This window comes from Durio zibethinus, chromosome 26 (genome assembly GCF_047325235.1).
Source record: "Durio zibethinus cultivar Kanyao isolate XHJ-2024 chromosome 26, ASM4732523v1, whole genome shotgun sequence".
NCBI classification, from domain to species: domain Eukaryota; kingdom Viridiplantae; phylum Streptophyta; class Magnoliopsida; order Malvales; family Malvaceae; genus Durio; species Durio zibethinus.
In genome coordinates, this window is record NC_143187.1 from 8,690,899 (window position 1) to 8,761,548 (window position 70,650).

At 32.3% G+C, this 70,650-nt stretch overlaps 6 protein-coding genes and 1 pseudogene across 15 annotated transcripts; 2 read left to right on the forward strand and 5 right to left on the reverse strand.

Moving 5' to 3' along the window:
• Positions 1-4,152: 4,152 nt before the first annotated feature.
• LOC111274961 (protein CLAVATA3 INSENSITIVE RECEPTOR KINASE 4-like) lies at positions 4,153-10,105 on the reverse strand. Of its 4 annotated transcripts, XM_089755259.1 has the most exons (13): positions 9,922-10,105; positions 9,169-9,279; positions 8,491-8,532; positions 8,215-8,347; positions 8,014-8,085; positions 7,308-7,451; positions 7,134-7,205; positions 6,990-7,049; positions 6,777-6,850; positions 6,546-6,692; positions 6,117-6,455; positions 5,392-5,783; positions 4,153-4,947 (listed from the first exon to the last, which is right to left on the reverse strand). In XM_089755259.1, exons 4-13 carry the CDS (start codon positions 8,334-8,336, stop codon positions 4,633-4,635), a joined length of 1,737 nt encoding a protein of 578 aa, XP_089611385.1. In that variant the 5' UTR covers positions 8,337-8,347; positions 8,491-8,532; positions 9,169-9,279; positions 9,922-10,105; the 3' UTR covers positions 4,153-4,632. The 4 variants fall into 4 exon arrangements, with proteins under 4 accessions (XP_089611385.1, XP_089611386.1, XP_089611383.1 ...); XM_089755260.1 differs by lacking the exons at positions 8,491-8,532; positions 9,169-9,279; XM_089755257.1 differs by lacking the exons at positions 9,169-9,279; positions 9,922-10,105 and having other exon boundaries at positions 8,491-8,857.
• A 69-nt stretch (positions 10,106-10,174) lies between these two features.
• Positions 10,175-14,497, reverse strand: LOC111274963 (shaggy-related protein kinase eta-like). 3 transcript variants are annotated; one of them, XM_022860014.2, is made up of 12 exons: positions 14,215-14,497; positions 13,440-13,532; positions 13,234-13,293; positions 12,890-13,162; positions 12,738-12,812; positions 12,606-12,662; positions 11,862-12,002; positions 11,702-11,752; positions 11,529-11,624; positions 11,190-11,273; positions 10,931-11,032; positions 10,175-10,774 (listed from the first exon to the last, which is right to left on the reverse strand). In XM_022860014.2, the coding sequence occupies exons 1-12, from the start codon at positions 14,221-14,223 to the stop codon at positions 10,676-10,678; spliced, it is 1,140 nt and encodes a 379-aa protein (XP_022715749.2). In that variant the 5' UTR covers positions 14,224-14,497; the 3' UTR covers positions 10,175-10,675. The 3 variants fall into 3 exon arrangements, with proteins under 3 accessions (XP_022715749.2, XP_022715750.2, XP_089611388.1); XM_022860015.2 differs by having other exon boundaries at positions 10,175-10,837; XM_089755262.1 differs by having other exon boundaries at positions 10,175-10,855.
• Positions 14,498-38,520: 24,023 nt separating this feature from the next.
• Positions 38,521-39,704, forward strand: LOC111274232 (receptor kinase-like protein Xa21). Its single transcript, XM_089755147.1, has 4 exons — positions 38,521-38,698; positions 38,806-39,285; positions 39,410-39,540; positions 39,597-39,704. Exons 1-4 carry the CDS (start codon positions 38,521-38,523, stop codon positions 39,702-39,704), a joined length of 897 nt encoding a protein of 298 aa, XP_089611273.1.
• A 572-nt stretch (positions 39,705-40,276) lies between these two features.
• On the reverse strand, positions 40,277-44,662 carry LOC111318692 (nucleobase-ascorbate transporter 2). The gene is made up of 13 exons (XM_022921569.2): positions 44,224-44,662; positions 44,043-44,140; positions 43,654-43,830; positions 42,782-42,882; positions 42,599-42,674; positions 42,441-42,500; positions 41,925-42,109; positions 41,685-41,781; positions 41,466-41,611; positions 41,302-41,393; positions 41,128-41,205; positions 40,865-41,025; positions 40,277-40,780 (listed from the first exon to the last, which is right to left on the reverse strand). Exons 1-13 carry the CDS (start codon positions 44,312-44,314, stop codon positions 40,568-40,570), a joined length of 1,575 nt encoding a protein of 524 aa, XP_022777304.1. The 5' UTR covers positions 44,315-44,662; the 3' UTR covers positions 40,277-40,567.
• Positions 44,663-48,177: 3,515 nt separating this feature from the next.
• On the reverse strand, positions 48,178-51,008 carry LOC111274964 (uncharacterized). Its single transcript, XM_022860016.2, has 8 exons — positions 50,437-51,008; positions 50,298-50,358; positions 49,996-50,204; positions 49,244-49,445; positions 48,968-49,099; positions 48,785-48,837; positions 48,580-48,698; positions 48,178-48,425 (listed from the first exon to the last, which is right to left on the reverse strand). Exons 1-8 carry the CDS (start codon positions 50,815-50,817, stop codon positions 48,359-48,361), a joined length of 1,224 nt encoding a protein of 407 aa, XP_022715751.1. The 5' UTR covers positions 50,818-51,008; the 3' UTR covers positions 48,178-48,358.
• A 1,496-nt stretch (positions 51,009-52,504) lies between these two features.
• On the reverse strand, positions 52,505-55,872 carry MEE62 (Leucine-rich repeat protein kinase family protein). Its single transcript, XM_022860017.2, has 2 exons — positions 53,849-55,872; positions 52,505-53,526 (listed from the first exon to the last, which is right to left on the reverse strand). Exons 1-2 carry the CDS (start codon positions 55,236-55,238, stop codon positions 52,901-52,903), a joined length of 2,016 nt encoding a protein of 671 aa, XP_022715752.2. The 5' UTR covers positions 55,239-55,872; the 3' UTR covers positions 52,505-52,900.
• A 6,250-nt stretch (positions 55,873-62,122) lies between these two features.
• LOC111274967 (CBL-interacting serine/threonine-protein kinase 12 pseudogene) lies at positions 62,123-66,572 on the forward strand (annotated as a pseudogene). Of its 4 annotated transcripts, none has more exons than XR_016334107.1 (3): positions 62,123-63,711; positions 65,721-65,783; positions 66,454-66,562. The product of XR_016334107.1 is annotated as a CBL-interacting serine/threonine-protein kinase 12 pseudogene, transcript variant X1 (transcript). The 4 variants fall into 4 exon arrangements; XR_016334108.1 differs by having other exon boundaries at positions 66,462-66,549; XR_016334110.1 differs by lacking the exon at positions 65,721-65,783 and having other exon boundaries at positions 66,462-66,572.
• The last annotated feature ends 4,078 nt before the right edge of the window (positions 66,573-70,650 follow it).

Below are 70,650 nucleotides of genomic sequence, written 5' to 3' on the forward strand. Positions count from 1 at the left end.
TTACAAATCTCATGACACCCATATTACATTTATTTTTTAGTATTTTGCTTTTTATCTCTATTATCATTATTTATTTATTATAATTATTTTTTATCTCATGAAATTTTAATATTTAAAATTTTTTTCCAAAAAATAATTATCCAAACAATGTAATTACAAATTCTATTATTTTGAATTGTTACTTTTTAAAATGCTAGCATTTCATAATTTTTTAAAATTTCAAATTTTTATATTTAAATATATTTTTAAAATTTAAATTTTAATACTTACATTTTTTTTTTTTCTGTACGCCAAGAAAGATCATATAAATCCGGTTGCAAATCGTTTCAGATGTTCTATCGAAAATCTAAACATATAAGGAACAACAACAAATATTTGTTTTTTCTAAGGCAACGCAACTAATGATTAATGAATTAGTACTATCCCTTTTTTTCTTTTGCCATCTTTTCTTTCTAAGATGTTTCAAAGTTACGTTCTTTTCATTTTTTTTGAAAATCTAAAATTTTTATATTTTATATTTTAAAATTTGTTTATTTTTTAACATTAAAAATCATAAAATTTTAATTTTATATAAAAAATTAACTTTAATATTGAATATATTAAAATCAAAACTTTTTTTTAAATTTCATAAAAATCAATAACAATCAAATAATTTAGAACGGAGGAAGTAAGTAACTTTAAATTCAAGTTTTATTAATAATAAATCCAATTTTCAAGTTGCCATAAGCACAATGATAATTTTTAGTTAGTTAACAAACCAACAAACGAAATTATGGCAAATGTTTAGCTCCGGATTTAGTCCAAATGATTTTCTCATTTCTTTTAGATAATATATTCTTACAAAAATAAGTTTTGATCTCTAATATCTTTTAATTTTTTTAAAAAAATATTAACTCTTTTATTAAAAAAAAAAAAAAAGAGAGAGAAAAGAATTATAGCAAATGCTATATATGAACTTTTTATCTTTTGTTTTAGGGAAAAATTAAAACATCATAATTTTTTTATATCAAGTAGGCTTGGTTGAAAACAAAGAATATGTGGACAAAAGTTTGGGGTCAATTTTGGGAACACTGTCTCCAACTAGCTAATGGCAAGGTGGAACTCACAAAAAACCCTAGCGTAACCATCTTCTTTCAAGGTGTACAATTTGACCCAACCCTTCATATTCGGACTATGAATCCTTTACTAATATCTCAAAAATGATTAAAGCCCTTGCCGACTTTATACGGCAGTGCGTCCTATAATCACCATTAGAAAATAGAATGTCAACCAAGTTGGCTCACGTCAAGCATATGGCCTGCAAACCGATTACGTCCGATATGATTGTATCCCAAGAATCATCAACTTACATTTTCACTGTAGGAAGATTTTCATGTCTGTCGGCTTCCAATTCATTGCTCCCGTATCACTCTTAGCACCTATCCCTTTCCTGGTTAACATGAATAAAGGAGGCGAAAAAAACGACAAATCGAAAAGAAAAAGTCAAAATAATGTAGGTCTGGCCTGTTCGGGGTTGGGGGGGAGAGACTTTCTTTAAAGACAAGCAGGTGGACCTCAATGACATTTCCTTGAAAGTAAATGTTTTCCCTTGATTCTGTAATTTGTCCAAATTCATTTCTTAAATCCTATGGGATCAGTCATCAGCTACGGTTCTAGCATATAAACAACATAACACTGTGCATTGCTAGGAAACCAGAAGAATGTCAAGAATGGAGATTAGTGGCTCTAGTAGGTGATGACGGTTTATTGGAATCAATAAAGAGGGTTAGGTAATGTACAACAATAAGGACTTCCGCTAAAAAAGCCATTCCTCTATGTAGTGCTTGATATAAGATGATCACTTCAAAAATTATAGTGATCTATGCATAATGATTACATTATTATATTTGATAAGTATTCATCAATTTTATGTGACAGTAATCTTAAATCATTAAGAATGATCAGATCAGCATCATTATTTTAGAAGATAATATAATTCTCACATAAAATGATAGTAAACTTTTATCATCAAGATAAAGTGATATATAACATTAATAATAATCAATTTTATTCACTTAATATGTGAATTAAAATCTTACTTTCTCTTAAAATTATAATTAGTTTATAATTTTTATTTTTTAAACTAATTCATTCTGGCAAATTCAAGAATAATTTATGTATATTTTTACTTTTTTTAATATTTTATGTATAATATAATTTTTTGCTTTCTTTTATTATCAATTTAATAGATTGGTTTTATTTTTTAATTCAAATATTTTTTACATAATTTATATTATAAAAATCAATTTCTCTATCAATAAATATATTTATTAATTTAATAATACTTTATTAGAAAATAAATAAATATTGCTAATATTTTATAGATTATTAACTTTAAATAATCTTAAATTTATTAATTTATGTAATTATTACAATATACATTATTATTTTCATATTATTAAACAAAATATTGTTTGATTTTTAGTATTATCAAATACAATAATTTTTACTTTTTAAAATTAATAATTATTTACTAAATAAATTGATTTCAAATCACGAAAATTAAGATTACTTTGATAATAATATCGTTTTGATAATTATATTATCATAATAATTTTACAAAAAATACCAAACATTATCTTAGATGAATTTCTGGGATCTAAATGGAATAGGGTCGACTCAAAACTGCTTTTTTACTATGGCATTCCTTGAAATAAAATTGGATGCAGCATATGATTCTAGTTTTGGCCATCTTAAAATCAGGGAGAAGGAATGCAATTCAAGCGGCTGATTCCCGTTCTGTTTGATACGGAGGACATATAGAACCAGGCGGCTAATGCATTTGCACTAATTAATAAAAGTTACTAAGTTGATAAAAGATAAAATTTACGTAAAATTTTGTAAGTGAAGTTTATAAAATTTTTTATTAAAAATAAATAAATAAAAATTTTAATAAAAATATAATTGATAGATTGATAAAGTTTAATATAAAAATTAATAATATATAAAAAATTATTTATAATTTAAATTTAATCAATATTTATTTAATAATAAAAATTTTATTGATATTTTTTATTAAAAATATCTATTTAATAAATATATCAAAAAAAATTTCAAAATTTTCACTTTTAATATGAAATCTTTTAATTTATCAATTTTAATAAAAAATTTCACAAACCTCATCCATAAAATTTCATGCAAATCTTTTTCAATTGATAATGGCCTATGCTATGCTATGCATGTACCAGTCGCATCCGAACTTTTCATCCGAATTTCTAAACCTTCTGGCTATGGGCCATGTACCCGACCTTGCCCTTATTTTCGGGTTTTTTTTCATTTGTATTGTCTAATTCAATATTTGACCCATTATCAACTTGCAAAAGCAAATTTCAGATATAGAACCAACTCAGTTTCAAACTTGAACACACTATCTTTATCAAAATAATAATTAGTATTCAACTAGTAACCAGTTGACTATTTCCAACATTTTTTTTTTGAGTGTCAAACATTCCAATTAGTAAATTCCAAAGGAGTCCTCATTATAGTATAATAATTGAAATTGTTCTTTGCTTCTAAACTTGGACTTGGAATTTGTCCTTTTTAAAATAGTATAGGTTTTTCACCAAGGAAGCAAGTTATCGTGCCTGACTGCCTGCTGGTTTGATAGTTTCATAAGTCCTTTCTAACCTAACTGTTATGGTTGAGCATGTTCGATCGGCACACAATTTTGCTGGTGATATATATGCCCTTGGAGTTCAGCTGGGCAGTCTTTTTGAATATAGCTTCTTCAATATGTTCAGCTGAGTTCAATCCTTGGACCATCTCCAAAATCTAAACACTGCTACCCACGCAATTGCATCAAACCAAACAGACTTGGCACGATGCTTCCTGTCATTGAGGTTTGACAAATCTAATTGGGTTAATATTTCGATCTATCCTTACATTATAATAAAATATTTAATATAATTTATAAATTTTAAAAATCTTCAATATAATATCTAAATCATAAATTTTTAATTAATATGATATTCACTTCTAATATGCTAAACTCTCAATGATGAAAATAACTTTTCAAATATTATATTAATTAATAAATTCATAATTCATGACATTAAAGATTTTTAAATTTTAAAAATCATATTAAATATTTCATTGAAATTCAAAAACCATCTAAACAATAACCCAACCTGATTTCCATTTTTTAAAAACTCATCAGTCTGGAATCGGCCACAAATCTTTTCACTGACTATAAAAGCAAAGTCCTTCCTATATTTAAAAAGCTACAAAAAAAAAAAAAAAGTGGAGTATAATTCTCCGAACTTGATTACATTTATCATTTACTGTATCTAATATTTACGCTACAATCATATCTTAAACTCGTAACAAATTTAAATGCTTCTGTTTAAATCAACAGTACACTCCTAGCTATGGTCTACACAGACAGGACTAAGACTTACTCTCCACATCCTGAGTCAAAATTTTGAGACATTTCACCTAAATTATGGGAAAGTTCCTCAAATCTAACTCTTAACGTTTCACAACTTTAGTTCCATGTAGTTAATACAATCCCCCAAAGAGAATTACGTAAAATGTGAGCTCTCATATGCAAAAATCATGTACAGATGGATGGAAAAGGGCAAATTATACTTTCTATTACCGAGGTCCGGAAAGCTCCATTGCTTCAATGATGAAGGATGACTCTTCATGGACGTCACTATAATTCCTAGAGAAGCTACATGCCCTTGTCTCACAAAGGTTTGCTCCACCTTGTGATCCCTCCGTACCTGACCGCACAAGACCTTCCAGGACCTTCAAAACTTCCGACATCTTTGGGCGAAGGTGCGGTTGTGACCGAGTACACTGCAGAGCAAGCTCTGCTGTTTTTTCCAACTCTATTGCATCAAAACATCCCTTCAAATCCCTGTCCACTAGCACTTCAAGCCTCTTCTCCTCATGCAATGATCTAACCTGTATCGACCATAAAATATCTTCAAATTAAATATGGATAAATAGTAAGGAACAAAGAATACGAGAAGTTAGTTCTAACAAGTTTTAGGTGGGAAAAAAGTGGACAAATAATTAATAAAGGCAAAAATAATATCACAACCTCAAAGGCTTAAGTTTATGCTGGCTGCTGTTACAACAAAGCCAACATGCATTATGTTTCAGTGATCTGAATTTTGTTAACACGAAAGGGTGGGTCTTATCCAAGATGATAAGGATGGGGTAAATATTAAAACATTTTTGGCAACAATGGTGTATCGTTGGAATTTTGCTGAAAATAACAATCACACAAATTACTTAAAGCCTTAAGTTATACTTTATAATGTTTTTGCAGGCATCCAGAGCTTTATCTAAATAAAGCACCATGCACCTGAACTGGCAGCTACAAACATGCATATAATTACTTACCCAGTCAAGAATCATCCCCTTTTGAATCTGTCCATTACCAGCGTCTAATGTCTTTTGTCCTGTGATGAGCTCCAAGAGTAGTATCCCAAATCCAAAGACATCTGTTTTTTCGGAAGACTGTCCAGTTGAAAGATACTCCGGGGCAATGTGTCCTACAGTACCCCGCACAGCAGTAGTAACGTGTGAATCGCGTTTATCTAAGAGCTTAGCAAGACCAAAATCCCCTACCACAGCTTCAAAACTTTCGTCAAGCAAAATATTTGCAGCTTTCACATCCCTGTGAATTATTTTTGGATTACATTGCTCATGCAAATAAATAAGTCCACGGGCAGCCCCAAGGGCAATATGCATTCGTCTATTCCAATCCAGAGAAGGCTTTTCACGACAAGTATCTGCTACAGATAATCAAATTAGAAGGTAATAGCAAGGCCAAGAGAGGGGTAAACAAGAAAAATCTGTAAGTGCTTCATAAGACAGATGAATAGTTTATGACTATTCCATTTGAGCCACAAGAAAGGGATGAAGAAATTAAGCAAGGCTAGTTGCAAACTGATCTAAGCTCAAATTTGAGATGCACAACCTAAAAATGACAATGCCCGCATGAGACCACAAATTAACGTAAGCCCTAGTCATCTGATAAATCAACCAAAGAGCAAGAGAAAGAAGAATGGCATGATGAGGATTGAGGACAGAAGCACAAAAAAAAAAAAAAAAAAGAAACAAACCTCTTAAGCGATCAGCAACACTCCCATTTGGCATATAAGGATAAACAAGCAATCTCTCATCAGGTGTCATGCAGAAGCCATATAAACGTAAGAGGTTTCGGTGAAGAGCTAAACCAATCATCTCTACTTCAGTTTGAAATTGCACTTCTCCTGTGAAATTTGGATCTTTTAGCCTTTTAACTGCCACCACTGACCTATTTAGAAGACATCCTTTATAAACAACTCCATATCCTCCATGCCCTAGAATATTTTTGGGATTAAAATTGTCCGTAGCAATTTGCAGTTCACGAAATGAGAACCTCTTTAGATGACCAATATCAAAATCATAATCTTGCTGCACTGCAATTCAAATTTAAACAATTTCTCAAATTTCAACGATTAAACAAATTTTCAGTGCTAAAAAAGCATAAAACATGAATTTGGAAGTACCATATGATGTTAGCAAAAGTCGAGATCTGTACCAATGCACCCAACAAACAAGCAGCATCACAGAAACCACAAACGTGGAACTGATCCCTATGGCAACAGAAAGCACCCACCGATGATATCTACTGATTCTAGAAGATGAAATTGAGCCTGCCATTAAATGATTGAACATGTTACATTGGAATCATTAAAGAGCATCATGGAAAGGCACTTTGATAGATTTTATCAACATACCATTTAATGGTTTCGAAAAATCTGTGCAAATTTGTTCAGATAATGAAGCACAAAGAAAGTTGTTCCCTGTAATACTACATAATGCCAAAAGTTCATGGAGCTTGAAGTGAATGCAAATGATTTATCAGCAAGATTGTTCAGAATATGAAAGAGAATATTTAAGCTTCGGGTTATTGATGTAGAATAAAAGCTCTTTTCTGCAAAGAAGCTTACCTATAACCTTTTGCAAGTATTTTTGGAGTAGGACCACTGAGATTATTAAATGACAAGTCCCTGCACAAAATTGTTGAAGTTAATAGAAGTCATCACTTCACAGCAGTCTGAACTAGAAATATGGTTACATAATGGAACATGTACAAGAATGAAAGACCAGTGAGATTTGCAATGAGTCCAGGAATAGGTCCAGATAAATTGTTCTTGCTAAGCCGCCTGAAAAAGCCATGGCAAAGATTTAGAAAGCAAATATTCAGAAAACACGCACAACAGCAATAGTCATAAGAATGCACTGAACAAATGTCAGACCACACTCACAGGTAACTTAGATGAGTTAGAGCGCCCAAAGAACTTGGAATAACTCCAACAAGTTGGTTACCAGAAAGATCCAGAGTTTGAAGCTCTGAGAGCTTCCCTATCTCATCTGGGATGGGACCTGACAACTGATTGTTTTGCAACAACCTACAAAAACAGAAATAGAAAGCATCTCAATGAAAGTGAAAAAGATTCACATGAATTTTCATGTTCTGGGAACAGTGACAAAGAAGGTCTACTCCATAAAATAACTTCGCAGTTCCTCCCAAAAATCACAAGAGGGTGGAGACGAATAATTAACTTTGTAAATTTTAAAAATGAATTCAAGAGAATAAAACTAAGTTCTGAGAACCAACTCGGGCATCTCTTCCAGAAAGAATATGTCCCCAGTGCACTATAAAGCACATTTTGCATAAGTAAATCAACTTCTAGAACTATACTATCTTAAAGAAGAACCTACTTTCTCACTGAATCACTATCAGATGTATATATTCAGAATCACTATCCTTTAGACAATAGCCTCCCAAACTCAATCCTACCCTCATTTTAAATACTCCATTAAAAAAAAAGTCTCCGGCAATCCTAATCACTAATACAACATCAATTTCACACAAAAGAGTGTTAGCCGTACAACAACCAATTGGATTCTGATCCTGAAAGAATTAGCAGTGGAATTACAGAAAAGAATTAGATAAGACAGTAGACTCACATTGTCCTCAGGTGACTCAAATTCCCAATGCTTGTTGAAAGCACTCCAGACAACCCCGTGCTGGCCATTTCCCTATCAACAACAATATTTCCAAAAACCAATCTCATTTTTCTTCTTTTATCAAAACATTAACAATTCAAAAAGAAATTATTAAAAACAAAAACGAAGTTTAAAGTGTAGAAAACGAGAACAGTTCCTTACAGTGAGATAACGAAACCTTCAGCGGAACAAGCGACCATGTTCCAAGTACAAGGATCAACCGAGTTAATATCCCAGCCGTCCAATACGTGCCTATCATCTCTCATCTCTCTCTTCACCGCCATCAAAGCAGCCACTGTTATTTCAATACCACCCAAAATCAACAACCAAAACAAATATATATTTAGAGTAAAATTTCAACAGTCTTAATCAGTGGGGTAGCATTCTTTTTCTTTTTTTTTTCCTTTTTAAGATAAGAAATTAAGAACCCAAATTCACCTTCATAGTTAACTCCTTTTGGAGAGAGGAGACTATCACCAGCTGAAACAGAATGGACCCAACAAAACCAAAGAAAAAGGAACAAAACAATCCACATTACGTGCTGCTCCATTGAAAGTTAGACAAAATCAACTACAAAAAGAGGAGGAGCCAAAGCCCAAAGTTAAAAAGGGCAGCTTTTAATTCTTTTTCAGTAGGTTTTGACTAATGAAAGTAAGGCCAAAATGTACTGACAAAAAAAAAAAAAAAGCTGAAGACTGGATTTGGCTAAAGTTTGGTTTTTTGTGTTGAATTCTATTGTTTGCAACCCACCTTTTTCCTTCGGATTCTCTTTTTTTTTTTTCTTTTTTTTTTTTCAGTCTTGGATAGATAAATTTCTATGTATTTTTGGGCAAAGTATCAAGAAAAAGATTTTTTTTTTTTTCTTTTTGGGTGGGATCGTAAGACCAGGAGATTGGCTTTTGAAATAGGTAAGTCCTCGAGATATGTGAAATGACAGAGATTGTCGCTTTGTCTTGATTTGAAGTATATTTTTGTATGGTCATGAAGTTTGGATTTGTCTGATTTGAGTGAGTTTTTGGCCGTTGAGATCATACTGTTGGACTACTGATTCAAAATGGACGGTTCATGAGGGGCTTAAGTGTTTTGAGTAGACAACATCAACATAATTTCACATACTTGTAAGTGGTCGACACTGGCGCGAAATTTCTTGTTGCCGGGAATTTTGGATTTCTCCCGTGTAGTGTATACAGTGGTCCTAGGCCCAAACGGCAACGTTTCCTTATGAGCCTACAAAAAGAGGCTTTTATTTTTTGCAAACATGAATTACATAATTTAAAAAATAAATTCTCTCTCGACCTATAAATGTTACGATACTCATCCAAATTTTGAATCTAAATTCTAGGCATTGCAATCGAAATTCTAATTGCTTAAATTCTCCTTCGACATCAAAAATTAATTCTTAATAATTAAAATTAGTTTTTTAATAGTTTATGACTTTTTATTATTTTCATTAACATCATTTTTCCTCTTAAAAAATAATTAATAAAAAAATTAGACATTTTATCTATTAGGAAAGGAAGGGACAGAGAGAGGGAGGTATGAAAACAGAGAGGAAAGGGAGAAATTGGAGGAAAAGAGAGAACAAAATGTTGAAAGTGGGGGATGTGGCATGAGCAAAAGGGCCTTAATCAAATCAATTTCGTTGGCAAACATTGAAAAAAGGGGCCAGCTCAGTGTCTTTTGACGACCACAAAGAAGACGTAATTATTAACGCATGGAACCTAAGGCTGGCTAAGGGCATCTTCTTTTGACAAAATCATCACCCAAAAATATCATTAGCTCTTCTCTACCATGTCCATATTGACAGTCCAATCAAGTCCCAACAAAAGACCAAACGGCACTGGCCATCAGATTTTATATTTGTTCTACCTTTTCTCCTTCGGCTGAGTTACAGTAATGACCAATGAGTAATCTTCCTCTCTTCTTTCAAAAGAGATAATCGGCATACATTCCACCTTGTCCCGCATGCCACAGCTTTTCTTGAGAAAAATATGTGGTACCGCTATCACATTCCATCAAAGGACGAAAGAATCAGCTTTGCAATATTGCTTCGCTGAGATTTTGTTGAAACAGAATGAGACTGGGAATTTGATTTTTAACATCATATAAACAAAAGCAGCAGTAAATAAACAGTAAAAACATTACTTTGCACAAACAGTTACAATAATTGTCTGAAATTTGAAGTCAGCCACCACAAACCACCATAATAACTAAAAACAAAGAACAAAACCAAACCCAAAAAACAACTAGCCCATCCCTTATCTTCGGGCCACTTCTATCCGGGACCTTCCTAGCAACAAATACACTTCTCAACTTTTCCCCCACTAGCAGCTTTCTGGTCTGTCCACCTTAGTCTCTATCTTTTACTATCAAACATGTTACATGTACATGACAAAAAAGGCATTTTGACAAAAGTAAAACTCATGGAATAAAGAAGAGAGGCAGAATTAAAGTGGAAACATCGAGAGAAGGCAGCCACCCAGCTGCCAGAGATTGTTCGCGTTGTGGAAGAGGAGAAAATAATGCTGGACAGGCCTCAATCAATGGTGGTTATCGAAGATAGTACTTCCTCTGTGTTACGCATCAACTAGGAGATAACAAATCTTACATCACTTTTACAATTTTATGTCCCAGCTGGATGCATGAAATGTGGTAGCCCTATTTGCCGTTTCACATGATCTGGAATCAACTTATTAATAAGCTCCGGTGAGGCCACAGATAACTGTAACCAAAAGAATGCAAATGACTAACAAAGCACTGACTTGAACAAGAAGCAAAATTCTAGCTGCAAAATAAACCCAATCTAAAATATATAATGAAGATATATATCTGTATCAATGGAAGGCACATGGGAATGAAGTTTAGTTCAGAAACATACTTCCTGTTTAAAGTTGAAAAGTAGTGGTAAAGGTCGCCCATTTGGTAGGCGAGCATTAGGTTCTCGAAGCTCATCAAAGAAGGGATGTGCACATGCTTCAAGCTGTCACAGCAAAGAAATGATAATAATTACATAAGATTGGGGTGGTTATCACTAAAATATTTGGGAAAGCCAAATCGATAATTGAAGGTTTGTGCATATTGTCCAAGTCTAAAATGGAAATACAACTGATCATAAGCGGGAGACACAAGCAACTCACTGCTGTACAGCGAAGACTTGGTGAGTATTGCAGCAGTCGTGAAGCAAGATCAATTGCTTCGGGAGGCATCCTTTTGTGAAAAACCTAAATACGTAAGAGTCCAATTAAAGTTAATTGACCAATGCATTTATATTATAACAACAATGCAGTGCATTACTCAAAATCAATCAAATATTTCTGCCCTCAGAGACCTTGGTATAGAAAATTTCAAAACTTCTATATATATTCAAGAAAAAAAAAATCAGCTAATATCCATAAGGCATTACAAAATATGTGACTCCACACCAATCATTTAAGTGACAAATTTATAAATTTATAGAAGGGCAATAAAAGGCAAACCTTATGCCATGGATGCGCTTTAATCTGTGGAAACCTAAAATCCGTGTAATTGGGATTCATGCAGCGTATTTCTTCCCTGGTGGGTGTACCTAGGACCTGTAGAAAAAGATGTAAGAAGCAAATTCCTGATACAAAGAAATGCATAACTTCCAGCATCACTAAGCAAGCCATACTTTGATAATCTCTACAAGCTGGTCCACAGCATTCTCTCCAGGAAACAATGGCTACAAAGGGAAAAAAAAAAAAAAAAGCACAAATGAGCAAAGAAACTGAATTATTGCTAGAAATTTTGAGAAAAATAAAAATCAGAAAAAAAAAAAAGCAAATACTAACCTGGCCAAGCAAAAGTTCAGCAAGAACACAACCAGCTGACCAGATATCAATTGAGGTTGTGTATTCAGTGGCACCAAAGATAAGTTCTGGAGCCCGATAGAAACGCGAACATATGTATGAAATGTTAGCTTCACCTTTGACCTGATCACAAGTAATAGTAAGTATGAAGTATTTACACAGAAAAGACAAGCAAAAGAGGATCATATACATGTTAATACTACTCTTAGATCTGATCCTGTCCTTTTTTCTTTTGCCCTTCACCCCTACAAAGAGGCCATAAAAGACGGCTACATTAAGGTGGCAAAGCTAACAAGGGAAAAGAGACTGTTTCAAAAGGACCAAGCTGGAAAAGATTCAAGATCAGTTAAAATCCCAATTTTATAAAGTATTTATGATGATATAAAAGAAGGGCCAAAGTTTAAGCAGTTTGCACAATCAACAGTGAAGAGTCATTAAATTGCATTATCATGTTATCACAATGCTGATTTTGCAATTGAGTATAAGGGTAATACCTTTTAACCTTACAAATAGCAGATGATAACAGATGAAGTCTATCCTTTTAGAAGTTACACTCACAATCAAACATTCAAAAAACACGAGCTAAAATACTAATTTAGATTCAGAAACTTATGGACCCAACAATAATATTTCACTTGGAGCAAAACTAATTGGTCGACTAAAAGGTCAGTCACAAATTTGAAAGGAAAAGCACTTAGAAAATTAGTATAAGGGGGGTCAACTTACAAGCACTTTTGCGCTTCCAAAATCACAAATCTTAACCTGGTGAGTCAGAGGATCAACCTGTAAAAAGCAAACAATCGCATCAGAGACATGGTCAAGACATTCTTCAAAAAATCATCAGTAAGAAAGGCATACCAAAAGATTTTGAGGCTTCAAATCCCTATGGCAAACTCCAACAACACCATGGAGGTATGCAAGCCCCCTAAATATCTGTAAAACCTCCTCTAATTAGCATAACGAAGAAAATTACAGAAGAAATCAAGCAGGGAAAAGACTACTATGCACACCTGGTAAGTGTAAAGTTTCACATAGATAAGTGGCATTCTTTGAGTTGCACTGCTGTAATGGTTCAAAACCCTATACATGCTCTCCGGTACATATTCCATAACCAAGTTAAGGAAAAGCTCATTCTGAGTTGTGGTAGAAAAGAAACAATGCTTCAAGGAAATCACATTAGGATGATCCAGCACACGCATCAATTGCAGTTCACGGTTCTTATATCTTCTGTCTTGCAAAACCTTCTTTATAGCCACGGTCTCTCTCGTTTCCAAGCATTTTGCCTGTAAGGAAAGATGCATCAGCTTGTGAAATACCAACAAGGTAACATAGACTACAGTCTAAGTCTCGGTACCTGGAAAACAATCCCAAAAGATCCAGTCCCCACAACACGCTCTGCCATATAACTGATGGTCTACAATAATCAAAATATCGAAAGAAATGAAATTCCAAGTAATAGAAACTGGTTATCATCCTAATGTTGATCTTAACGGCATATTAGTTGATAGCTAAAGCAGAATTTGACAGATATGAAACTGGAAAACCCAAGAAGACACATACTTGTTTAGGTTCTCCATTTTTGCCTCCAATCGTTGTGGAAATGATGTGACCGGTGACTGGATCGTTCCCATCGACAACAGGGGCAGACATTTCCTGGTAAATTAAGAAATTTATGGTAAGAAAAAGAGGAGTGAGACTTTGAAGTAACACAAAAATTGGAGATCCAAATGAAACAGCCCTTCCCCGCAAAAAAATTATGAATAAGTCCAAAAAGAAATCGATATTATAATCAAACCCATTAAATATTTTAAGCTACAACGTTCACTCGGATGCGAAGAAAATTTCATCTAAGCTAAAAAGCACAAATCAAGCAATAAAAGTAAATAAAAATTTGATATAATTTCGCTCTCTTCAAAAAAAAAAATTAAAAATCAAAATTGCAAAATGCATAGTAGAGATCACAGATCGAACAAATACAGAGCAAAATTTCACCATCTAGGGTTCCCCGATTGGCTCATCCAACAAGATCACCATAAAAAAAAATAAAAAAGAGTATTTATAAAGAAATTTCCGTTTCATAACCATAGGAAAACAAAAAAAAAAAATTTCTACAAATCTCATAAAATCTCACCGACATCCGAAAATAAACAGAATAACAAAAAAATTTGTTTTTCAGCTGACTTTAAGAACCACAAAAAATAAGAACCAAAAAACCAAACAAAAGCTAGTAATAATCATGAACACGAATTTCACAACAATTAAACCAAAAAAAAAAAAAAAACGAAGATTCACTTCCGAATTCAGATGTCAGAAAAAAATGGGAAAAATATTTTACCTCGGCCATGACGAGCAACCGATAAAAAAAAAAAAGCAACCAAGAAAAGAGAGAAAACAAAGATCTAATTGGGGAAAGAGTAACGGAAGATCATGGTGTTGCGATAGAAGAAAAAAAGGGAAAATGATGATAAAGAACAAGAAGAATAATAATTAGAAGAAGAGAAGAGGAGGGAGGACCCAGGGGAGAGACAGCAAACTAATGCCCATGTGATTCCATCTCCTCCTCCTTTTTCCCCCTCTTTCGATTTAGTTTTTTTTCTTTTTTTTCTCTCACCCTTTTTGCCCGCATTATTTCTTTGTTTAATATTTATATTTTCTTTCTTTTCTTCTCGGTCATCTCTCTCTCTTTACTTTCCGTTTTCTTCGCTCCTCTTTTTGTTTCTAGACCTCCCAAACTACCCTTTGAATTCTCATCTAATTACAAAGAAGGGGATTTGAAATTTTCCCACACAATTTTTGGATAAAGTATTCGCCGACGTTTATTAATCATTGAGCTTTTTAACGTTCCGTGATTCGTCCCTTTCTTTTTAATATTCGTCACCGTTACCGTTATTATTGCGGATTTTATTTTATTTTTTTATACTCGTTTTTCATATATATTTTTTTATTGGAATAAATAGTATTTTCTTTTTTTTTTTAGATTGATGGTTTAATTTTATCCTCTTTGAGACACATACCATGAATGATGAAACTTGCCAAAATATTGGTCACGTCATTGATGTATTTTATTTTATTGTTTTTCAATTATACCTAAATGTAAGTTTTTGACTTGGACTAAACCTTTAGTTTTGTTTGTAAAAAGTATTTCTAAAAAATAAAATAATTACATTTAAATATTTAATTTAATAATTAATATATGATTCTTTGCTTAAAAACCATTATTCAAATTTTTTTAAGTAAAAAAAATATTGTGATGAATTTTTATGTAATTAAAATTCAAAATTAAACATGCTTAACCCTTTGATGTAATGGTTAAGAAGCTTTTATAAAATTATAAAATTTTGATTTCGAATCAAATTTTCTTTTATAAATTATGTTCATCTTATGTAAAAAAAACAATTTAAATTGACTTGGTTTAACAATTAAATTAATGGAAATTGTAAAAAAAAAATTAGTATAAAAGAAACGGTAAGATGTTGAAGGAGGATGACAACATCAAACAAAGGTTTTCAAAGAGTCTTATCATGAAATCTGTTGAAGAGTAAGAAAAGAACAGTGCTTAGTCTAAGGTTATGACCATAAATTATTATTTCATCTCATCGTCCTACAAAATATTTTTGCAATAATATACTTTATATATTTATTATGCGGCTAGTGGAGTACGACTGATGCAAAAAATTTGCGGTCAAGGCCAAGCTTTGTGGTCATAGAGCCAGCTGTACACGCCAACTTGCCTCCAATTAAGAAAGGTTCAGCTATCATCAGGCATCAGCTCTCCCATTCAATTCAAACCGACCTAAATTGGATAACGATTTTTGCATGAAAATAGAATTGCTAGAGCCACACTGATAGGGTGAGTAATTCAATTCATCTCTGATAAATTTTGATTTAATTTGATTTTATAAAAATATTTTTTTTTTAATTTAAATTTTAAGTCGGGTCAAATAATATTATAAAATAATTAAAATCGAATTGAATTCGAATTTTAGATAAATTTGATTCGATCTGATTCGATATTATATAAAAAATTATTTTTTAATTAATTATTTAATTTTTTATTTATATATATTTATATAATAATATTTTTAAATATTTATATTTTAAAAAATAATATTTTTTTTTAATTTTGAGTCAAATCAAATCGAATACGATTTATATAATATTGAATTAAAATCGAGTTCAAATATAAAAAAATAAAAAAATTTTGAATAAAATTAAATTTAAATTTAATAACACATAAAATCAAATCAAATTTGGGACGAATAAAATCTGCCCGATGTCAACCTTAGCCACTGAGTCAGACAATATATCAACAATACCACCTACTTATTTTGGCTACTTATTCATGATTAATTTTAGATCAAATTAATGGCTTAACTAATAAATGTTGATTCAATGATAAAAAGTGTTCATTTTTTGTATTATTTAAATTTAAATTCGTTAAAAAATGTATAAAAAAATAATTTTTATTAATATTTTAAATTTGATTTAAATAAATTTATTTAGATAAATACGAAAAAAAAAAAAGTGAAACCGCAAAATCCCTTATTGCTATTTTTGGTTCCATTGGAGGTTATCTTTCGTATATTCACGCCTTAATTGTACTATTATCTGTTTAAATTATAGATTTATATTAATATGTGATCTGTTTTTAGATTAGTCTTGCAAAGAAATTAAATAGAAAAAAAAAAAAGAAAGAAAAACGGAAATGATGATGGCGATGATGAAAGTTGTTATGATGATGATTGTGTGCTTCATTATTCACGTATACGCATGAGAAACATTTTGAGTGCCCGGAATTGCTTCTACGGTTATAACAGTTCTGCATGCAATTTTAGGTAATTATTTCCACAATTCTCATCTCATGCATCATGTGAATGTTATGAGTATATTCTTTGCATGTATGAGCATTTCAATAGTCAATATCAGTTCATATACATTAATACAAAATCTTAACATTTATATAAAGAAAATTAAAATCCTTCAAGTTATAAAATCACCATGAATATATCCCATTGGATGTCCCATGAACTATTTTTTTAACACTCAAATTGGGTCCAATATTTTTACCTTTCGGTGACTTTGTTTTTTAATTTTTTTAATTGGGCCAGCAACCTTTTCTAGTTTTCTACATAAAGGAAGAAAAAAATGAAGGTGTGAAAAGAGTTTTCACTGTTAATAATTTGACCAAGCTGGTTGCGTCGGTGCGGTTGGTCAGGGCCTCTTTTGGTCAGAGTCAAGACCTGCTTGTTTCTGAAACCTGTGGTAACTGATAACTGGTAGCTTATATATACTGCATTAAGTTGTCCACGGTCACATTAGTACAATTCCTCCATCAAGATGGAGACACGTGTTCCTACGGGTTGCGTGTTGGATTCTTTAGAAATGGATGTACCGGGTAAAGTTAAGCAAAGTACATTTATTTATACGTGCAAAGTAGAAAGTGCATACATACATGACATATTTTCAGCTGCTTTGTTTTTACTTTTGTAAAGGGATTTTTTTTTTCAAAAAAGCGCTGGAAATAAGTAAAACAAAATGTGTTAGAGATGTTGAAAAAAAAAAAGATCGAAGGAGATCTTGAAATATTAAATGTAGCAACAATTGATCATAGATGATAAAATAAAGCTGAGTATTAAAGAGAACAAGGGAAAAAAATTAGACAGGAGAAAATTGTAAAGAGAACTTGAAAAAGGATTTGCATAAATTTGTTGAGAACTCGAAAGTTTTTAAATGAATTATGAAAACTTTTATTCATAGATTTTAAGAATAGAAGTTACATAATATGAATTTAAGTAGGTATAATCATAAAAATTGACAATTGCAATAAGTAATGTTAACTTTAATGTGAAAAACCTTAACATTGGCAGTAGACAAACTAGAGTTAAAGTTATTATGGATGGATAACTTTAATCTATTGTTTTTCTCAAGCCAGTCAGTTCGACCACAGGACATTTTCTTGTACGAACTAGTACTATACGAGATTGGGTATTAAGGTTGAGTTTGATTTGTTACTGAGAAATTGCCATGACTCTCACTTTTCCCTCTGTTTTTCACCAGCTTTAATGGAAAATTGTTGGATCATGTCCAATTTCACAATTTCACATACCCGTGGTGCTTATGTTTCTGGCTTCGATCTCTTAAGGATCCGAAAGTATACAGGAGTTTAAGCCATTGCAAACTAGATTCACTGTGCCATCGACGTTGCGGGAAATGGAACTTTTCTTTCACCGGATTTTTATTCAAGAACAAAGTCTAGCCGTAACAATCGAACAAAAATCGAATGTAAGCCCAAGAAAAATAGAAGCCCTTTCTTAATCTGTTTAATCAATGCTTTCATGTGAAATTTCAGTAATAGGCCCATGATCAAGGCCGTCGAAGTACAGGTCCATTTTGATTCCAATGAATCACTGCTCTTCCACCCAAAGCTCATAGGCAAAGCTTGTTTGGTTTGGTTTGTCCAAGCCGCAAAGATCCAAAGTCAAATTCGTTGAAAACAATTCAGCATTAGCATTAAAAATTTCAAATGCAGACGGCATATGGCGCTCTCAATGGCAATTTTGTTTAATTCCATTCAAATTAGAAATCTAAATTAATGATAGAAAGCTAATGGCATCAGTTTTCTTGCAAATGCAGATCACCTAATCTTGGTAACCTTAGTCTTATCTCTAAATAAAAAATGACCCAATTCATTTCTTTTGTTTGTTTCCCGTAATTTTCTTGCAACTTCGCGATTACCTGTTTTCAATTTCTTAGCACAAATTTGACTAACTGAGCGAACAAGTAGATAGAAGAAACTTCACCAGACCACAGACAACGACAATTGGGCAACGAGATAGGGTACCCCAGGATACCAGCTCGCCTGACAGTTTTCTACATTGAAATAAATGTTTATTTCTTTTCAACCAATGTTCTTTTAAAGGCTCTATATTTATATATATTGCAAGTAATCTATATCCAAAATGGTTGACAAATTGAGGAAGAACAAAAATGCATTAGGTGTTGAGAATTTTCCAATCCTGGCAGCCACCAAGACATTAAGTATCACCATTCACATTCCTTTGTTTAACCACCAAGCTTTGTATCAATATAAAGATCAAGTCTCTAGCTACTCTATGCTAAATATGCATCCCGGAGTTATGGGTAATTCATGTTTCAATTTCCTTTCAATTTTGTTAATACAATGTTTCGTGGGCAGCTTAGTTATAACTGCAGCAAACCTTACCACAGATCAATCTGCACTACGGGAATTCAAAGACAACCTTAATTCCAACACTATATTAGCAAACAATTGGACAACTTCTACCTCTGTTTGCAATTGGGTTGGTGTTTCATGCAGTTCCAACCCTGAAAGAGTCACCTCCTTAAATCTTCACAACATGAATCTTACAGGAACTGTTTCTTCCCACCTTGGGAACCTTTCTTCCCTCATTTCTCTCGACTTGAGGGGGCAATGATTTTAATATCTATCTACCTTCGACAATTTATAACTTGACTTCTTTGCAAATCGTGGACTTAACATCTAATGGACTATCGGGTGATCTCCCTGATGATCTTTGTCACTATTTTCCCAAACTTGAGGTTCTTCGTTTGGCTTCCAATGAGTTCTCTGGAAATGTTCCTTCAAGTTTATGTGACTGTACCAGTCTTCAAAATTTTTCGTTGTCTTATAATAGATTCAATGGATTCATTCCAAGAAGTATTGGGAATTAACTAGGATCAAAGATATATGTCTGGGTGGAAATAGTTTTCAAGGTATGCCTTTTTATATATATTGTGTTTTGTTGGGAATGCGTAGGTGATGTTATATTTTCAAAGCGTGGGAAAAAAGATTGAATATTCATTCGTATTTGCAGGTGAAATCCCATGGGAAATAGGTAATCTTTCTAGTTTGGAGATATTTACTGCAGAAAATAATAGGGTTCTTACTGATGGGATTCCATCTTCCATATTTAACATTTCTTCTTTGACACAACTTTTCTTCAACAACAGTCTTTCCTGTGGTTTACCAGATAATATGTGTAATCATCTTTCCAAACTTGAGGTGCTTGATGTGACTTTTAATGGATTCACCGGTCATAATCCATCGAGTGTAGGTGAATGTAGCAATCTTCGAAATTTATCACTGTCAACAAATCGATTCAATGGGACCATTCCAAGAAGTATTGGAAATTTAACTAGCCTCAAAGGACTGTCTCTGCGTGAAAATGATTTAACAGGTAAGTGTTTTTAGTTTGACAGTACTAACCATGGTTGGAACCTTGTCCATTTAATTTGCACAAACACATAGAAAAGCAATTTGATCAATTTAATCACTTTAGATATACTTTCACCTAGTCTGTTTTGCAATATTTTCCTTCTCTAAAATTGATGAGATATCTTTTTTAATGCTTGCAGGTGAAATCCCACGGGAAATTGGGAATCTTTATTCATTGGATATATTGGCGGCGCAGCATATGCGTCTAACTGGTCCCATCCCACCTTCCATCTTCAACATTTCTTCTTTAAATGAAATTTCTCTCCACAACGATAGTTTGTCTGGTAATCCACTTATGAACATCTGCTACCTTTTCTAACGTATATTTAAGTATCAATATAAAAGAAATAGTCATAAAATCAATAATAGGACAATCAAGATAATACCTTCAAATTTGATTCATATTAGTATTATCACATACTTAGGTCAAGCAATTTTGAAGAAAATTCTGATTAGGATTTGGTTCTTCTTAGTACAGATTCAATAGTCCCCGGCACCAAGTTTTTTCAAGATGATATAATTACATGATTCTTCTTATGTTATCCTTTGTTAAAAAATGTAAAATTAATAAGATAATAAAATATTTTATTCAACAAAAACATGACTGATAAAAATCCGAAACTTAATTTAGTTGGTTTTTATAATCATTTTTAAAAATTAACATCAACAAATCTAAAATTTCAGATAACGACTTTCTTTATTAAAAAAAGAGAAAAAATGACTAATATATTTTGCTATGGTAAATTGAAAGTGCAATGTTCATGATTCTCTCTTGAAATTAATAAACTTTAGATGATGAAAGAAACAAAAAGAATAGCAAAAGGCATAGATAGCATTAATGACACCTCTCCTAATTATAGAAAATATAAGTACAACAATTTAACTATGTATAAACTATGAAATAGAGGCTTTGATTTTGATAATTAATGCACTTCAATTCCTGTTTTGACACTTTGGCAGGTTAATACTTCTTGCTTTTTTTCCTAGGAAAATTACTTAATGCATAGACTTTCAAATTGCTTCTTTAAGTTGAACCATAGAATCATGTTAATGCGACAAGGCATCCTAATTAAAACTTGAAGCGTTTGCGTGCATTTTGATAGGTGAAATACCATCCATGATCTCAATTACAAAACTTGTGCTACTTAAACTATGGGGAAATAATCTCAGCGGCAATATTCCTAATTTTACCTTTAATGCTTCTAAGCTGAAAACCTTATCACAAGAAAGAAACTCATTCTCTGGTCTTATTCCAAATACACTTGGCAATTTAAGATTCCTTGAGCGGCTGAGCCTTGAATCTAATAATTTGATCATCCAACCTTCAACATATGAGTGGAGCTTTCTCTCTTCTTTGGCAAACTGCAGGAATCTGAGATTTTAGGGGTATCATTTAATCCATTCAAGGGCAACCTTCCAAGTTCTATCTCAAATCCATTCAATATTTCGTTGCCTCAGGTGTCAAAATTACTGGCAACATTCCCTGGGAAATCGGTAACTTAAGCAACATTACAACTATAAGCCTTTCCCATAATAAATTGAGTGGATCTATTCCAGCAACAATAGGGAGGCTACAAAATATCCAGGGTTTGTATCTTGACGGTAATCACTTCCCTCCAAGTGTCTGTGATTTAGAGAGATTATATAATCTATCATTAGGTGGCAACATGTTCCATGGCCCTGTACCAACTTGTTTGGCGAATTTGACTTCTCTGAGGTATCTTTACTTAGGCTCCGATGAATTCAATTCAACTATACCTTCAAGCTTGTGGAGCCTTAATGATAACTTGGAGGTGGACTTGTCCTCAAATTTTCTGATCGGTTCCCTTCCACTAGGCATTGAGAAACTGAAGGTTTTGACACATTTGAATTTGTCAAGGAACATGTTATCGGGTGAAATCTTAATTTCAATTGGAAGACTCCAGGATCTACTTTCTCTAGACTTATCCAATAATAGATTTGATGGTCATGTTCCGACTCATTTGGTGTTTTGAGAAGTTTGGAATACTTGGATTTATCCAACAACAATTGTTCCGGAGTAATTTCCAAATTTTTGGAGAGATTTTTGTAGATATCCAATTAGGTCCAGGCCGGATCAATTGGGTCTGGTATAATGAGAATAGTGAAGCCCAAAGTTAAGATTAATTACTTAATTTTTTTTAATTTATTATTAATATATTTTTTTGATTTTATCTTTTCTTGATCAATTCTCGGTTGGGATTAAGAGATTATGATAAAAAAAAAATTAGAATGAATTCTACCATGAATAAGGTTAATTGGGAGTTATAGGTAAATTCCACTAGTATTTGATAACCCAAAAACCCAATCAAAAAGAGAATCTGGATTAGTCAAAGACTCTGAGGTTGATTCCTTATAAATACATATTGATCAAACACAGAAAAGGACACGAGACAGAAGAAAATAGAAGCCAAAAAAAGATTATGGATGGTAGAGATAGTTTTAGAATTTTTAAGATTTTTTTTTCGAATTTTGGGGTTATTTTTTTCTAAATTTTTTTTGAAAAATCCAAAATCTGATCAAATTTTCGGTGAATGTTTCGGTCAACTTTGAATTTTTCGACCAAATTTTTTAGTTTTCAGTGGGTTTTTCCAGATTCTGGTGGAACATTCAATCGAAATCTGAGTTTTTTTAGAGAGAGGGGAGAGAAAAGAGGGAAAGAGAGAGAGAGAGGGAAGGAAAGCATTTGAAGAAAATCGAAAGCTTTTGTCTTTTATACCTTCAGAAAAACGACGTTGTTTTGGCCTTACTAAATCCCAGAGGATCCGCTAGTTTTACCATCGGGTGACCTGACCCGAGTGCTAACCTACTTTTGATCCGCGTTTAACTCGAGTGCCAACCGACCCTTGGAGTCGAACCAAGCCGAGCTACGCACTCTCGAGCCACGTTTTCGGACCGTTTTCGGACCGTTTTTCTTCCTCAAGTCGAGCTGAATCCACATCGAGCCAAGCCGTTTCAATGTTTTTTTTTCATTTATTTATTTATTTATTATTATTATTATTGTTATTATTATTTCTAAATTAGAATTATTTAGTATTCCTTAATTTTTTAATTTTAATTATAATTTCATTTATTTTTCTTTTTAATGATTTTCCCAAAATAAAATTTCCAAAAAAAAAAATATTTTTAAGGAAAAGTTGAAAGTATCAATTTTTCTTGAAAATAAAATTAAAAAATATATATTTTTGAAGGAAAGTTGAATCTATCAATTTTCTTTGAACACAAAAATAAAAAATAAGTTTTTGGAGGAAAGTTGAAAGTATCAATTTTTCTTGAAAATAAAAAGGTTAAAAAATATATTTTAGGAAAAAGTTGAAAATATCAATTTTTTTTAAAAATAAAATTTTTAAAAATAAAAATTATCAAGAAAAGTATTTTGAGGAAAAGTTGAAAGTATCAATTTTCTTTAAAATTAAAATTTCAGAAAAAAAAATTTTGAGAAAAAATTGAAAGTATCAATTTTTCTCGAAATTAAATTTTTTTAAAAAATATTTTAAGAAAAAGTTGAAAGTACCAATTTTTATTAAAAATAAAAATTATCAAGAAAAATATTTTTTTAAGAAAAAGTTAAAAATATAAATTTTTCTTAAAATAAAAACTTCTAATTGCTTTAAGGAAAAGTTAAAAGTATTAATTTTTCTTGTACAAAAGTAATGAGTTTTTTAAAATGAAAAAAAATGATTTATATCAAAAGTCGAATCATTATTATTTATTTTATTTTATTTTTCTTTTCTTGAAACTTTTAATGTTAAATAATCCGACGACGGAGTATTTGCAAGGGAAACATAGTTTTTTTGTATACTGTTGAGGTGAGAGAATTTTCTTAATTTTTTGTCAAAAGTATTGAAGTCAATTAAGAATAATTTTCAATAATTAATTATTTGGTAAATTTTTTACGCTTAATGGATAACATGAAATCAAGTTGGTACCATCATTCGATAGGTGTTGTAAGGGTACTATAACCTTTTTCACTCGTAACCGAACTCCCGAACCTTATGCTGATTAGTAGACCCGAACTTATTCTTTTTGGGACCCTTAAGCTTAGGTATCCCTTGAAATGATAGATTTCTTAGGTGACCAATCACACATAAATAAAAAAGATTGGTGGCGACTAGGGGTGTAAATGATACATTGCTACTCGCAAACTACTCGGGTTTGATTCAAATAAAACTCGAATTCGATTCAATTATTATCGAGTCGAGCTCGAGCTCGAGTAGCTAGACTTATCGATTAAGCCCAGTTCGAGTATTCTTATACCCGGCTCGAGTAGCTCACGAACCTAATCGAGCTTTTATATTTAAATTTTTTTTAATTTTAATTAATAAAATATCTCAAATTCGAGTTCGAGCTCTAGCACAAATAATCAAATTCTTGTCCAATATAAGAATCGAACTTATTTTAACATATTAAATCGAGCTTAATCGAGCGAGTTTGAATAGCTCGATTTCGATCACGAATCGAGCTCGAGTTAAAAAAATAAAACTTGATCGAGTTTGAGCTGAGTATAGAGCCTCGAGTTGAGAGTCGAGCTCGAGCTTGAGCTTCTCATTGTATCAGCTCGACTCGACTCAATTACACCCCTAATGGCGACTCTTCAAGTTAATGTCTAGCGATAGATCTTTAGATCTAGACGTTATGACAGTTTGGTGACTCTACTGGGGACCGAACCAAGAGTCAGGCCAGCAAATAAATTCGTGTTATCCAAAAGCCTAATAAAATTGAACTTTTTGTATAGATTTTTTATTCATTCATATTTATTTACTTTGTTAATTCTGTCACTCATATGCATGTGTATAACATAAGCTCTATACCCGAGCTTCGTCTCTGTATGAGGGAGTAAAGTACTTATTGCTTTCGTGAGGTTTTAATGCCTCCGTAGTGGCTAGCGAAATACTCCCACTCAAATTGAACTTTTTTTGCTTGTAGCCTATAATATGTGAGAATTGGGGTGCTTTACTAGTCTGTAATGGACAATGATGTAAGGAGCAATTTGGGAACCTTTAGCTTTAACCTTGAACCACATATAGTGAATCTTAGAAGTGCCTAACCTATAGATAAAACCATCTTTTTCCCTTTAGAATTGACCAAAAGCATATGATTCATTCCTCTTATTATGTTTGATATTTTAATTTATTTAGTTATTTATTTATCCCTCTTTATTTGATGTACTAATCTCTTCTCTTATTCATGTTTGCATGATTCATACTCATATCATAAAGTTGCATAAAGAGTATTTGTCAAAAAGATAATCTTCAACAACAAGTTTTTCATGGACTCCACAGAATGACTAGTTTACTCTTCGTCTATATTAGCTCCTTGTGAGTCACCCAACGAAGTAAAAGTCCAGTAAAAAAAGATTCAACTAAAGATAAGGGATTGTTTACCAATTGACTATGCTTCTACCTTGTCTCAAGAAACATCTATCCTTCTCAAACAAAATAATCTAGAGGATTTGGTTGATATATGAAAGAAGATGAATCCATCAAGACAAGAGGAGTTTTGTCAGAGACATGAGCATATAACATACCTTCTTACAGTAAATGTTGACAATCAACTAATTAGAGCTGTAGCGTAATTTTGGGATCCTGCATACAAGTGTTTCATTTTCAATGAAGTTGATATGATGTTAACCATCGAAGAATATTTAACTTTGTTGGGTCTGCACATCAAGGCTCCTGACAAGATATATGTCAAAAAACACAAGTCAAGATTTTGTAAAAATTTGACCCATCTCATGAGGATAGATAAAAAAATTATAGATTCTTATACAAAGAAGAAACAAGAACAGGTTTACCTACCTTGAAAGTTCTTTTATGATTTTCAAATGCAATATACCGATGAAGAATGAGGGTTAGACATATTTACCTTAGCCATATACGAAATGGTGATATTTCTAAAAGTTTTAGTTTATATTGAAATAGCAGTGATTGATTTCTTTGAAAGTATGATCAATGGTTGTAACCCTTCAATGGTAATATTAGCAGAGACTATCGGATCTTTAAGTTATTGTTGTCAAAATTGAGGGCGTCTTATAGGCTGTATACAGTTATTGTACTTATGGATGAAAAACCACTTCGAGTGGAAAAAATATGCTTTTTCGAAGCTTTATGTCCACAATCGAGCTCCAATCAAAGAATTTTATGAAAGTTGGTGGTCAGAATAAAAGTCTAAAAACAAGTGGATAGCTTTTTTACAAAAATTGATAAGTGCCGAGGTACCGTGGATGAATCATGAACCTATGCTATATCAGTGTGGAGATAACACTGTGGTCCCACTTTTGGGTATATGAGAAGTAATAAGTTATGCGTCACTTCTAGTGAGAAAGTAGTTTGGGACAGAACAGTTCATTCCTATGACGCATAAGCTTCATCAATAAGATTTTTCTTACAGTGAGCCAAAAGCATTTTAGAAGATGAATAAGGTGATTAAAGCATGAAAAACCTCCGTAGAGTGAGTCTTGGACCGTTGACTGATAAGATCACTCAGGGGTATTTAGTTTGGAGAGCAAGACAAAGACAGAAAATGGTATTCACTTATGAAAGCTTTCAACCGCCAACAAAAGGAAAACTTGAAGAGACACCATCAAAATTGGAGCTTACGACAAAAGAATTTGAGTTCGAAAATGATAAGTTAAAGTAAGAAATCTATAAGCTTCAAGAGAAAAATCATCAACGAAAAGATAGAGCTAAAAAGCATGAAGTCAAAGTTTGCAAGATTGCTAGGGAACGTGACACAGTTGTCAAAGACTTAACAGAGTTACACCATGAACATAAGAGGTTATGTGTGAAGGTACAAGTCAAAGAGATAACAATCATTAAGTTGACAGATGAAAATGAGCGATTGAAACAAGAATATGTTGAATTAGAGGAAGAAAGTACCCAAGTATGACAGAAAATAATATGTTGAACAACAATTTAAGCAGGTTAAGACAAAGGTTGAATGAACAAGAATATTATATTACTGTATTAGTTAGAAAGCATAAAGAGTTATCATACGAAGTCTAGTGTGGTAAAAAGGAAAACCTGGGAAGACAAAAGTATATTGAGCACCTAACAAACCAAATTTACAAAGGGGTATGTAAGGCAAGAGAGATGGTAAAAGAAGCAGAGGCATTGAAACAAGTGGTGGCACCAATAGGAGAACATGGGCAGCGTCTCCTGAATTTCATTGAGGAAGCCAGAGCCCAATATGAGCAAATCAAACGATTTTATAGTTATAACTCTAGGATGATAAATTCTATGTAAATAAAAGTTCTTTGAAATAAATGAAATCTTTTGGTTGAACACTGTCTTAAGGCAAATGTTTTCTTCATGCTTGTATTTTCATTCATTGCATTCTCATTCAATACATTTAACAAAGTAACCATGAGATAGCCATATAAACTTGCTAATTCTAAGATATGATATTTAAGGTTCAAGGATAGTTCCATCCAACAAGAACCCTACTCACTGATATAACACAAGAGCCAAACTAGATAAATGGAGTAAGAAAACTTTCACCGATTTGAAAAATTAGAAAAAACACAGAAAAAAATTGAGAATGAGTTGAGTAGGATTTTGGATGCTTTCAATAAGTTGAATAAAAAAAAAAGAATAGAAGAGAACACAAGCCAACAGGGCCCTCCATCATAAAAAGTGTCCGACCTTCTATATCCTTCAGGTTTTGATCCACAACAAGCCCAATCCACATAAGATATACTACCTCAACAGTTCATATATCCTGTATACCCTAAAATGCTATTAGCTTCAAACCTAAGGCATTATTGCCATAGCTATGTGAATCCTATCTTTACTAAAAAGGTAGTAGAACAGATCTAAGTTCCTGATCTAGATGACTTGAAAAAGAAAGAGAAAGAAAAAGCAAAAGTGATGGAATCTCAAAAAGATTTAAAAGATTAATATGCTTGAACAAAGGCTATAGGCTGTAGAAAGAATTAGGTTTTATGGTTCTATCGATGCTGTGGGCTATGCTTAGTCTCAGATGAAAGTACCAAAATTTAATAAATATGATGGTACAAAGTGCCCAAAAACTCATATCACCATATACCGTCGAAAGATGACAGCTCATGCTCATAATAAGAAACTATTAATGCATATTTTTCAAGATTACCTTATAGGTTTTACTACTAGGTGGTATATCCAGCTAGATAGAACTCACATCCATTCTTAGAGCGATATGGCCCATACTTCATTGTCAATATCGATATATCATGAATTTGGCTCTTGATCGTTTGTCTTTACAGAATATGAAGAAAAAGGTAAATGAGTCCTTTAAGGAATATGCTCAGAGGTGGAGAGATGTAGCTTTTCAAGTGTAACCTCTTCTAACTGAAAAGAAAACTATAGTACTGTTTATCAGCACTCTGAAATCTCTTTGTTATGATGATAGGGAATGCAACAAAAAATTTTACCAATACGGTGATTTTGAAAAAAATTATTGAGAGTGCCATAAAGAATAGCAAATTAGAATAAGGAGATGCATCAAGTAAAAAAACCTCAAAGAAGAAGAAGATTGAAGCTCAAGCTGTGAGCTTTGATAGGAAATAATTTATGGGTTATCAACTCTATCCACCACAATGATACCCTTCATATTATCCTATCGTGAATAATACTTCCCCTTATCCATACCAACCAATCTCACAGTCATCCTATCTTCAAACATATCAACCTTTTTTTAGACCTCAAAATACCATATATAGTCCTAACATTCAACCTACCTCAAGACCTCAAACCAGTCTAGCTAGCCCAATTGATGGATCATGAGAGCAACGAACTACTCGTGAAAAGCCTGTATTCGACCCAATTCTCATGACCTATTCAGAGTTATATCGTGAGCTTTACAATAATCATTTGATTACTCCTAGCAAATTAGAGCCGCTCAAGCCAATTTACCCTAAGTGGTATGATCCCACAACCCATTGTGATTATCACTACATGATTGCTGGTCATTCCACTAAGAATTACATTACCCTGAAACACAAAGTACAATATTTGATCAAAAATGGAATGATTAGCTTTGACATAGAAAAGGTAACTACACCAAATATTAGTGGCAATCATTTACCAAATCATAACATAAATGCCATGAGTAATGAACATGAGCGTCATTTGAAGAGAAAAGTTATAGATATTAAGATACCTCTCAATCAGTTATTTAATACTTTGTGAAAAGCTAACATGATACAACCAATAAGTCCACATTGTTATCATGATATATATATAACAGGTACTAACTGTAAATATTATAGTGGGGTAATTGGTCACTTTATTAAAATTTATGAGCAGTTTTACCAAGAGGTATAAGAGCTTATGGATTCGTATCAGGTGAAACTCTATGAAGAAGGAGAAATCTCAAAGAGTGTTGAGGTATTGATGACCGAAAGGCCAATAAAACTATTTTCAAAGCTGGTGACAATTCACTATGGCAACAAGCCAAAGTCAGTTATAGATAAACTTATTCCCAAACCAGTAACTTTCAAGGTCTCGACTCTATTCTCGTATAAGGATGATAAAGCTGTACCCCAAAAATATGGCTATGATATGGTAGTTCATGGGCAAAAAAAAGTGCTTCTAAGTTCAATGCTACTAACATAATAGGTGTAGAGGACATTACTCGAAGTGAAAGATGTTACACTCCAAAAATGCTGGAAAATGCTAGGAAAAAAAAGGCCAAGGTAAGTAAAGAGCGAAATAACCCCGAAGTGGAACCTGAAAAAGATCGTCTTAAATAAGTATCAGAAAAAAAAGCTTGTAAATTCTTAAAACTGATAAAACATGATGAATATTCTATGATTGAACAGTTAAATAAAATGTCAGCATGAATCTCATTATTATCACTGCTACTAAATTCAGAACCATACTGAAATGTCCTACTAAAAGTGTTGAACTAGGCATACGTGGCACATAATACGTCTGTTGAATATGTGAATCACTTAGCTGAAAATCTAGTCATGTCAAACTATATTTCATTTAGTGATGATGAGATTCCCTCAGAAGAAAAGGGAAGTGCCAAGGCTCTGTACATTATAGTCAAATGCAAAAGTCATGTCATGGCCAAAGTCTTTATTGATAATGGCTCCGTTATCAACGTCATACCAATGTTAATTTTGGCAAGGCTACTTATCGACTACTCTCATATGAAGAATAGTCAAATGGTCATGCGAGTTTTTGATGAGACCAGATGAAAAGTCCTAGGAGATATTGAGATGCCCTTACAAATTAGGCTGTGCACTTTTAATGTGAAGTTTTAAGTGATGAACATCTCTCTATCTTATAGCTGTTTACTAAAAAGGACATGGATTCATATGGCAGAGATTGTTCCTTCTACCATGCACCAAAAAATTAAGTTCAATGTGAAAGGCCAGTTAGTGGTAGTGTTTGGAGAAGAAGACATATTAGTAACTTAGCCATTGAATGGCCTATATGTGAAAGCTGCTGAGAAAGCAATGGAATGCTCTTATCGGTATTTTGAATTAGTCAACTCTGTGAGTGAAAGATGTAAAAATCAATCATTTTCAAAGATAGTAATGTGCCAAGTTATCAATAAGGGCTGGTATTTAGGAGTAGGGCTAGGTAAAAACTTATAGGGAATAAGAGAGCACCCATTAGTGGTGAACAACAGTGAAAGGTTAGGCCTGAGATATGAAGTAAAAGAATAAGTGATCAGGAGAAGACCAGTAGGTAAAACAGTAAGATTAATAATCATCTCACACTTGCACGAGACTTTCAAGCCTGGAGGATTCATGTACCTAAATGCAAAAGAAGATTGTGAACCAAGTATGGAAGAAACATTCACCCAGTTGACCATCTATACTATTAAAGATGAAATGGAGCTTTAATAAGAAGGGTGAGTTCGTCTTTATTCGTCATATTATGAGCTAAACAATTGAAGTACCATTAAAATGTCTTTTACCCATGAGACTAATTCAATGTAATTGTACATCCTAATAGCTATTGTCCAAGGCATTGGGATGATATTTCTTATTTGGGTCATTTATCTTTTATTATTTTAATAAAGATTAAGAATAATACATTTTCATTCATTTCTTATTGTGCCTTTATTATTGTCATTTTTTTATTTTTTCAAACGCATATTGCCAACGTATCCCATTTCATTCAATTTCAGGTCTTTAAGTGAACAAAAAAATAATTATGATAACAATCAAGATGTTAGCTTTGAGAATTCAATTAACACTAATGAACTTGACAATGAAGATGATTCTGAAAAGTATGTTATACCTCCAAACCTAATGAGATTGATTAACAAGAAAGTAAATCAATTGAGCCTCATCAAGAGATAACTGATTTGGTGAATCTAAGAGATGAGGAGAATGAGAAAGATGTTAGAATTGGTACTGCACTTTTATCGAAAGATAGACAACATTTAAAAAATCTACTTTAAAAATTTATAGATGTGTTAGTTTAGTCTTACCGGAATATGTCAAGGCTAAGTCTCAAATAGTAGAGCACATATTACCCCTAAAGTTAGAATGTAAGCCAGTCCAACAGAAACTGGGGCGAATAAAGCCTGAAATGCTACAAAAATCAAAGAAAAAGTGAAGAAGTAATTTGACGTAGGTTTCTTACAAGTGACTAAGTATCCAGAGTGGGTAGCCAATATAGTACCAATTTTTAAGAAAAATAAGAAGGTATAAATATATGTAGACTATCATGATTTAAATAGGGTTAGCCCAAAAGATAACTTTTATTTACCTCATATCGACACACTGGTAGATAATACGGTTAAGCGTTCAATGTTCTTCTTTATGGATAGGTTCTCAAGGTATAATAAGATAAAAATAGCTATAGATGATATGAAAAAGACTACTTTCATGATCATATGATGGATCTTTTGCTATAAAGTCATATCTTTTGAGTTAAAAAATGTTGGGGGCAACATACCAAAGAGTCATAGTGACACTCTTTCATAACATGATGCATAAAGAGATTGAAGTGTATGTGAATGATATGATTGTAAAATCTCGTGAAAATGAAGATCATGTCACCAACCTTAAAAAATTATTTGAAAGGTTGAAAAAATTCTAACTCAAGCTGAATCCAGCCAAATGCACTTTCAGAGCAAAGTCAAAGAAGTTACTAGATTTTGTGGCCAGTGAAAGAGGGATTGAAGTTGATCCAAATAAAATACGAGTCATTCAAAATTTGACACCTCCGAGTACACCAAAAGAAGTTTGAGATTTTTTAGAAAAATTGAATTACATTTCGTGGTTCATATCTCAGCTTATAAAATGTGATCTCATTTTTAAGCTTATTCGTAAAAATAACCTTAAAAAATGGAATGAAGAATGTTAAGTAGCTTTTGAAAAAATTAAGCAATACTTATCAAATCTTTCAGTGTTGGTGCCACCTATTCTAAGAAAACTCTTAATTTTATACTTGACGGTGTACGAGAATTCAATGAGATGTGTGCTAGGACAGCAAAATGAATATGATGAAAAGAGAAAGCTATTTATTATCGGAGTAAAAAATTCATAGAATACGAGTCCAAGTATTCTTTATTGGAAAAAATAGGTTATGCATTAGCTTGGACTGCCAAAAGACTCAGACAATACATGCTCTATCACACCACTTGGCTTATAGCAAAATTGGATCCAATTAAATACATCTTCGAGAAGCCTTATTTGTCTGAAAAAATTTTTAGGTGGTAAATAATGCTTTTGAAATATGATATCATATATATAAACCAAAAAGTAATAAAAGAGAATGCTATAGTTGAGTTTCTCGTAGATCTTGCTATTAAAGAATATGAACCAATAAGATTAAAGTTTTTCTATGAAAATTTGATGGCTATTTCCCAATTAGAGAAGGGGGAGCATGAAGAAAAATGTTGGAAGATGTATTTTGATAAAGCTGTCAATGCTTTAGGACATGAAATTGGGGTAATTATGATTTCTCTAGAAGAACAATACTACCCTATAACAGTGAGATTAAATTTCAATTGTACAAATAACATATTGAATATAAGGCATGTGTCATGGGTTTACAAGCTACTATAGATAGAAAAGTTAAAGTATTAAAAGTGTTTGGAGACTCAGCTCTAGTTATATATCAATTGAAAAGAGATGTGAGAGTAGGGATTCAAAACTCGTTCCATATCATAAGTATATTTTAGAGTTGATAAAGCAGTTTGAAGATATCTAGTTTGATTATTTACCTCAAGAGAAAAATTTAATTACCGATGCCTTAGCTATTTTGGTTGCAATGATTCAAATTAGTGATAATACTGATATTTAACCTATTAGGTTAGATGTCAAAGATATACCGACTCATTGCTCCAATGTAGAAGAAGAATAAAAGAATGAAAAACCCTGGTTTTATGATATATATTACAATACATTAAGAACCAACAATACCTAGTCCAAGCAATAGACAGTGATAAAAGGGTTATCCAAAGATTAGTTATGAGTTTTTTTCTGGACGAAGATGTTTTGTACAAAAAAAAACCATGATCAAGTATTGCTGATATGCATAAGTAAGGTTGAGATAAGAAAAAACATTGAAGAGGTGCATGATGGAATATGTGGGGTATATGCTAATGAACATATGATGGTAAGATAGATCATGAGAGCATGGTACTATTGGTTGATAATAAAAAATGATTGCATTGACTATGCTCATAAATATCATAAATGTCAGATATATACTGATAAAATCTATGCTCTGCCATCTATTTTACATGTTCTGGCACTATCTTGGCCATTCTCGATGTGAGATATGGATGTCATTGGTCTTATTACCTTAAAAGCTTCTAATGGGCATAGGTTTATTTTCGTAATGATAGATTACTTCACGAAATGAGTAGAGACAGCATCATTTACAAATGTAACACGATCTGTGGTTTGTAAGTGCATAAAAAGAGAGATCATTTACATATATGAACTTTAAAAAAAAATTATTTCGAACAATATCAAGAATCTGAATAGCAAGATGATGCAAGAAATATGTGCCTAATACAAGATCAAGCATCATAACTTAATGTCATACTGTCCAAAAATGAATAGGGCAGTTGAAGCAGCTAACAAAAATATAAAAAGAATTCTTGAAAAAATGATTGAAACCTATAAAAATTAGCATGAGAAGTTTTCATTTGCATTGCATGCATATCGAACTTCAGTGCACACTTTTACTGGGGTAACTCCATTTTCTTTGGTTTATGGGATGGAAGCTGTATTGTCAGTAGAAGTAGAGATCTCATCTTTAAAGGTTCTAAAAGAAGTTGAACTGAAATAGGCTGAATGGATTTGAGAACACTATGAACAATTAAATTTCATAAAAAAAAAGATTGATAGCGTTGTGTCATGGTCAACTATATCAAAGAATAATGATGAGGGCTCACGACAAAAAAGTTTGACTCATTGTTTTCGAGAGAGAAAGTTGGTTTTAAAAAAAATTCTCTCAAATCAGCATGATAATAGAGAAAAATGAACTCCAAATTGAAAAGGGTCATATGTCGTGAGACGGGCTTTCTTGGGTGGAGTGTTGATATTGACTGAGATGGATGAAAATAATTTACCTCATCCTATAAATTCTAATGTTGTGAAGAAGTATTATGCTTGAAAAAAAAAGAAAAAAAAAAGAGAAAACAAATGAAAAAATAAAATAAAAAAAAGAAAATTTAAGGCGAAAATCCTAAAAATGGTGGTTTGAGTCATAGGGGGTTTGTCTAAGTTGAAAACCTGATAAGACAACTTAGATAAGGAAAACACAGCATCAAATCTGAAAATTTATTGGCATGAAGGCTAGCAAATTTTGAGTAGCTCTAACTTATTAAATGTATCGAGTGGTTGAGTTTTTCGAAAAGGACCTCGAGATATGTTATCATGATTGTTCAATTGTTCATTTTTGGGCATTGTCTCCCCATACCTATCTCTGTAATTCTTTCTTGACCAAAGTTTGCTAGCATTTTTGCTAATAAAAGACATTCTACTTCATTTTTTTGTATGTCTTTTCTGTTAACTATTTCTTAACCATTCCTATTCTTTTCTCCTTAATACCTTACAATGGAAGAAATGTGTGAATGCATTCTTACTTTTTGAGTTTGAAATAATGATTGATAAATGAATAATAGCATGAAAGATTTCTACATTAAATTGGAAAAGTCGAGAGTGAGAAAAGCAAATTTGAGATGTTCAGTTCCTGATAAGGACATTGAATTTGGAAAGGGATTTCTTGTAGAAAGAATGTGAGAATTAAATGAAATAGATTATTGAAAGTTACACTGACTTGGTGTTTGAAGAATAAAGGGTTCGAGGCCTAAGAAAAGAGCTTGAGAAACTTGAGTACCACAATTGAATGGGAATTAATTAGCAAGCATTTGCATAGCATGCATTGCATTTCGCATAGCATATACTGCATTTAAGAAAGTATAATGCATAAATTCAAAAAGCAGGGCTATTCCAGGATCCCACATGGAGAAGACAGATGTGAAGATTTTTTTATGTAAAAGTTTCAAATTTGAGAAAAAGCTTGTGAGGTAAGATTTTAATCCTTGAAAAAGGATATCTCTCGATATCATATCGAATTGTAAGACCCTTGGGCATAATCTTCTGAAATTTCTTCAAACACGATCTTTGACTCTTTTAGGCATGATTGTCAATGAGCAATTTATTTTTTCAAAGTTGTGGTGCCTCTGTTTAGATGAGCAATTTATTTTTTTAAAGTTACGGTGCCTCTGTAGAGGAGTAATTTATTTTTTTAAAGTGGTTGAGCCTCTATTTAGAGGAGCTTTATTTATTTTTTCAAATTCGTTGAGCCTCTATTTAGAGAAGCTTTGTTTATGTTTCTCAAAGTCGTTAAGCCTCTACTTAGAGGAGCTTTGATCAAAATTTTAATAAAAAAAAAAGCAAAAAAAAAAGAAAAAATATCTAGTTGAGTCTTAAATGGGTGTCTACGTCTTTGTACAATTTCTATTTCATAAAAAATGTGTAAAGAGGGGCAACTGTAGACACTCAATTGGGTCCAGGCCCGGATCAATTGGGCCTAGTCCAATGGAAATAGTGAAGCCCAAAGTTGGGATTAATTAATTAATTTTTTATTATTTATCTTTTTTTTTTTACTTTATCTTTTCTTGATCAATTCTCGGCTGGGATTAAGAGATTATGATAAAAAAAATTAGAATGAATTTTGTCGTAAATAAGGTTAGTAGAAAGTCATAGATAGATTCAACTAATATCTAATAACCCAGAAACCCAATCAAAAAGAGAATCTGGATTAGTCAAGGACTTTGAGGTTGATTCCCTATAAATACACATTGATCAAACACAGAAAAAGACACAAGACAGAAGAAAACAGAAGCCAAAAAAAGATTATTGAGGGTAGAGATAGTTTTAGAATTTTTAAGAATTTTTTTTCGCATTTTTGGGTTTTTTTTTTTTTAATTTTTTTGAAAAATCTAGAATCCGATCAATTTTTTAATGAATATTTTGGCCAAAATTTTCAATTTTCAATGGGTTTTTTCAGATTTTGGTAGAACATTTAATCGAAATCTGGGTTTTTCTAGAGAGAAGGGAGAGAAAAGAGAGGAAGAGAGAAAGAGGGAAGAAAGGCGTTTGAAGAAAATCGAAAGCTTTTGTCTTTTTTACCTTCAGAAAATGACGTTGTTTTATCCATACTAAATCCCAGATATCCATGTGTTTTGCCATCAGGTGACCCGACCTGAACGCTAACTTGCTTTTGACTCGTGTCTGACTCGAATGCCAGCCGACTTCTAGAGCTGAGCCAAGCTGAGTCACGCACTCCCGAGTCACGTTTTTCAACCGTTTTTCTTCCTCAAGCCGAGCCGAATCCACACCAAGCCAAGTTCTTCCAAAGTTTTTTTTTTCATTTATTTATTTATTTATTTTTTATTATTATTATTATTATTACTAAATTAGAATTATTTGGTATTCCTTAATTTTTTTAATTTTAATTTAATTTATGTTTCTTTTTAATGATTTTCCTAAAATAAAATTTTCAAAAAATATATTTTTTTAAGAAAAAGTTAAAAGTATCAATTTTTCTTGAAAATAAAATTCAAAAAAATATTTTTGAAGGAAAGTTGAATGTATCAATTTTCTTTGAACACAAAAATAAAAAAAAAGTTTTGAAAAAAAAGTTGAAAGTATCAATTTTTCTTAAAAATAAAAAGGTTAAAAAATATATTTTCAGAAAAAAGTTAAAAGTATTAATTTTTCTTAAAAATAAATTTTCTAAAAATAAAAATTATCAAGAAAAGTATTTTGAGAAAAAGTTGAAAGTATCAATTTTTCTCAAAATTAAAATAAAAAAAAACACTTTTATAGAAAAGTTGAAAGTACTAATTTTTTTTAAAATTAAAAATTATCGAGAAAAATATTTTTTTAAAGAAAAGTTGAAAGTATCAATTTTTTTTGCACAAAAGTAATGAGTTTTTTAAAATGAAAAAAAAAATTATTTATATCAAAAGTTGAATCATTATTCTTTATTTTATTTTATTTTATTTTTCTTTTCTTGAAACATTTTAATGTTAAATAATCTGACGACGGAGTCTCTGCAAGGGAAACAGTAGTTTTTTGGTATACTCTTGAGGTGAGAAAATTTTTTTAATTTTTTGCCAAAAGTATTGGAGTCAATTAAAAATAATTTTTAATAATTAATTATTTGGTAAATTTTTTAAACTTAATGGATAACATGAAATCAAGCTGGTACCATCCTTCGATGGGCGTTGTGAGGGTGCTATAACCTTCCTCACCTGTAACCGAACTTCCAAACTCTGTTCTGATTAGTAGACCCAAACTTATTCTTTTTTGAGTGTCCCTTTAAAAGATAGATTCTTTAGGTGACCAATCGCACCTAAACAAAAAAAATTAATGACAACTCCTCAAGTCAATGTTTTGCGATATATCTCTCTATTGATGCTCTATTACATTGCTCTTTATGAGATGCTTTGTAGACCTTACATATTGGAATTATATATCATTTCATTTCTATTTCTTTTTCTCTTTTTATCTCATCATTCTATTCATCCATATACTTTTTTATTTTGCTTCACAATTTAGATATATTCATAATGATTGGTTTTTTTTTTTTTTACTTAATGCAAAAAAAAAAGATTTCAGTTGCTATAATGATATGACCAATATATCATATCTTGACTGATTCTTTGGATTCAGATAATCCGAAGCGATGAGTTGGTTATTAGTGCTATAGTTATTAACTTATACTGTGGTTCGCCTTTTTTTTTTTTTTTTTGAATCCTAAGCCTAAAAACCCAACGAGTCGCACACTAAGCATAGCAATTATATCAAATGATCAATCAAATTTGTCTTTGAATAGACTGGAAGGAGAAATCTCCATTGGAGGACCCTTTAGATAGTTCTCAGCTAAATCATTTATGAAGAACTATGGACTTTGCGGTTCACTTGCACTGCAAGTTCCACCTTGCAAAAGTAGACAACGGAAGATGACTCCTCTGCGTGTTTTGAAAAATGTTTTACCAGTGGTCACTTCAATAATTGTGATAGTAGCCTTCATTATTGTCCTCAAAGATGCCAAAAAAGGAGTAGAAATCTGTCAGTTATTGAAGATATATTGCCTCTGGAAATGTGGAGAAGAATTTCCTACAATCAACTTTTACAAGCAACTAATGGATTTGATGAATGCAACTTGCTTGGTTCAGGGGGTTTTGGGTCAGTGTATAGAGGAACGCTTTCAGATGGGATGAATGTTGCAATAAAAGTGTTCAATATGCAGGCACATGGTGGATTCAAGAGTTTTGATGTTGAATGTGAAGTAATGCGCAACATATCTCATCGCAATCCTGTGAAGGTCATTAGTAGTTGCTCTAATGTTAGCTTCAAAGCCTTAATATTCGAGTTCATGCCTAATGGGAGTCTGGAGAAATGGCTATATTCCTATAACTATTTTCTGGATATCCTACAAAGAATTGATGTAGTGATTGATGTTGCATCAGCATTACAATACCTCGATTTTGGCTGCTCTCTACCCATGATCCATTGTGATGTAAAGCCAAGTAATATCGTACTAGATAAAGACATGGTCGCACATGTTGGAGATTTTGGCATTACCAAACTCTTAGGAGAAGAAGACTCCATGAGACAAACCATGACACTTGCCACTATCGGCTATATGGCACCAGGTGATTTGTTTTTTATTCTTATTCATATATATGTTTCTATATGTGTGGCTGCATCAGCATTTTAGTTTTCTATTGATGATTGATGTTACCACTACTTAAACATTTGATTATGCTTTAAATACAGAATATGGATGGGCAGTAATTGTTTTTCTAAAAAGTGATGTTTATAGTTATGGTATTTTATTGATGGAAACTTTTGCAAGAACGAAACCTACGGATGGAATTTTCTCTAGTGAAATGAGTCTAAGGGATTTGGTAAAAAAGTCACTTCCTAATGGAATAATTGATGTTCTGGATGTCAATTTGTTAAGAAGAGAGGGGAGGACCATTTCATTGATAAAGTGAATTGTGTATCGTCTGTCACGGAATTAGCCTTGGAATGTACAACTGAGTCGTCTGAAGAAAAAGGAAAACTATGAAGGATGTCGTGACCATACTCAAGAAAATTAAAATAAAGTTAAGGATGTTGAGCAGACTTAGTAGAATGGTGAGGAATGTGTTTAATTTGGAATCTTTACAATTTACACTTTCTTCTTTTTCCTTTTTTTTTTTTGGGTTGAACTTGAATCTTTACAGCTTAAGCTTATTGGATAATAAATATCAGTTTATTTGTCTAAATTTTACCTGAAAATGTCCTATTTGGGGGAAAAAGAAGCTAATTTTTAACGTTTTACTTCTTTCTTCTTTCAAAATTAAATTATGTAAATTTTATATCAAACCATTTCCTTTTCTTCTTTCTGTTGAAGAAGGAAAGATATTAATTGGTCAGGACTGAGGGAATCGTATTTTTGGCCATGACTATGGGAGCGATTATGATTCATGCCTTCCTGATGCGGCTGTATGCAAATACAATGGATAGCCTTCATTCAATGTATTCTCTTTATGGCTTTTCAATCGTAGTATTTTGTACTCAATGATCACCAATTAATGAAGTGATATTGTCATGCCCGTGCATCGCTACATCTGATTTATAGAGTTCCTGCAAAGTCACTTTTGCAAACACTGTTCAAAGCAGCAAGCCTTTTTTAACATTGCACCAAAAAAAGTCTTATTAATGACTAATTCTGACACTTAGTTCGAACTGCGAAGGACAAATGTATTGATGATATTGGATTAAACCTGAATAACCCAAGTCAAATATACATCTGACCGATGATGGGAGAGGTAATGCCAAAAACACATGAAACTCCGTTTCATTCTTCTTCACTATGACTGTGATCGTCATCACATATTTCTTTCTGGAAGGGATGCTTTTTTCTTGCATCTCTTTCTTGACGATGATTTATGATGGTGGGAAGAAACGGTTGAGATTGAAAGGGAGTGTGTAAAACTCCTCATTCCGGCTATCTCCTTTGAATGTCCGGAATTTAACCCACCATGGCATTCCTCTATCTCTGGCACTGTCTTTATAGTCAAGTGTGTTGTCTAGGAATACAGCCACAATTAATGCAACCGTTGGTGATGAAAAGAAGATGGTATTAAGGAAATCATTGAACTGCATGCAAAAGAAACACATGTCATTGTTATGTTGATTAGCAGAGGAGGTGAATAAGAAGTGCCACAGGGACATTTAACTCACCCATCCAGCCCTGGTATGAGCAGGACCATGAAGAGCCTTAGCAGTGTATTCTCTAAAGTACTCAGGAACAGACAAGCCTAAGAACAGGGCAACGCCTACTATAAAGAGATTCCTCATGGAGTTCATGTTTGTAAATTGCAAGAATGACAGTCCCACGGAAGCTGAAAGCAATCAGAGCAACAGTTAGAAAGAAAAGCAACAGCAAATCTTGCAGTCTCACAAAAGGGATATGCGATGTGCAAGAATGTTATTGTGATACTCACCAACAAGACCAAACAAAATACAATAAACAGCCGCAAATATGGTAAAAGGTATTGATGCAAACAAAGCTCCAAATTTTCCTGCAGATGTTAAAAGAAATTAACTCTAAAGTTAACAGAAGAACTATGACAGACAAAGATTCTGGAGAATCGTCTACTTTGTAAATCGTCACTCACCTAATATTGAGAAGAATATCATAAAACCAGCGGAGATTTGAATGACCCTGCGGCTTCCAACACGAGTGCTTCCAAGAAGCCCCACATTTTCTCTGTTGTTTTCCCAGGCATTAGTGTAGTTGCTTAAAAAGATAAATTTCGGAGCAAGAAGCAACAATACTTACACAGAGACTGTCGAACCAGTCAGTGTTCCAAATAATCCATCCAAAAGGATCCCAATGCCTTGCCAACCAATACCACGACTAAGAACATGAGCTGGAGGAGGTGTGGCACTGGCTAGACGTGAGGCAGCCTTGTAAGCTCCGGTTGACTGCCAAAGCAAACATTAAATTCACTAAATAATATGTCTATTCAGTTTATTTTCTACTTTTCATGAGCATTACCTCAATCAATGAGACTAAAACCGCAGCTATCATTCCAAAAGCATGACCAGCATCAAAAGTAGGAGCACCCCATTGAAGAGGATAAGGTATCTTTATCCTGATTTAATAAATATCAGTCAGAAAGACAATACTAAGAAATTATTGAATCAATTCCTATCATCTCTCTGTAAATTTAATTTGTTTTATGTCCTTTGAGCATGCATAAATATTAAACCAGAGGGGAATGGCTTTAGTACCAACCATGGAGCAGAAGAAATGAGGTTGGCCTTGTCAGTTCTGCAATTTAATTGGGTTAATTCTGGACGATGTTTGTATGCACCACTTGCTGTCAAGAGATGAGCATATGCCCATATTACTGTGATTGATATAAGGAGAGCAAACCGCTCCAGTATAGGCAGTTGTTTTGCCTGAAAATTCTTCAAGTACTGTTTTTGACAGAAAAACAAAACATTATCAGATATATAGTACATGTTCCGTATAGTGTAACTTTAGAATGTGACTAGGGAAAACCAAATGCATTTTGAAATAGATGAAGAATAGTTTTCAGATGATTTGGACAGAGAGATAAACAAGTAAATGACCAAATCATTCTGAATAAGATACTTTGCAAGTGTTAGACTTTTCATTGGGAAACCAATTATATAACAGTATGCAAGCACTTGATCTAGCAACCGCCTTTGGCCTTTCCATTTGACATAACTGCTTTTAATGCAAAAAAAATATTAATCTGTACATTGCTAGAAGAAATAGTAGTACCTGGGAGAAGGCTATAAATAGAATAAGCATTGGGATACCAATTTCTACGCAGCGACCAACCTAATAGAGAGTTGATAACAAGTTAAAACTACAGGAGCGATAAGACGAGGAAATTCTCTTTAAGAATTTAAAACAGCGTCATAGTTTCTATATTATACCACAGGGAAGCCTCTGTCAAACAAGCCAAAGCCAACTAGTGCAATGACTGGAACCATTCCAAGGGGACTGAAGAACCTGAAAAGGCAAAAAGGTACATTTCGTCAATAGTTTCTCAAATTGTCTTTCTCCAGGATTTTTTTTTTTTTTTGATACAGAAGCTTCATTGAAGATCAAAGTTGCACCTGGAACAAATGGCCCACATCTGACTGTATCCCAGGATAATTTGTATGCTTGATGCTACTATTAGTGCACCTTGGACTGCTCTCATAGTGTTTAGAAATCTCTGCATACACATAAAAGACCATCTCATATTCTTTAATCTGAAACACTAGGTGCCACCTAGCCCAACTAATGAAGTTCCCTGAAGTTTGACACAAGAGACCTGGTAACAAGACATGCCTCTACCTAAAGTTTTGTTTCGTTTAGGAGGCATAAGAACGAGGTTTGGTGCACCTTGCTCAAAATCATAATCTCTTGTACTTATTGGAGTTACCAATACAGCCAAACAATATAAGCAAAAACAGGATTACAATTACACTGATGTGACTCATTTGAAAACTTGGGTGCATGCTAGCGTTACAAGAGCAAGACTGGATTTATTTAGTTGATAAAAAGTAAACCCAAATGAGAATGTGGGTCACAAAAATATTGACCTTAGTCCTTGACACAAGAGACCTGGTAACAAGACATGCCTCTACCTAAAGTTTTGTTTCGTTTAGGAGGCATAAGAACGAGGTTTGGTGCACCTTGCTCAAAATCATAATATCTTGTACTTATTGGAGTTACCAATACAGCCAAACAATATAAGCAAAAACAGGATTACAATTACACTGATGTGACTCATTTGAAAACTTGGGTGCATGCTAGCGTTACAAGAACAAGACTGGATTTATTTAGTTGATAAAAAGTAAACCCAAATGAGAATGTGGGTCACACAAATATTGACCTTATTCCTTGATGACTCTCCTTTTCCACAACAAGATTGAACTTAATGAGAAAAAAAGCAACTGCTACAAAGTAGATTGGGAAAATTGATCATAGAAATTTTACTAACCACGTGGTTGTCCTCGATACTCATCAAGGAAGTATCATGAATTATTGATATAATGGGAACCATGAAGGCATAAGACCCCCCAATCACGGTAGGTAGTCTAGTCCCGAACAGTGTTTGTAGAAGTGTATTAATCCCTTCAACAAATAGTAGTGTCTGCACCACTCTCACTTTATCATCCTAAACCATCAAAGTGAAAAAAAAAAATCATGTGAAATAAAGTAACAAACAATAGAAGTTGAAAATTTTCATATATCTATTTTTTTGGGTTTATGGATGAATCAAGAAAAGAAGCTAGTGAATATCTCAAGTTCCTGATGAAAAGAAAAGGCCAGAAAAAGAAGAAAATCAGCGGAGAATATTGTTATTCAGTACAAGTCAAAGTGGCTTACATCAGTTCCTCCCATCAAAGGAACAAGAAAAGAAGGGATCATCACAGCAGTTCCTAAGGCCAAAATATAATGTTGAAACCCCAAAGCCATAGCCTCCCCTGTTTCCACAAGCAAAAGAGAGCGTTACAAACACAGAACAAATCACAAATGCAGCTGAAAAGGATTTACAAAATGGACACACCCCAAGAAGGATTTGAGTCAATGCAGTACTCTAGGCCCTGAAGTTGGTCCATTGGAGGGTGGCTTATTTCTTCAGGTTTTGGAGCTGCCATAGTTTAAACACCTAATTTTGCCTCTAAAAACTCAAATGGGTATTCACCAAATGAATCAAAGAATTGTTAGGTAAGCTTAACCCAGAGAAAAACAGGTAAATATCCACTCAAAACTTTAGCTTAAACGTAATGAATCAAGAAGGAAAAGGAAGAGAAAGAAACTGAGAATGAGATAAAGAATGAATTAATGGTATAGAAAAAGAAGATAGAGGCCAAAAGAGAAAGCAATGAAAATAAGGCACATTGCCGCCCACTAGAAGGCTTTTTTTTTTTCCTTCCCTCAGTCTTCACTCTCTTTACTCTCTTTACTCAGTGTAGATTGTAGACAGAGTTTTGTTTTTCATTTTTTTTTTTTTCTTCTTTTCCCACTTGTCTATATATATACAAAAATGTTCCGTTAACTTTTTTGATATTCCGAAATTACCCCTTAGGCAACCTGCCAAACCCAACGTTACCGTTGGTCTTATTAATAAATTTTTACAACCTCTTTGATACTTTCCACAGACAGATTGGCGATTATAAACTGAAATTAATTTTGGTTTGGTTCTAAATTGAGAATATTTTTCACTTTAGCATTTATTTATAAATTATTTTATTATAATTATGTTTTATAAATTTTTTACCTTGGAAGGAGAGAAAAAAAAAAAGGAAAAGAAAAGGTGGGGGCATTTCTTTTATTATTATAAAAGAAAAAGTAACGTCTTTGCTTTCAAAATCCATCTTAGCCGTTGGTTACTTTTTGCTCGCAGTTGGCCTGTGATCTTAAAGTTCAGTCGACCTTTTTAGTATTTCTCTTATTATCCTACTTTTTCTTTTTTATTTTCTATAGTAAAGAAGCATTCATAACATTAAATCATAGAAGCTACTTTGACGTTAAATTAAGAGGGTGTTATAATCTTGAATATCGATTAAAATATTTTAATTATATATTTAATTTATAAAATATTTTAATTTAATATTATTTTGATAAAATAATTGATTTGTACATTATTAAAATAACATCAAATAATATTATTACGACTCTACCATCCATTACTCTTGATTAATAAAATTGAGATTATAAATTCACCTTTTTCTTGCTATGTTTATGGGGTTGAGTTGATTATAATTTTAGTATTTAAATTTTAAAAAAATATAAATTGATATTAAAAAAATTAAAAATATATAATTTATATCATAAATTTTTAAATAATATATAATTTATACTTTAAAATTTAAAATTATATATTAAATTAATTTAAACTCTAATTTCGTTAACAATATCAACTTATATATATGGTATTTAACAAATATTATTAAGTTATATGTTCACTATGCATATTATCAACATCTATTTTTAATATAAATTAAAAATATATTTTATTTTTTACTTAAACTGTAAAAACTGTTTAATATCTGTAAATAATTTTTTGTTACATTACATCTATATGAAAGTTTTTATAAAATATTTTAAAAATTTTATTTAACAAATAGTATACATATAACAAAATTATACTAGTTAGATATCATATGAACTAGTTAAATTAGTAAAATTAAAATTAAAATTATATATTATTTAAAAGTTTGAGATATAAATTATATTTTTTATTTTTTAAAATATCATTTTATTTTTCTTAAAATTCAATTAAAAAATATAATTAACTCTTTATGATTATAATATGATAATTGCAAAAGTTTTTCATAAATTTGATTAAAAAATTATATGTTAGAAATGTAAGTTTTAATTTAATGAATATTATTTTAAAAAATATTACATAAATTAGCTAAATCAAAATTTTGAATTCATAATTTAAAAACTTAAACAAATACTTACAAACAGTTATTAATTGAATTGAAAAATATATTTTATAATGTTAAATGTAAAATAAAATAATTTATGACATGGAATTATAATTTCTAAGAGAATTTTATTAAATAGTGTTTAATTAAAAAAAAAAAAAAAAGAAGTATCAGAGTCTGACTAGGCCCCAACGTGTGCAGGGGAACAGTACTGTACGATTCTCCAACGTCTCTAATTTGATGCCAAGACAAGCAGTTTAGAGCTTTGAGCCTTACCTCTCTCTTCTCTCCCATCTGCTCATTTTTTTCACTTTTTTCCACTGCATTTTGGCAGCAAATTTCATGCCTAATTTACGCCTCTCTGTGCCGACCTGCCCACACGTAACTAACCAACCAGTCATCCTTTAATGTAGGTTTGAAAATAAAAAAAAGAAAAAGAAATGGCCTTTAATGAGCATTTCGTAGAGCCGGTGCTCTGACAGCTACAGATCAAATTCTAAATTGTCTTCGACTAAAATAAAGTTACTAATGAACTGAAAATCTTTATGAATTATGATTGCAAATATTTTTGTTCGTTTTGAGCTGATGGAATCGAAGTGTAGTAATTCAAATAGAGACAATTGCTCTGCAATCTGATACATATTTCTTTATTTTCATGTGAGTCGTCAATATCTGGACAAGCATCAGGCTTTATGTAATGTACAGGAAAATCAGTGATAGCATGGCAGCCTGGACCCACCTTACACCTTCATTTCATTACATTACATGCAAACACAACGGAACGGCCGCTGTCAAAGTTGTGTAATATTGACAGAGCCAAGTCCTCGTTTTGATTAAAGTTGGCGTTTTTGGTCTGAAAGGGCTAGGGTTAACATCATTTATTTTAGTCACACTTGGCGATGTACAGATTGGTACATGTATTTTACTTAATCTATTCTCGTTTCTGTCGAAATTAGTGAGGAAATTTCGTGAACTGTTGATCAGTTTGATTTGCGTAATGGTTATCAGCTTAATATAGTCAAAGCTCCAAAAAAGGAGGGTGTTTTCTGATTTATATAAGTAGTATTGGAAGAAATTAGTGTCAAAAAGGAAAATGCTTAGTTGGGTATAGGCAGAGTCGCAGAAACTTTAATAAAGCTTTTAATTCTCAAAAGGTATACCCAAGATTCAAAACAAAAAGCTCATATGACGGCCTGACCAATCAACCAAAATACACTGAAAGAAGAATATACTTAGTCGAGGTAGCATATGTTAGATTCATAAAAAGAGAATTATTAGTACCAGTCTCCAGTTGCAAATATAAGAGGGGGCCACCAATATCATTTGTAACTTGTAATTCACTTGAGAAAAAGTGGATAAACTGTTATCAAAAGCTAAGAAGTATCGTACAAGGATGATAGGGATCTTCGACGAAATAGGACCAAGAACAAGTGGAAACAAGGATAATTTTCTCGAGGAACCAAATAAATGTTCTTTTTGAAGATGACCTGAGTACCCTAGAGCAAAATGGAATGAACCCATGAAAGAACTGCCTCAGATTATGATGGAAATTGGAAACATCATCCAAGAGAGAGCCAAGTACTTCAGCACAAAAGCAAGAATATGCTTTCATGGAAAAGACAACGCAAAAGGATGATTTATAAACCCCCCCACCCCCAAATTGAATTATTGCATTCCTTTCGGCGCCTAAGACTAGGAAAGTTTGTATAAAGGATGATTTTGACTTCGTAAAAGGTATCCGATCTTGTTTAAACAATGCAAAAGGATTGTTTCCTAATGACCAATCTTGTTAGCAATGCATGCCCTTTTTTTTTTTTTTGGCGTTTTAACTTTTATCAAGAAGATAGGTCAAGTTTACAGTGTGAGAGCTGGAGAGCAAAGATTTGTACTTTCTCGTTACAGCCAGACAACACTTTCCATCTACAAATAACTAGTCTTAAAATGTTTAGTCTTGACGTGAATAACGGATCTATTCATACCAGCTGTTTTTTCAAAATATTGGCCAGAGTTTTAATATCAATCAAACAATATTCTATTTCACAAGAAATTTTCAGCTCTTGACATGAGACAGAGAGAGAGAGACGTTGATTAAAGCATGCATTATATCACTACAGCATCAACATGGAGCTACAATTAGGTAAGTGATCTACAAGTAATTGTATAAATTTTACCACAGGCATTAGGAAGGTGGAAAAAGCAAAAAAATGTTGCTTAGCCTCAAAAGAGTTTTTTGGAACACCCTTACAAGAATTAAAAAAGATAAACTCAAGATCTTCTGTCCAACCTCTTTTCACTGGATCTTTTCTCTTCTGTCTCTCGCCGTTTTTGCTGCCTGCCATTTAACAACAAAATGAGTTACTATTTACCAAGCAATAAGCACTAGCTCTAGGTTGTTTATTTTAATAATTAACAATTCAGCCATGAAAATGAAATTCTAGTCAGCGAGGAAAGGTGAGAACAATTTCCAATCAAGTTATAGGACTCACGCAAAAGCTGTGTACCCACTTCCAGCATTAGCAGCTGATAAAAGAACTGTATGTGCTCCAACAGTTGATAGAGAATCTTGCGCTCCCACAGGAAGAGGATTTTTTCTATCACTATCTACCTGGAAGTTAGATGAAACAATGAGAGTGAGTCAATGGATATCATTGATATCTTATTTCTGATAACGCTGCATAGACAAGTTAGAACCTTATCCCATTTGGATTTCTTGTTTTGTCTACCATCCCGCACAATGTTATCAACTGCAATCGGAGCAGAAGGCAAACACCTCAATATCACTCCATATAAGAACAACATTGCAAGATCTCATAATACATACATTGATATAAGAAGATTTCTTCAAAAAAAAAAAAAAAAGAAAAGAGAGATTACCAGAAATGGGCATGCCAGCTTTTGGGGCAGTAAGAACTGCTGTGGGTTGACTTCCACCAGATACGAATTCAACCTTTTGATTCTTCTTGCTTTCTTGTTCCTTCCTCTCTCTTTCACGTTTCATGTCAGCCTCTGCATTCAACAAACAAGTGTACAGCAGATTAAAACAATGAGAAAGCCTACTGGGTATACTTTAAATGTGTCCAACGTCATTAAAACATGGTAAGCATTTTCAATAGATAACGTAGAGAATCATAGTAGAAGAACTGTTATAACCTATTTCATCATAGTAGTCGCTTTTGTCATATCCATGAGGATCAAATACATCTTTACTGAAGCAAGATCCTATCTGATCAATATCTTGATACCTCACAGCATGCAGCAAAAAGTCAGGGTTCCTATAATCCTTCCTATTACGAACTTCTGCATTGAAGCTTTTTCCAGCTCGTTTCAAGTTGAGAAATTTATCTATTTTCCTCTGAACAGTAACATGACAGAAAGAAAAGGTATGAAAATATAAACCTGAAGACAAAAATAATAACATTTAGATCATTTAAATTGTCAACAAGAGATATGCTCATGGAACTAAAAAGTGCAGGAAGAGCATGACAACCCTACAAAACGATTCAATTCATGAGCCACCCATCTTCCATTCAGCAGCAGAAAGTGGGGATAACTGACATTGCAATTAACTAAAAACCAAATGAAGTTCAAAGCAGCCAGGCTAGAAATTACATAAATCTAACTCAGCCCAGTCAAAACCAGAATCAAAGTATAGCTGCATCTACAACTCAAAGGCTGGCAAAAATCAGCATGTCTTCAGATAGCAAACAGAAGCACCTTAACCACACCCACACTACTTTATGTTTCATAAATAACACAGCAGTTCAACATAACATTTTTAGTCCATCTCAACAGTATAACACACAGGTGGTTTATACAGGGCCAAATTCGGATGATAAGTCAGGTTGCTACATTATGTCCAAAGAATTATAATTACTTACTACTAGCGTGCAAAAGACACTTACTTGTAACTCCTCTGAGCACTTGGCTTTTGGTGGCGGAGGAAGAAACTTATCCAAAAGATCAACATTGTCTACAGAAGCAAATTCCTCAATTTCTACAGCTTCTGACTCACCAACAACATTGTTCAGGGTTTCAGATTGTAAAGGCTCGACATCTGATGATTGCGGAGTCACTTGAACAGCAGCTGGAGGCGTTTTTCCTTGAATATCGCCTGCAAACAAATACTAAATTAGAAAGCTAGGAATTTCAAGAGTAAAAATTGAACTTCAATTTATAAAAAGAAAAAAGAGAAAAAAGTAAGCACCATTAGCAATTTGATGCTCTACACCAAATACGAGGTCATCACTACTTCCTAATTCCCCTTCCTGCACACCACAAATCATTAAACAATCAAGCAATTTACAAACAAAGACCCTAACTTTCACGAGGCGGAAAGAGGTTACCTCGGGCTCCGGTGACATGGCAGCTTCATCGTGGCCGTAATCAACAATGGTCAATCTTCCTCTGCCACTTCTCCTTGAAGACATCAACGGTTGTTGCTGCGGCGAAGAAATGGAAGGCTGCGGCTGTTGTTGTGAAGGAGTGGAGGTTTGGTGAGGAAAAGGGGGCGTATCGTCGCTAGTTCTCAAATCTTCTTCCGTGTTGTTGTTTGGTTCTCTGAATTCGTTTTCTTCTTCTGGCGGTTGCTCTTCTTCTTCTTCTTCTTCACCTGGTTGGTTTTGTTGATGATCGTCTTCTTCAACGTCTTCCATTTCTTCGTCATCTTCGTCGTTGTACATGGACAGCAAGGCAATTCCTTCGGATTCTTTCTTCCTCGACGCCATGGAATCTCGGGTTCCTGAGCTTTGGGGATTTCGAACCGAATTGGAAATTGGGGAAATTAATATTGGAGGTTATTAGGGCTTGGATTTGAATAATTAGGATTTGGTTTTCTGAACCCGTTGATAGGCAGTTATTAAAAAAATAAAAGAGTGCAGTAACTCCAATTAAAAGAAATGGGGCGAAGGTGGTGCACACTCGAGAAAAGGAAGGCTGATTTTCGAAGGCGAAATCGGGACGACTCGCCAGACCGGGCTGAAAACCGGATCTGAAAGTGGGCTGGGTCTAAATAACAATCCAATCGCGTACAATTGTAGACTTTTTTAACAAGGGTTCTCTTCGGCTTTTTTGGATCAAATAGCCCATTGAAATTGGAAAAGAAACCCAATCAATATCTCTTATTGGACTATGTGAATATTCATCAAGATCACAACCCAACCCAATCAAAGCGGCTCGTTTCTTTAGTATTTGGGACTGTCATGCCATGATCTCTGAAACTAATTAAGTTGAAGGGGACTGAATGATTGGTTGACATATATGATGAGTTCCCTTATCAGTACATTGCTTGCTTTGGACCTCCATAAACATATATAATATCTCTAAGCAGGTATTCCTAACTTAGACCATATGTTTATAATTAGCTATAACAATTTTACCGACCCTTGCAGTTAAAACAGGGCATAGGAGAGTTCCAGCGCAGCATTTCAACATCTCTCTTTTTCACTTTGCTGTTTTCAATAAAAAGAAACACATGGAAAATTCTCATTGAAGTTTCCTTTGCCTTTTCCTTTAACATCTCATTCTCATGTCATGTACTTCCAAAAAACCTTTTAAAAATATCAGCTGGAAAAAAAGTTTAGAAAATATTGACCGTGAATCTCTCTCAGTGAGCCCCGGAACTCCATGGACCGCTAGAAAAACTTTTCATATGAAGATCGATTACGTTAAGATCACAAAAGACTCTAAATAGATAGAGACACTTCAATCCAATATTTATATTTGATACATTATTAATATATAAATTTTATATTATTTTATTAATGAGGTAAATTAGTATTCAATTCATTATTATTCTTTTATCAAGTAAAGCTTTGCTCTTACAATCTTGCCAAAAAAGAAAAGCTTTTGACCGACCAACGATGTATACTCCTATGAGCCATATGACCATATCTGTTTGTTTTATGTTAGCACTTTGGCAGTCTTTAGACCATCCTCCACAATGATAGATACATCGTATACAAACTTTCAAATACTAGTTAAAGCTTATTTTCTTCTCCTTAGTTTTATGATCTCGATTGCTTGCATTTAGCCGTAGGTAGGTTTCCATCATACCAAACCAGATGTTGACATTGTACTGGACCGGTGTGCCACTGCCAAAGGGGCAACATAGCCTACAAATTTTGACTCAAACCCTCTTCTTTCCCAATCTATAACAGAGCATCAGCCGTATGTAAATTTTAAGCCACAAAACTACATGATAGATTGATAAAAGCAACTGCTCGCCAAGCTTTGAAACACCCACGTTGAAGCTCTGGGCAGCTGGAACACGTTGCTGATGATATTGACATGGATAATGAGATTATGTTTGTCGTTTTTAATCATATTTACTTTTCCGAAATGAAAGAGATATCCATGACAAAAGAGAAAAAGAAAAAAAACAAAGGAATAAAGCAAAAAATAAAAGAGAAAAGATAAAATAAGTATGAAAAATATTAGAAAAGAGAAAAAGCATGGTTGATGATGGATTTCTTCCTCATGAGAAGAGACAAGCAATAAGTGGTCTGCCCTCTCCACTCATCGGTTGGTGAACATCTCCTTCTTTTACCTTACCCCACCTCCTTTTTTTTCTCTTTTTATTTTTCTTTTTTATTGGGCCCATTTTTTCTTTTTTTTTTAGCCATAAATTCTTTTCTCTATGTACACCATTAAAAAAAGAAAAAAGAAGAAAATAAAACATTCCAATTTGAGAGACGACAGGGCATGGTCCTGTCCAAAAATTAACTTCACATTTAATTCTAAGTAGTTTAACAGCGCGTGAACGTAACCTCCAAAGAGTATTGGAGCGTGGTTTACTTTTTACCCATCAAATCAGTTGCAATCCACCGCTGGATGTATGTCTTTGAGTAAACCCAGAACTTGCTGCATCGTGGGCCTTTTCCCAGGTGTCTCCGCCGTACACAAGTATCCAACTCGGAGACTCTCCACCATCTCACCATCTGATTCATCACCGAGTCTCAACCTCGAGTCAAGCGCCTCGAGTCCACTCCCTTCCTTCACTAACCTCCTCGCCCACTTCACATTGTCTTCCGTCCCTGGCTTCCCCGTCAAAAGCTCCATCAAAACAACACCAAAACAATAAACATCCATTTCTGCGTCGTTTTCATCCTTTTTAGACCCAATATTTCTAATCCCGAAATCAGATATCCGAGGTTCGAAATTGTCGGAGAGCAGAATATTGGAAGCCACGAGGTGGCCGTGGCTGGACCCCACGTGGTGGAGGTAAGCGAGCCCACGAGCAACTCCGACTGCAATACGATGGCGCGTGAGCCAGTTGGTTTTGTCGGGCGAAGAATTATGTGACCCGATTCCGTTGTGATTTTCCCACGTGTCGGTGCTCCAATCCTCCACGTTGGATGCCCCTGTTGGCAGCTCGTGTAACCAGCGGTGTAAATCCCCGTTTGCCATAAATTCATACAACACCAGCTTCTCCTTACCTTAAAAAAATCAAAAAAAAAAGAAAAAGAAACAAGACATATTTTAGTATAAAAAATATTTTAATTTTGATAATTAACGAGGTAGCAGAAAATGTAATGCATGGGGTGAAAAGAACTGCACAAATATACGAATGTCAAAATATGTAATGATGGCATGTGCTAGATTTACGTGACAATGAGGTAAACAGTTTAGCGGGTACGAGAGCCGATTGATGTTTTCAAATTTTCAAAGAATCCCGTGAGGCTATTTAATACAGTAACATTTGTTTAGTCAAAAACGAGAAGGTCAGAGATGTAATAATAACAGTTTTGGTACAGTTACCTGCAATGCAGTAACCGGATAGAGGTAGCAGGTTAGGGTGTTTGAGCCTAGAAAGATCTTCAAACATGGCTACAGCGTCATCATGATCAACGTCTCTGGCATGTTCAAGGACCTTGATTGCCACGTGGAGGTCACTTGGGAGGATGCCTCTGTAAAGGGGTCCACATCTGCCTTCAGCGAGTACGGACTCCTTGCCGAAGTGTGACGTGGCGGCAATCAGGTCCTTGAAGGTCAAGTTCATCAACGGCTTTGAGGACATGATCACTGGTGCTGAAGTTGGTTCTTTGATGTCTGCTACCCACGATGATCCTGATTCTGTCTCGAAGGAGAACGGTCCTGATTTTTCTATCTTGAAATTTGGTTGAAACGGTTTGGAGATTGCCCACTTGTTTCTTCTTGCTAGATTTTTTCTTCTATACGTGCAAAAGATGCAAAAAACAAGGGAAGCAAGTAGAAAACCTGATGAACATGATAAACCAATGATTAAAGCTTTGGTCTTTGAGTTGGTTTTATGTTTTTTGTTGTGATTTTTGAGGGGTAATTTTTTGTGGAAGACTTTGTGATCAGCTGGGGTCGAGGAATTAATGTGATTGCTTGGTGTTTTTTTTGAAGTATTGAAAACGAAATTTCCAATAAAAGCAGATTTGCCAAATCTTTGGAACTTGTCAAAGCCAACTGAACCGGTGAAGTGGTTGAGCGAAATGTTTAGGAACTTTAGGTTATTGACTGGAGGGAAATCAGAAGGGAAAGTACCGTCGAGGGAGTTGTTTGATACATCTAAGTACTTTAATGAATTAAGGGCAGAAATGGGCTTTACACTGCCAGAAATCTTGCAACTTGAAATATCCAGATGCTCCAGCCTGGTAAGGTTGGTGAACCCAGAGGGAAGAATACCAAGATCATTGTGGGAAAGGTCAAGAAACTGAAGCTTGGAAAAACCAGAGAGTTTAACCAAGTTGGTGAACCTGTTAGCTGAAAGGTTTAGCACACGCATCGATGAAGACAAAGCATTTCCCGAGGTGAATTCAAACCCAATAGTCCCTCCAAACTTATTTTTGGACAAATTGACCTCAACCAGTGTATGAACAGACCAAACCCAGCCGGGAACAGAACCTTGAAGAGAATTGTTGGAGAGATCAATCGTGTGCAGCTGTGACATGTTCCTGAGAAATTTCCATGAAATATTACCAGTTAAATTCTTTGAAGAAAACTTTAATACCTTTATTGGAGGACATGAGCAGTTCACATCCTGGGATTTCAACCAAGAGATGTTGAATCCAGAGACTGATTTAAAAGCATTAGAAACCAATCCGTAGTCTGTACTGTTGCATGTAGATTGTACTGCTACCACCAGCGAAAACAGAAGTAAAAATCTGCCCAGAACTTCCATCTCTGCACTTCAAGCATCAATCTTTTTTGCACTTCTATGCATTTCCATGCTCAGAGATAGATAGAAGAAGGGAGGCAAAGTGAAGAATGATATGAAAAAAGATTGTCTTATGCTTGACTTTATCTTGATGGGTTTTGAGGCGGGGGAGAGAAAGGACAGAGCGGGAGAGAGGAAGAGAAAGAGGAGTTGGTTAATGGGTCTTCTTTACTTCCAAGGGACTGCAAAGTACATAGATTAGTGCAGTAGGATTGTGGAAGTTAACGGCGTCGGTATAAAGGTGAGAAAAGTTAACGGCGTGAATTGTGTGAACGTGCCTATGGGGTTGACTGTGGCATGTAATTGTCAATAGTCACCGAGTCTGAGTCTCTGACTCGGATAGTCTTAAATATCACCATTCGCTGATGCGGTGATTGCTGAAAAACAACCCTGACTTGGACCAAATTACCTATTCGCAATTCCCACCAGTAAAAACCCATCGGTTTGCTTCTTTGATCTTTAGTGCAGTTCTCATTTGTTGTATAGGTTGGTCATTTTAGCCATTACACACCCAGATTTGCCTCATTCGGAGTGACAAAAACGAGCTTATTGTTTATCAATGGGACCCCTGCTTTTGATCATTCCTTTGATCAACAGCAGTGAGATCTCTCCTAAAAACAGAAGATATCATGGTGCTCAACCATGCTCCATATGCATAATTTTCATTTTGAAGGGGTCAAAGTTTGGTGTTCTTTCTGATACAAGTGGAGACTGGAGATTAATGCAAATGCTGGGTCTTTGCAGATGATGAGAGTCTAGCCGTCTCAGAAAAAGAAAGTTCAATTCCTTATCAAAATGGGAAAACATTGGTGTTCCAGATCAAAGCCTTAACGCGTATGCTCCATAATTGGCTCATAATTCTATTTCAAACCTCAATTTTGGACACATCTGTTGAAATCATCAGTAGTTTCTATCCAGCTATTTTAACCAAAAAACTGGTCTTTGACCCTAAAAAATTTTGCTTACCACAACACGTCATGTTATAATTTGGAGGCTTTGCAGTGTACTGCACAAAGTTTATGGCTACTTCCGTCTCTTATGGTCATTTTATGTAGAAGTAGTATCCAAGCAAGCATTTATAGTTTCCACTTCATTTTGCTTGTTCTATCACATTGGAAAATGTCGACTTCTTTAACGTAAAACCAGTACGTCATATATATCTGAGAATCTATTATTCTTTGTCAATTTTATTTATATTTCAATAAAAAATTTAATTTTTTATCTGAATAAAAATAAAAATAAAAATAGATATAATTTTAAATTTTTATTAAATATGAAATGAAAATGAACGCAAGTATTATAGCATATGTTTCATATCAATATCTTGCATATATGTTTATATATATTTAATAAATAAATTTTTTATTAAATAATATAAATTATTATTTTAAATTAATTAAAATTAATATAATTTTATTTAAAATATATATTAATACATATTGATAAAAAAATGTACCTAAATATATAAAATTAAAATTAAAAATTAAAAAAATACATTTTTATTTTTTTTAGGCTATGAATATGGATAATCCCATATCCATTAAATATTCACAAAAATATAAATAAAGATAGATTTAAAATATTCATTAAATGTAAGTATGATAATGTATATAATATAAAAATTAAGAAATAAAGATAAAAAATACTTTATCTTTTTTATATTCTATCCATTAATATCTTAGTAGATAGTAGTATTTGAGATTTTGAATGTACTCCCTTTGATATTTCTTGATATAGTCAATCAAATTATATAAAGAAAGATCGAAAAGGTTGTACATTTGTTAATTTCTGGTTTCAGCAATCGTGCTGCATGCTTCTTTGTATTAAACAAATCGAATATCGATCTAAAGATTAGTACTGAGAGTTGAAAGACTGGTGTGAAAATTCAGGATCAAAAATATTTTCTCGGAAAAGGCATTCCCTTAACGAACCCCAACCACAACAATTCCTTTGGTAATCTATGGGTAATGGACAACCAAATCATTGAGGAATTAATTAGGTTTAATTGTCACATGATACAAGTGATTGGAGCGGCTCCACTACCATTATTCTGTTACTTTTTGAAAAAAGCATATCTACTTTTATTTGTTAAACGATAGTATATATAGCATAAACTTTGATATTCACACCATCATGTTCAAAAACCTTGACTGAAATTTTTAAAAAAATATTTCAATTATCCAAATTCAGCCCATACATTGCCCTCACAGTGCAAGCATTTTCTATGAGCACGTCCCACTTTAATTTTTTGCTTATTTCCCGCATTTATATTTAAATTTGTTAAGGATTAAATCTAACCATTCAATATTTGGGAAAATTTTAGATAAAATTTTGTATTTAGAATGATTAAATTAAAAGTTGTTGTTTTTTAAGTTAAGTGTATAAAAATTGTAAAAAAATTTATATATTTTTAGATAAATATTTTTAATAAAAATATTAACAAAATTTTAATTATTAAATATGGATCTATCAAATTTAATAATTTTTATATTATTAATTTTCATATTAAATTTTAATTTTAATTTTTATTAGATCATTTAAAAAAAATTATATAAAATTTATCTTCAATATTTTACTGAAAAATCGTTACGAATTTTCGAAATCGCTCACCTGCCTCCCTCACGTCATGTGATTTTTGGCTGAATTACTCTATCGTTTTTCTTTTATCTTCATTTATAAACAATATATTCCCAGTATACAATATACTGCCAGTTCTTGTGTTGGAGAGTAAGTCGATGGTTGGATTGGATTCACCTAATCCGCATAAATTCCAACCCAACATTCCAAAAGGAATGACAAACTAAGATTGAGAAAAAGTAACTAAAAAATTGTAAGCCCTGAGATCCCACCTAAAAGTTGAAGTGGCAGAATCTTTATATGTATGTATTTTTTATCATATCACGATATTGAAAATAGAATATAATAATCGAACTTTAGCTAGTACAGCTCGACTGCAGGTAAATACATTTTCTTTTTTACCTGTATGAACATGGTTAGTGGGTGACAGCCCGTTGTAAATCTGTGTTGCTTTTGACTACATGTATAACTGAAATAGATAAAAATATTAACGGTTACTTTCAAAGCGTGATGGGATGTCGGGGATGTCGAGGATGGCGTTCTATGATTGCAATATGCAAGTTGGTGAGATTAATTTTGATAAAATAAAAAAAAAATTATTATAATTATAATTACAATAAAATTATTGTAATTATAATTAAAAATTTTAATAAAAATTTTATATTGAATGAATTTTATAAAAATTAATATTTGAATTAATTAATAAAATAATGAGCTCAATTATATTGCATTAAATGTGTGATATAATTCAAACTTAAACTAAATAAAGCATGAGTATGATATAATCTGTGGTTTATCCAAATCATACTAATATGGACTACTATCTTGATACGGTTGATTAATCATTGACTGTTGAACAACGAGTAATCATCATAATCATAAATTTTAATACTTAGAAAGGTTTCTTAGCAACTGAATTGTTAGAATTCACTTGAAGATTTTAATACACGGTGCATGTATATGCAGAACTCTGAATTTTTAAGCCATTCCACAATTTCAAATGTGCAAGATAACAAGGCCTCCAATAATAGGGCATGAATTGGGTTAGAAATCCAGCTAATCCAAATCATGAGCCCTTGGGGAGACTAGGGTTGGAAAATGGTAAGGTTAGACTGTTAGAAGATCTGGGTTCTAGCCCAAACATTTTGGACTTCCAAATCAATGCTACTTTTCTGACCCAGAAGACCAAACCCATTTGTAATTGGATCTATGGCTCGAATAGGAAAGGTAGAAATGTAGAGCTTAGTAGGTAGAACTAACAAAAATAACTCAAACTCAATATCCCAACAAGGAAACATTAAATTGTGTACAAATTTCACTTCAGTTTTACAGTTTATGTTGTATATGAATAGGTGCCAAATCTATCTATTACTATCATTTAAGGTAATCTTTCTAATTTTAGTATTGATTGGGCTCAATTGAAGGCCTAATTTATCAACAAATATAAAAGTTAGTATTTTTTATTTTAGAATTGACTGATCTTAATTGAAGTCCTAAATGAATGACATTTGATAATTTCTTTTAAAATAAAATTTTAAAAATGTTACAAGTGATAATTTATTTATATTTTCATACATAAATAAAAACAAAATCATTAAAAAATAAATAATTTTTAATTTTTTATAATAAAAATATAATCAATCACAGTCGAAAATTTTCTCCAATATATATATATATATATATATATATATATATATATATATACGATTTGATTTTTTAACACTAATGATTGACATGAATGTTTATCACTTACAAAGTAATTAAGCAAGAAAATTGATTTCGTTTGAGAAATAAAACTCTTCAAATAATTATCATAAAGTCAAAGAAAAAAGACAAAGTTATTTTATTGGTTATGCATCTTAAATCATATTGATCATCAAGTTGATTATTGTTCATAGTGAGGGATTTATAAATTTTTTAAGTATATTTATTTATAATATATAAAAATTATTAATAAATTTATTAATTTTATCTATAAAAAATTTTTTGAAATGTTTATAGAAAATTTTTAATAATTTTTTTGGAGAGTTCTGAAAAATGTTAAAAATGTGCAAAATAAATTCTATAAATTTTTTTATTTTATAATTTTTGAGTTTGTAAAGGGTAGATCCGCCATGTCTCTCACCCAATCCTTTGGCAACAACACCACAGTTTATAGCCCAACCATCGTACAAATATCTTTAGCTACGTCAAATCCAACGGTAATAAAATGCTGATTATTACACGCTTGCGTTTATTTGGGCGGCACAGGATCAGGTTCAAATGGTGCCGCACCCACGTAAGCACCGTTAACGAAGGAACACGTGGTGACGGCCAGAAGGGAAGTCGGTCTATTCGGTTGGGTTTGTAAAAGTGGGTTAGAGGTTGGTTCTTTCCTCTACTCTCCATCCTCAAGTCTAAACATTACATACCTGACAATGCCGCCGTAACACGTGATACTTGCAATTTGAATGAATCGCTCTGTCTTCGAAAGTGTTGAGCTGTCACGAGGAAAAGGTCACCATCTCTCTCTCCTTATTAATTCCCACGTAGATTCCGACCGTTATACTCTTGTCAAATGAGAGAGTCACAAATTATCACGATAAAAATGTATTAATAAGAATCTTTAATTAAAAAAAAATATTATTTACCTTTCTTCTTAAACTTAAGGAAACGGACAAAATTAGGTTCTGTCATTGTTAAAAAAAAATATATTTAGTTTCTTATAAGATTGAGGTGAACTTTTGTAAAAAAAAATGTAAAATATTAAAAAAAATATATAAAAAAATTTATTATCTCTTTTAAGAGATTAATTAATGTAGGTTTGAAGTTTGATTATAACACTCACAAAATTTTTTTTTATTTTTTTATTTATTTTTTGATAAGAAAAATTCAGAGGTAAATAGACTGTTCAGTTTTTCAGATTAAGACAAGATGTTTCATATCTAATAATTTAAGATAAGTGACTGTAGGTCTAAGATATGTGGCTATAGGTTGTACATTCGAGAAAATTTCAACAAATGATCACCGACAAGACGTGAATCTAAGATCTTTTCGTTGAGAAAAATAATCTTAATCGATTGAACCAATCATTTATTGATAATTTTTTTTTATTCTCCCTAGTTTTGTCCTCCTCGCTAAAAAGAGATTAGTGATTTTATAATTCAAATTGTGGTATTTAAAATAATTATTTTAACCAATAACAATATTCTCAAATGAGACAAATTTTAATTGGAGAATTTTTTTTTTGTTAAAAAAATTAAAATCCAGAGTTTAGTGATTGATCTTGGTGTTTGATTTTGAGAGACCAATTAAAAATTAAAAATTATATATGTTTTTATTTGAGTTATATTAATATATTTTTTATTAACATAAAACATATATGTAATAATATACTAAAAAATTTTATAAAATTTTAAATTTTTTGAATTCAAAATAAAAATACAAGAAAATAAAATGTAGCAAGTAAATAATTTTATTTATAATTTAAGCAATGTTTAATTAAAAAAAAATGCTTCAACAATTGAATGTACACTAATTTTTTTCCTATATTGACAATCAAGTTATCTATAAAAAAACTCATATTCCATCTTATTTAAAAATCTTATTTTGATAATTTTTATAACTGAAAATGTTCACTCAATTCACTAGTTATTATAGATATAAAAAATAATTAAAATAAATTTAATAAATCCATTGATGAGGTAATGTGTTTTTTATTTTTAAATTTCTATCAAAATAAGTCACAGCTATGTTAGAAAAAAAGGATAAATTTTAATGTTTCAATTAAAAATTCAAATTTAATTTATTTTACTCAATAAAATCTAGAATTAAAAAAATTAAATAGAATTTTTTTAAAATTTACATGAATTATGATTTAATATTTATTATAAATCAATCGATTTTAAGTGTTTGTTAATGATAATTAATAGATAAAATAAATAAATAGATATCAATTTAATTTTATTCTTTTAATTTAAAAAATTTAAATTAACTTTCAATTTAAATTTATTTAATGTAAATATATATATATATATATATATATGGATATGAATGGAAGTAAATTTTCAAAAATGTTGGCCCCCTAGCCCTGCTTACCATCCACCTGTGCTAGAGTTGTTCGACAAATTTCTTGAAAACAATCTTACAATTTAACATTAACATGCAAACGCTCGTGAAAGGGAAAAATATACTACTACTACTACTATTAGAAGAAATGTAAAAGGAAACCCACAATAAAATAATTTCCTTGCTATTTAAAAGCATCTCCTTTCTCTAACCTCATAACAAACTCAATTTCTTGTGACCGGTCACTCATCCTCTCAACAACGAGAGAAAAAATACGCACACAAAAACCCTAAATTTTCCTCCTTCAGATGACCAATCATTAACCATTCAAATTTAATTATCTCAAATAATCAAACTTCACGATAATGTATTTCACCTCCGTCGCCGCCACCGGAACGAAGAAAGACCCCAACGGTGGCCAAGCTCTTCTCTTAGGACGCTACGAGATCGGGAAACTCCTCGGACACGGCACTTTCGCTAAAGTTTACCACGCGCGGAACGTCAAATCCGGTGACAGCGTAGCCATCAAAGTACTCGACAAGGAAAAAATCCTCAAAGGTGGCTTAATCGCTCACATCAAGCGCGAAATCGCCATCCTCCGCCGCGTCCGCCACCCGAACATCGTACAACTCTTCGAAGTCATGGCCACCAAATCTAAGATCTACTTCGTTATGGAATACGTCCGTGGTGGCGAACTTTTCAATAAAGTAGCCAAAGGCCGGTTAAAAGAAGTCATCGCCAGAAAATACTTCCAGCAATTGATCTCGGCTGTCAATTTCTGTCACGCCCGCGGCGTATATCACCGTGACTTGAAGCCCGAGAATCTACTCCTTGATGAAAACGGGGATTTGAAAGTCTCAGATTTCGGATTGAGCGCCGTTTCGGATCAGATCCGGCAAGACGGTTTGTTTCATACGTTTTGTGGGACCCCTGCTTACGTGGCACCGGAAGTTTTGGCGAGGAAAGGATACGATGCGGCGAAAGTAGATATCTGGTCTTGCGGGGTAATTTTGTTTGTTTTAATGGCGGGGTATTTACCGTTTCACGATCAAAACATTATGGCTATGTATAAGAAGATTTACAAGGGTGAGTTTAGGTGTCCGAGATGGTTTTCACCTGAGTTAATTCGGTTACTTACGAAGCTTCTGGATACGAATCCGGAAACCAGAATAACGATTCCTGAAATCATGGAGAACCGTTGGTTTAAAAAGGGGTTTAGACATATTAAATTTTACATTGAAGATGATAAATTTTGCAGTGTTGAGGAGGACGATGATGGCGTGGGATCATGTTCGGACCAGTCATCAATGTCTGAATCTGAATCTGAGTTGGAAACTAGGAGGAGAATTGGTACATTGCCGAGGCCAGCTAGTTTAAATGCGTTTGATCTTATTTCATTTTCTCCCGGATTCAATTTATCTGGATTGTTTGAGGAAGGAGAGGAAGGGTCAAGGTTTGTGTCAGGGGCACCTGTTTCGAAAATTATATCGAAATTGGAGGAGATAGCGAAGTTGGTTCGTTTTACAGTGAGGAAAAAGGATTGTAGAGTGAGTTTGGAGGGTTCTAGAGAAGGGGTGAAAGGGCCATTGACAATTGCTGCTGAGATATTCGAGTTGACGCCTTCTTTGGTTGTTGTGGAAGTAAAGAAGAAAGGAGGGGACCGAGGAGAATATGAAGAGTTTTGTAACAGGGAGTTGAAACCTGGGTTAGAGAATTTAATGGTGGAGGAATCACGATCTGTTGCAGCTGCTGCGACCGCTGCTTCATTTTTACCTTCGGATACGGAGTAGAGAGAGAGGAGGAAGGGAAAAGGGTAAGCTTTTCTCTTTCTCTCTGCTTTTCCTTCTTTCTTTTGTTTAGGCTTTTGTATCATAAAAAATAAGTTATATTTCTTTTCTTTCTTTTTGTTGTGCTACTTAGGCGAAGCTTTAGATGACTTGATATATTTATATGATCTATTCTTCTGTCGAGAAGGACAGATTAGATTACAGAGACTTGAATACAAATTTCTACTAATCTTGGCAATTGGATTTCCGGTTTGTATATTCCCATCAACTTCATTGAGAAATGAATTAATGTCACACTTGATTTATATAGTCTTTTATATTATATATTTTGACTGTTAGTATGACAGAAGTTCAATACTATGCATTAGCATCTAGTATGCAATTTTTTGCTTCATCTCTGTTACTGGATTTCTACCTGCAACTTTGGCCTTGCTTTTCAAGCAATAGCACTTGCAGTTATTTCAAGTATGACCTGACTCATGAACTCCACTCCTTTATTCAAAAGCCTTAAACATAAACCAGTTGAAGATTTGGAATAATCATTTTTTAGAAGAAAAAAAATTCTAACCAGCTGAGTTTAGTATTTGCTGCTGAAAACTGAAAGTTCTTCTTAGTTTTAACTATAAGAACTATAAGAATTAAAACCTAATTTGAAACCATAAAAATCGAAGAGCAGATATTTTGTAGGAATAATGATTTGCAGGTTTTTATATGATTATGGAACAGTTTTCGCCTTCTAGTAGTAAATTGTGCCTATCTTTCCACTTAAGGCATTAGATACAATATATAGTTGAGTTGTGTTCTTATGAGATTCTTGAGACCGTTAAAAAGTTTATGCTAGATAAGTAGACTGGGGTCACTCCGCACATACAATTGACCCTTATTAAGTGAAGCAGAAAAGTCTTGATAATCTAAGGTGTCATGGAAAACATCTGCGCGAGGAAAAGGAAACCTATATTTTGGCATGAAGAAATTACATGTCCAAATCTGATAGCTTGGGCCTGTCATGTCTCTTCTCTGTCCATGCGTTGCACATTTGCTGAAATTGGAGCAGTACAAATAACAATGCAATTTCAGCCATTGCATTTCATGCCAAAATTACTCAAATGTCACAATAAAGTTCCAACTAGTTGTCTGATAGTGTGTCTGCTTGTCTAGAGGACTGAAACAAAATTTACTTGACATTTAATTCGTCTGTCGTTGATGTCAATGGAATTTGAATTGGCCCCTGGATTGCGTAGGTATGAGGCAATTATAAGGTTTGGCCATTTATGAGACATTGTTATGACATTATTAAATGTGGCCCCATGTTGTCATTATAACAACCATGAGAAATGAAATTTGGAACCATTTTTATGTGTTTTGTTGCTTTTGATGGTCAATGGCGTAAAATACAAAAATAGCAGTACTCCAGGCCAGCGTTAGATTCGAATTTTTTGGTGTAGCTTGATTAAATTATTATTATTATTAAATTTCTGTAAAAGGTTTCTTTTTCACTGTCACTTGAATGACTCAAATCATTCAAAAAATGGGCTGCAAGAAACTCAAAATCCAGATTTGCTGAAGTTACCAAAGTGGTGCTGATAACATAAAATTATCTAGATATCAATGCTAAATTGTGCTAATAATGTTAGTTTCAGAAGATCTTCTAAATTTAGTTTAGAGGACGTTTTGAATCAAACAATTTTAGTCAAGTGAAAGGCAGCGGATGCCTTTTCTTGCAAATCAAGCTATTATGAATATATGTTCTTTTTGCAAATTGCTAAAACCCCTACAAAAACTATTAACAGCAAAATTAATAATGTCTTCGGTTTATTCTGTTTCAATATTCCTTGTTTTCCTGCAATATTGCCAATGTCGCTTACCATATATGGGAGTGGCTGGTGGCTTGCATTATATGACAATGAAAGAGATTTCATGTATCAATTAAGATTCATTTGGAGATAAGCATAGATTCATGATCAATGTAGAAAGCATGTGCTTATTTACTGTAAAAACACATTGACTTGTCGATTTTTTTTTAATATCTTTACAGGTAATGTTATACTTCATCTCTGTCTACTTTTCTACAGTCCCTCGCGATAATAATTTAAGTCAGGTGAATAGCTACTTTGATAGGTTTTATATTTTTCTTCACATCAATTTTCTGGGTCAATTGCCTTTTTTCCAAAGTGTAGGAAGCTTTAATTATCATTATTCATTAGCACGCCTAGTTATGACACAAATATACGACTTGAAACTGGCTTTTCCTTTTTTGTCATTTTCTTCCTGTACAGTTTCAGTTTTTCTTTTTAATGGACAGCCTTGAATGAATGAGAGACAGGTGGATCAGAAATGAGTGAAAGCCTGCATCACTGATTGAAAATTCATTGGAAATTTTAACCTCTTTTTTATACGTTTGTTTGAATTCTGGACACATATTTTCTAGCATTTATCAAATGAAAATGTTGATTTAGTTTAACATGTTTTTCTTTTTAACATTTCGGTTGTTTTCTTAGCCGAAGTCTATGAAAGATATTAAAAATGTCACAATTCTATGGTGCTGTTTTTGTTTTTTCGAGCTATCTCAATAAAAGATCTTTAAGCCTTGATTTTCCATTTAATTGTCTTTTTCGGATGGAGTTAAATTTGTTTTTCTTGCAAGCTGTTCGTTGTTGTGTTGTGCCAATTTGCATCCTTGATCAAGTATCCATAACTGTAGCTATATCGCTGCCTGTCGTGCAAATAAGTAATGTCGATGTGTTCGCCCCGTAAATTTGATTTCTCAGTAACTCAGGTTAGTTGATGAGAATATATAAAAGGATTCATAGCAGCCATGGGAGTTTTGATGGAAGCAGTCAGGATTCAGCAAGGCTCAGGCATGCGTGAGTTCAAGGTGTTTTCAACAACAAGTTATTGGGGTTACAGAGCAATGTCGCCAAAGTTTGATCACTTAGCTTATGCTGGGGTTTACAGTCCTGCAATTGAAAGAAGACATTCAGACCTTTGGCTTAATAATTTGCATAAAGAAAAAAGTGTAGCAGCCAACTTACAGATATTCAAATATGAACTTTAGTAACAAATGAGAAGCACTACTAAGTACCAATTGATCCAGATACAATTTCCAGTCGTGCTCTGTCGGGCCTACTGGGGAAAATGCTGGCTGCACCTTGGGCCTTGGTCCCTTTGTTTATTATGTTTTCTCATGGATTGGAGACTTTTTTTTTTAATTGTTAAAGACAATTCAATTCCTGGCCAAAATTTACGAAGTTTCTTCCTTCGAAAGTGGGAATTCATCAGCCTGAAGCAGGGGATTCTTGGATTGAATAGGTTGCCAAACTTGCTTCCGGTTTTGCCACTTATCTTTCCATGCTGCAGACGACTACTGCCCTGACAATAAAATCTGAGGATTCTGCTTCTAGTGCCGATCTAAGCTTTTTTAACATCCTACTAATGTATTTGTCTATACGGAGAAAATGCATTTGTGTAGTGTAGCTTCAAAAGCTTAATTGCTTAGTCTTCCTGATACAAGGAAATTTGTAGAGAATTTTGTAGCCGCAGCCCTTACGTTCTAGTTTCAAATTGTAAACACACCTACCTGGTGCTGCCGGTTCTTCCGGAGTGAAATTTATGACTTTTTTTTTTTTAAAGGTGCAATAGATTTTATTCTTTACTACTTTGAAACAAAATAGAGGTATAACCGTGTAAGAAACAAATCCTTCCCTCCAAAAGTAATGTAACCATTTTATGGTTCAGACTCCTGACATTGAGGGTGTATTTGGATCAATAATTTGAAGGAATGATTTCATTTCAATTAAGGTTTTCAAAAATCTAAAAATAAATTTACTTGTTTGAATAGAAATAAGAGAGAACTTCAAAATTTAAGTAGACTTTGGAAACTTCAAATTTCTTCTTGAAATTCCATCTAGGGTTTGTTATAATTATTTTAAATCTTTCATCTCTTTACTACACATATGACCCAATATAAAATACAAAAGTAAAAAAATAAATATCATTTTATTTAACTCTAATATATAATTTTTATTTTTTTATATTATTAATAATATTTATATATTTTTACAAATTCAATGATACTCATTGTGTATTTATATATACATATATATATTTTTATTTTTAATATTATATTCTTCTTTTATAATTATTTTTTTTATCTCATCAATTTTCAATAAACTAAATTTTTTTGTAAAAATTATTTGTCCAAACAAAATAATTACAAATACTAATATTTTAAAATGATACATTTTAAAATACATACATTTCAATTTTTTTTCAAAGTTTCAAAGTTTTCTATCCAAGTGCACATCCACATGCACGGTAAAAGAAGCAACTAGCTATTTTGCCTGTATTTGGTAAGAACATGCACATATCCATTTTTGGCATGTGAACCGTGAATCAGGACGCACCCTGGCTTGGTTTCGAAGATTCATTTTAACAACTTCAACTTCTTATCTGGCCTAAAAAAATTATTAAATTAGGTCGTTGATTAGCTTCTAGTAGGGTTGAGAAAAAAATTTAAAAAATTAAAAAAATTGACTCAAACAGAGATTTTAATCGTTTTGATTTTGAATTTTAAACAATTTGATTTAAATTTAAATAAATAATATTAGCAAAATTATATAATTTTGAAATCGATCGAGTTTTGATAAATCTAAATTAAATGAAATTAAAAAAAAAATTGAAATTATGCAAGTATAATTTTCTATCAATATTTTTAAATTTCACGAATAGTGAATTTCTTCTTAAACATTTTCACATGGCATAAAAATAAACTATACTCATAAAAGATCTCCATTTATTCAAAAATTATACTCAAATCTTTTAATAAAAATCTCTAAAGGTCATAACTTGAGTTTAATCTATTCAAAAATCATAGCTTAATCTTTAAAAAAAAATCATATAATTTAAAAATTATAATTTAACTCTTAAAAGTTTTTCAAAAATCATAACTTAAACTCTGATATAACTTTTTATTTCTCGAAATCGAGATACAGTACAATCATATTATCTTAAAGTAAAATCTTAAAACAATATGAAACTTTTTTTATAATTGTTGAAAAATTTTCAAATAAAATAATCTCCTCACATAAATTTAATATATATAAACCAATTAAATAATAAATATTAAAAAAGTCAGTGTCAACTAATACAACTAAAAGACATTATTTCATAAAATTTTATTTGCGAAGTAATATCTTCACTGGCTAGGTTCTTTTAGTATTTATCATTTTAATCATTTGTAAAAAAAAAAAAGTTAAAAAAAAACAAATAAATCACAGTTCTACAAGTATAAGCTTATATACTTTATCGAATCAAGTACCATTTTTTATATATATATACATATAAATCATTTAGAAATATCATTCAAATTATACTTCTAAAACATTTAAATAAGTATTCAAAGGATTGATATCATATCAATTCATCAATTATAATTCATAAAACATGATCAAGATCTAAATCATGAATCAATTTTAAAAATTGTAAATTCATCATCATAAATTATCATTATTATTAATTCATTATTAGTTGCGATTACTACTATAACTCGTAATAATGATCGTATCAATAATTTTATCCTCATGAGCATTGGTAACTGTTATAATCCGTTAGCCAAAGCTTTATGCTAATTATTATAACCCATTAATCATTAGTATATGATTATGGCTATGCTAACTGCTCTAACTTGTTAACTAGAGTAATAAAACTAGTTCTGGTGTTGATGATCCCATTTCTTAAGAATACAAATTCGTAGCTATCATAAAATTATTATTTAAGCATAAATTAATTTATCATTTTAATCATCGATATGATCCATCATTTATATAGCAAAAGTACAAAATAATCATATGTTTGATTCTATTTTCATATATAAAAAATAAAGAAATAAAACTTTCACTCATTTAGAACATAAATATACATAAATTCGAAAACAAGTAAAATATATGAGATTCTATTTATCTCGTTTTGATTCCACCATTTATTTATTTTTCAAAACAATTAATGTCATATTTAAGATCATTTCAATACATCAAATATTAATCTACATTTTTTGAGGCTATTTATGTTAAAACAACTAAATTATACAAGAGTTACTCAAGTAACTAATACTAGCAGCATGAGCTAATTTCATTAAAATGATCATATCTTAAAATATATAACTTAGAATTAAGATTTTTTTAGTACGTTATAAACTAGATTCGATGAGTTTTTTAATCATATTTGGCTTACCTTTTAATTTCATATAAATTAATTGTAATACTTTTTGCAATTTATGTGATATGCTGCTACCATATAACATGTATACTTTCTAATAAAAATTAAATATTTATTTATAGGATACTTAGAATTCAGTTCTGAGTATTTCTTTAGAAAATAAACTCAACAGACTTTCTAAACATATATGGATCAATTTGTAATTCATTGTATAAAAATTAAGAGAATTTTCATAATTCTTCTCTATTACTTTTGCTAAGCAATCTACACATCCTTAAATAAAAATTAAACAACTCTTCATAAAAACTTAGAATCGACTTTTATTTGTTTCGTTGGAAAGTAAATTTAGCATTTTCAACAATATATAATCTACTTATAGTAATAATTTATCCATTGATATAAAATTTCATTTTAATTTATTGTAGTAGATAATAGCATCTCATATAAAAACATAATTTCTCTTTCAATTTTTAAAAATTCAAACCTCCACTTTTAACATTTAAAATCCACTAAAAAATCATCATTAAATCTTAATAACATGAAGTAAACAAAATTCAATAATTTACTCAAATAGATCATGAAAATTAATGAAAGATTTTATAAATTTTTTTAAATTTTTTCTCATAAACTTCAATTCTAAATAATAGTAATTAATATAATATTTTTTTAAATAAAAAGAGAATGTATATTAACATTTAGGAAATTAATCTGATTATAATTTTTAATTTCAAATCCTTAACTTAATTTTTTAA

Excerpts from the sequence above, each read along its gene's own strand:
- LOC111274961 (XM_089755257.1), bottom strand. The coding sequence starts at position 8,602 with ATGGAGCAGCACGTAATGTGGATTGTTTTGTTCCTTTTTCTTTGGTTT. Across the intron at positions 7,452-8,013 it reads TTGAGTCACCTGAGGACAAT|GTTGTTGCAAAACAATCAGT; the intron begins GTGAGTCTACTG and ends CTGTTTTTGTAG. Across the intron at positions 5,784-6,116 it reads TGTTGCTGATCGCTTAAGAG|ATACTTGTCGTGAAAAGCCT; the intron begins GTTTGTTTCTTT and ends TATCTGTAGCAG.
- LOC111274963 (XM_022860014.2), bottom strand. Across the intron at positions 12,813-12,889 it reads TGAAACTTTACACTTACCAG|ATATTTAGGGGGCTTGCATA; the intron begins GTGTGCATAGTA and ends GAGGTTTTACAG. Across the intron at positions 12,663-12,737 it reads TGAAGCCTCAAAATCTTTTG|GTTGATCCTCTGACTCACCA; the intron begins GTATGCCTTTCT and ends TGCTTTTTACAG.
- LOC111274232 (XM_089755147.1), top strand. The coding sequence starts at position 38,521 with ATGAAGAACTATGGACTTTGCGGTTCACTTGCACTGCAAGTTCCACCT. Across the intron at positions 39,286-39,409 it reads TATCGGCTATATGGCACCAG|AATATGGATGGGCAGTAATT; the intron begins GTGATTTGTTTT and ends CTTTAAATACAG. Across the intron at positions 39,541-39,596 it reads AAATGAGTCTAAGGGATTTG|AAGAGAGGGGAGGACCATTT; the intron begins GTAAAAAAGTCA and ends CAATTTGTTAAG.
- LOC111318692 (XM_022921569.2), bottom strand. The coding sequence starts at position 44,314 with ATGGCAGCTCCAAAACCTGAAGAAATAAGCCACCCTCCAATGGACCAA. Across the intron at positions 42,110-42,440 it reads TATTTATAGCCTTCTCCCAG|TACTTGAAGAATTTTCAGGC; the intron begins GTACTACTATTT and ends TGTCAAAAACAG. Across the intron at positions 41,612-41,684 it reads TTTTAGTCTCATTGATTGAG|TCAACCGGAGCTTACAAGGC; the intron begins GTAATGCTCATG and ends TTGCTTTGGCAG.
- LOC111274964 (XM_022860016.2), bottom strand. The coding sequence starts at position 50,817 with ATGGCGTCGAGGAAGAAAGAATCCGAAGGAATTGCCTTGCTGTCCATG. Across the intron at positions 50,205-50,297 it reads AGAGCATCAAATTGCTAATG|GCGATATTCAAGGAAAAACG; the intron begins GTGCTTACTTTT and ends ATTTGTTTGCAG. Across the intron at positions 49,100-49,243 it reads CGACTACTATGATGAAATAG|AGGCTGACATGAAACGTGAA; the intron begins GTTATAACAGTT and ends TGTTGAATGCAG.
- MEE62 (XM_022860017.2), bottom strand. The coding sequence starts at position 55,238 with ATGGAAGTTCTGGGCAGATTTTTACTTCTGTTTTCGCTGGTGGTAGCA. Across the intron at positions 53,527-53,848 it reads ATCCGGTTACTGCATTGCAG|GTAAGGAGAAGCTGGTGTTG; the intron begins GTAACTGTACCA and ends GATTTTTTTAAG.